The sequence below is a fragment of the Arachis ipaensis genome, chromosome B4 (genome assembly GCF_059453495.1).
Source record: "Arachis ipaensis isolate K30076 ecotype BB chromosome B4, ASM5945349v1, whole genome shotgun sequence".
Taxonomy (NCBI): Eukaryota; Viridiplantae; Streptophyta; class Magnoliopsida; order Fabales; family Fabaceae; genus Arachis; species Arachis ipaensis.
Window position 1 is genome coordinate 15,934,064 of NC_142439.1, and position 72,089 is coordinate 16,006,152.

Here is a 72,089-nt window from a genome sequence, read left to right on the forward strand (position 1 = left end):
AAAGCAAAATTGAGAGCCCAAGGAAAAGCAAAAAGCCAAAGAAATCAAAACGGGCTGAACTTGAGAAGAAACCGATCCAAGACCGAATTGAATTTCAATTCCCTCTCACTTGCTTTCACTAAATCAACGTTCCTTTTCTTCTTTGTCTCAGTCAAATCAGAAAATCAAAAAAGGGAGAAAGAGATAAAGAGCTTCTTCCCTAAGCTAGTCAGCAAAGAAGCAAGAGAGAGAAGGATTAAGCTTGAAACACAGAAGTCTAATAAAAAAATCCAAACCAAATCAAGCTTAGGTTAAAGGTAACCCATTTCCTCTTGCATGCATTAGATCTTCTTCTCTTCTTCCCAACTCTCTGCTCTATCCAAAATAGGATACAAAGGAAAGATGGTTTCTGTTCTTCTCTGATGTGTATCCACAGTCTTAAACATGACTTGGGGACCAAGTTGGTTTTCAAGGGCTAAGATTAAGTTGACCATGGGAAGATTTCTATGGTTGCTGCTATATGGCTTTCGGTCAAGATGTGGAAGTCAGAAGGAGATTTTCTACTCTGGAAATTAAGGAGAAAAAATGTATTTGTGGGTTGGTGAAGCTCAAGGCTCAAGGTGTTAACCTTGGAAGAAGAACCAAGCAACATGCAAGGAGATAAAAGAAGACTTTCTGCTCATTCAGAAAGGAGAGAAAACCAGTGAATATAGGTTTTGTTCTGGAGAGCTCTTTGAAGAAGTTCAACTAACTGGACAGTGTAACCTAATCAAAGGTGCATTCTGCCAGTATGAAGAACTGAATCAGAGACTTGCCAATCTGGTTTTTTGCATAGCACAGAGGCTGTTGATGAAATCAATCTCCTTCATATTTTACTGATTGTAATGCACTTTTCTAAGTTTATCTTTCTGTAATTTTTTGTAAGAAAAGGCAGTGTGAGAAAGCTTAAGAAAAAGCCATGAGTGAAAAAAGGCTGAGAGAAACACTTGAGAGAAAAGCCTAGAGTTATTTTCCGATTTCTTTAGGTTGGTTAAGTGTCTTGTATCTTGTACCTGTAAGGTATCCCTTTCTTAGTTGGGTTAGCACTAAGAGTGAATAGTTAAGTATTAGCATAACCAATGTCAAGTTAGGTTAGAACTTGAGTGTGAAAGGATTGGGTCAATCCTGTGAAATTGGTGTATGTAATACTGTTAACTATAGTGAAAATTCTTCCACTGTTGTGGAGGAGACTGGACGTAGGTTGCATAGCACAAGGCAACCGAACCAGGATACATGCTGGTATTAGCTTTTCTCTTCTCTACTGTGTTATGTTTTCTGATATTCATGAGACAAAAATAAATTGTCTCATAAATTTTTGCTGCTTAGTTTAAACAGAATCAGAATTGTAATTTTGTTTAAAAGGTCATAACAGCAACGAAAAGAAAGGCATAGATTCAACCCCTCCTTCTCTAAGCCTACCACAACCTTCAACTCTTCAACCCAGCAAGTTTACATTGTGAGACGTTTGCACACCTACCATGTTATAGGCGTAAGCATCGAAAAACCTCAATCTCCTAATCCACCTACAAATATTTTATCTTTGGTCCTTCGTTAGAGCGAATACTACCTTTGGTTTAGCCCACTAACTATTCTCAAACCTCTTTAAGTTCAGATCTGGCTGCCTGCAAATGTCCACCAAGTCTAACCTTACTTTATCATTATTCTTTATTCGCTCATCATCTATTACCATGTGCATGATATTATTAAACACACGTTTTTCAAAATAGATCACGTTAAGACAATGACAAATCAAGTTATCTTTTCAATAAGACAAATCATAAAATATACTCTGTTTCGTCTAATTATGCTCCCTGTCATATTCCAGATGTCTCAACCCTGCCTGTTATCGACGATCCTTGGGATTCTAGTGACACGATGTCAAATTTGCAAACCACTCAACCTCATGGATACCTCTTCTTGTTCAGTTTTATTCTTTCTAAATGAGTCTTTATTGCACCAAAAAAGATTATCAATATCAAGGAACCTTCAATGACAATCAAACTACAAATTCTTACCATTATTCGTCAGCCAAAATGCCTTTGTATCCTCTAGACAAATGGGACACGATATTCTGCCCTGACTGGACTAACCTGATAACATCCCGTATGCAGAAAAATTGTCAATGGTTCACATCAATGCAGCATGCAGTTGGGAGTTTGTCTTAGTTGAAATATCATACATTTGTACACCATGAATACATAACTCCATTAACTCATCCACCAAGAGTTACAAGAAGACATCTATTTTAGTCTTTGGATTGCTTGGACCAGGTATGATACAAGTTAGGAACATATATGGGTCATTTATGTACATTTCAGGAGGTAAGTTATAAGAAGTCACCACAATAGGCCAACAAGAGTACGCGTTGTCGAAATTAGAGTTCCGTGCAAACTCGTCAAGGCACAAAGCTAATCTAACATTTCTAGTCTCGCTCGCAAATATAGGGTGGATATAATCAAAGTGCTTCTAAGCATCTCCATGTGACGGGTGCGTCATAAAGCCATCGTCTCTCTTATTGTTACTATACTAGGTCATGTGAGGGACCAAACTCATCAAAGTATACAATTGTTTTAGCCTAGGAATTAGAGGCAAGTAGTGCATCCATTTGTTTGAAACTCTATTTATCCGCCATTTACCAATCTGTTCTCTCTCGACTTGAAACCTCGGTGCAATACAAAATCTACAAGCAGTTAGGTCTACATCTCCCTTGTAATACAACATACAACCACTCAAACAACAATCGATTTTCACTGAATTTAGACCTAATTTCAAACTAACTTCTATGCTTCAAAATGGCTCCATGGGATGCCAATAGTCCTGATAGGTGCTAATTCGTTACAAAGGGTGTCTCACTTATCAAAAGACTCTTGGATATGATTTGACTCATACTTAATACACATCATTTTAACACAGGCAAACAATTTCGAATGAACGCACCCCTAAAACAAAGATTTTGCGGTAGATTCTAACAGATGATAAAATCTCTTTACCTCCGGGTTAGACTCTTGTTCAGCATCTTCTATATCAGTAATACCAATTGCATCAAACACCATCTCATTGTATCTATCTTGGTTATCCTCCCAAATAATTTCTTCCACGTTTAGTTATCTAACCACTCGAACCCTCGTTGATCGACCATTAGACCTATTGAAATTTGATACAGACCAATTGATTCCCTGCTCATCTACTTTTCGTGTTCCATCCACATCCAATACCCAACTTTGAACCCATTACAGTAGAGGTAAAGTGTTATATCCGAAGGTCCTAACCACTTAGTCAGCCGACACTTATAGTACGAACACCTAAATACCCCTTGAGACCTAAATGGTTTCATGTTGAAGACATACGCAACAAAATCGTCAACCCCTTCAAAGAACTAAGGTTTTAACCCCTCCTGCTCCTGTCCACCGTTATCCTTATCATACATCTACAGACGATGACTTCGAATCATTTTGCCACAAATATCCTAGAATTCAACCAACAATACAACTTATTAAAATTTTTAGAAAATTCGGCAAAGTTTCTTCTATAATTAGAATCTCCCACCAAATTCAATTATCATTTTTTCACAAACTAAACATGTTTTAAACAATTTAAATGAAAATTCGACAAAACTTTTCCTTAATTCAGAGACTTCTCACCAAATAAATTTATACTTTTCACAGAGAAAACAGTTGTAGCCATAAATTTGAATAAACACGCATTCAATAAAATATCAAATCCTAGCCGTTCTAGCGCATAACCCCTTATTACTCCACAATTTTTCAGCAAACAAGGGTTTTGAGAAGGCGCCACTACGCAACCTTCTCCCACTTCTGTCCTAAAACTCTATCTTAAAAAAAGTAAGTCCAGCATAAAACATAAATAACATAACACATTTAAAGATAAAAATCCAACCTGAATACTACAGAAAAACCCACGATTAAAGCTACACGACTCTTCAAAATCCTAAAATAAAAGTGAAGTTAGTAAAATCTAAAAATTAATAATCAAAACATAAAAATCTAACTTGAAAAATTAGCAAAGCAAGTGTAATGTAAAAAATTAATAACCTTAAATGTGTATTTACTTTCATTAAAATTAAACATAAAAAATTTGTAATTCATCTTATGTTTTAAACTAAAAACTAATTAGAAATATTCTATTACTTTATAATAGAATATAACAAACAATGTTGTTATTTTTTTCTATTCATGTTATTCACGAGAAAAAGTAACAACTTATAACTTAGTAATCGTAATCCTAATTGCATATTTTCTATCACATAACAAATTAAAATTATATCAATCACAGTTTAAGGTTTAACCACTCTAAATTTCTTAGTGAGTGAGTTACCTAGAGACAATGGTGATGCAAATAAATTTTTCGACGTGGTGGTGGCAGCATATACGACGCAGTGACAGCGGCGGTGACCAACTTAGAAGGCTACATTTATGAATTTAGGGTTTCAGTTAAAAAAATGTAATGCAAAATAGGATACAATATGAAGAGGGAGGAGGACAACCTACCCAGACAGAGAACAGAGGAAGCTCTGGGGAGCAGCGACGAAATCGGTGACAGCACGAAACGTTCCACGCGACGCAAGTTAGTGGTGGCAGCTACCAGTCTACGTGGTCTTCGGAGGCTGGTGGTGGTGGCTGGCGGAGGGGTTGGCGGAGGTGGTTTAGGGGATGGAGAGAGAGAGAGAGAGAGAGAGAGAGAGAGAGAGAGAGAGAGAGAGAGAGAGAGAGAGGTCTTCCGAAATATGGGAGAGAGGGCGCGCATTCCAATTTAGGGTTAATTTTTGCCGTCGAATTTTTCGGCAGATCAATTTGACGGTAACCCCATCGCATGTCACAAAACACAACGTTCTATTAAGTGAGATTTACCATCGGTAAATCCGATTGTACAAAATGCGCCAAATTTTTCGTTCTTCCCTCCAAATATTACCGATGAAAAATTAAATCCGACAGTAACGTTTTTACCAGACGAATTTATTACCTGATCCGCCAATACTTCCAATGGTAAATCTGTCGCTGATATCCGACTCTAAATTCGACGGTATTCAGCGTTTTTCTTGTAGTGTTCGTCGCGTCAAAGCCTCTTTGTCGTCTTCACGTCAGAGCCTTTTCTGTCGTTGTGTCGCCTTTATGCTGCGGCCGTCGTTTGTTCCAGTTTCGTCGCTTGTGTCTTTCTCCTCTGTGCTCCACTGCTCCCTTTTTCTTGTCTCAGTTTGAATTTTGACCTTCCTCTGTGCTCATGCGGTTCCGACGTGCCCAGAGGCCAGAGGCGAATCCGTTCACGGTCCGTAGGACCAACACCATTCGAAGGTGGGTGGCCCGCCCCGCCTAGAACAGTCATGATCTGTAAACCCCCGAAATGATTTACATAATGGTTCCTGCTTTCTAACCAGAGTTAGCATTTATCCCCCCGGGTCATACTTGAGTATCACATCGTAGACCCCCGCCCCAACTAACTCTATCTTCCTTATCAGTGAACCGGAGATAGTGCATAGGTACTTTTCAATGCAGCGGGGACGAGACGACGTGACATACTACGATCACGTACAGGAGTGCTGCCCCCCTTCCTCCTCTGTGTTCAAATTCTAGCCCTAGTGGAAGATATGTTTGGTCTTTATTATTTTTTTTTCTTGTTTTGATTTAATTTTTGGTGTTGTTATTGTGTAACTTTTGATTGTTCTTTTTGGTGTTGTTGCTTTCTTTTAAATTTTAATTGTTGGTGTTGTTGATGTCTTATAATTTACTATAATTTGTTAACTAGGTATAATTTTTTTATTGTGTTGATTTTTGTTTTAATTGTTCAATTATCCTTTGTTTATTATTTTAACTGATATTATGAACTTGTTAATTTACTAATTATTCTTTGTGTTGATTGTTAATTTATTTTTAATTGTTATAATTATGTTAAATGTGTTACCTCATTGTTACCATACTTGTGGATTTTTGTTTTTAATTTTTTTTTTAAATCCAGGAATATTCATGTTTTCCGGCAGATAAAGGCTCCCGTTATCCATCGCAGAAGAGCAGGGACAGGGAATGATTTATGGGGACCACCCGTTGCCGTCCCTATTTTGGAGGTCCCATGTGCCCATCAAAAGTGAAACCAAAGTTTTGTTATGCATGGACGTGTAATGTGTAGTGTGGACTTAGTTTAAAGAGAGAACCCAACGTACTTAATTTGGATCATATAAAGTTGAAGCTTCATTTTCATTGCCACTTGCTCAAACCGTCCACATATGTTTCAATTTGTCGTTCAATGCATGAATCCATCACTTGATTTAGTAGTTGCCATGACCCATAAAATTAAGAATAAACTATTGTTCCTATTCATGGAAGATCATCATAATATTAATAAATTTATCAATAGTTTAGTGTTTTTGTATATAATAATATTATAAAAATATAAATTTTTTGAAATTATATCAATTTTGTCTTGATATTATAGATAATTATAAAAAATTTATAGAATCAAATTATTTTTAAAAAAAGATCGTAGAGAATAAAAAATCTTTGTCAACTATGAAAATCAAGGTCTTCGTATATTAAAAAAAAATCACATAATAAGTCGTTTAATTATTATTTTTATGTGAAAGAGTTTAATTTTTTTATTAATAATTAATTTTAACATTCATTATTTAGAATTTGAAAATTTTAATGTATATATTTTTCTATTTAATTAAGTGTTAAGTCTGTTGTACAAATAAAAATAAATAATTTTCATGTTTGTTATTTAAAAATAATATTTTTCTCTCTATATATAAAAATATAATTATATTAGTATAAAAAATTATATTAATAGTTATAAAAATAACTCGAATCTTGATTCTAATTATTAATCACAACATTAGTAAAAATAAAAGGGTATGTATATAATAATAATATTTTTTTATATGAATAATATTACGGGATTATTTTTTAATTATATTTAATTATAAATTTAATATATTTCTTATAATTTTATGAATTTATTTAAATTATATTATTTTATTAATTTTATTTTTTTATAAAATAGAAAAATAGAGACAGATAGGAAATAAGAGAGAGAAAAATAAAGAAGAAAAAGGAGAGTTGAGAGTTTGTTAATTTCAGAGAAAAAGATTTTATTTTAATGGTAATAAAAAAATATCTTTTGATATATTTTGATTTGTCAAATTAGTAATATAAAATATAATTATAAGTTATATATAGAGTATGAAGGGTAGAAAGAAATAGAAAATAGGAGAAAAATAGATAAGAGGATAGAGGAATGAAATTTATTAATTTTAGAGAAAAATATTTTATTTTAATTTTAATAAAAATTATTTGTGACACATTTTGATTGTCAAATTAGTAATATAATATAGATATATTTCAATTTTGACCCTATAATTATTATGTTGCTGTATTTTTTTTCAATTATTAATTCAAATAATTATTTTTATTTGAGTTTATGTTCTTAATATCATTGTTAGATTGTTGTTCTTAATACATGTTTCATACTTTCATTTCATATCATTAGATTTGGTGTATTTGATATATTATGATATTTTTTATATATTGTATTTAATTTTTTAGAAAAAAAACAAAAAAAAAGTAAAAAGTGTAATATGATCTAATTGATTATGAAATTGTTAATTTTATTGATTTTTGGGCAACAGAAGAAGTTCTTAAAAAAAATCTGATGTTCTTAATAATGTTAAAGACTTAGTAGGTGAGTATTATAATTTATTTTTTAATAATTTATTAGAATAATTTTAATTTTTAACTTGTTGATAACGTATTGTATATTTTGTTAGATAATATTGATGCTGATTTTCATCAAAATAATGGTAGTGATAGTAGTATGTTTTACGCTACATTACTTGATTTTTCTAATTTAAATGAAATAAATCTGCAGTAAATTTTTGCGAATTTTAATTATTGATGACAAATTTTAATGTTGGTATTTCATACTAATTGTTTCTTTTATTATTTAATTTTTAAGTTTGTATTTGGATAAAATTATAACATTGTGATTGATATAGTATTTTTAATTTGAATGACATTTTAAAATTTATATTAGACTATTGTATTTTTTATATTTTATTATAAAACGATTATTCCAGTTAAATAATGATTAAATCGATCGAACCAATAAATCAATAATTGAATTAGTTCGATTATCCATTTAATTTTTAGAACCTTAATTCTAATTCTAATACTATACTAAAAATCAGTTGATACTATTTATTTTAAAATTATTTTATAAAATAGAAAATGTTTCACATTTATAGCTAAAGAAGGGGAAGCTTTTCTTTTTTGGGGGGTAGGAGGGGGAGTTCATCTGATTGGAAGTTTTTTTTTTTTTTTTTTGGGTGAAGATTGGAAGTTTTTTATTTCTGATTTAATAGGAATTTATTGATTGGATGGGTCTTGCTTTATTTGGGCCTAATAAGACCCGCTCCTCTTCAGTTTCAAGCCCAAGAGAATAATTGGACCAAAGCCAATTCACTTGACTGTAAACAAACCCTCCTTCATGACAATAAAAACTCTCCCTCAGTGAAAAGGAAAAGAAATATGCTCTGTTTGGTTTCATTTTTTATCTCCCGACTTTAAATGCAACATAACAAATTATTATTTTACTTTTTGAGGTCCAATGTGTGTCAATGCATTCTATTTTTGGATTAAAAAGGCTTTTTCCTGACCAAAATTTACAACCAAAACAGTCCAAAGCTATTTGGATAAAAACCAATAAGTATCCATTCTAATAACTGTTGTGATTTGAATTTGTAGTTGCGTTTCAAAGCTTTTACGTAATTATAAACAGTTTATGCAACAATGACACATGCTTTAAGCCATGGTCCAATGCTAGCTTAGTAATTTGATTTTGTTTAAGCACATTTAATTTATTGAAACCACCCACCCACCCACCCATACATGTTATTTTACTTAACTTGTAATCAAATCAAAAGTAGAGATGAATGAGAATGGAAGCAAAAGCTCCACATTCTCCACCTCTTGAAAATTCTCTCCCTCCTAATAATAGTTACACACTCCCTTTCCATCCCTTTCACTACACACTACACTCAACTTCTTCCTTTTTTTATAAATAAACTCCCACAATTTTGCTCCAACTCATCATCGTTGAATATAACACAAAACATGAAGAAGATGAACAATAACAAGATTCCAACAACATCATGGGTTTTGATGTTGTTGTTTGTTTTTGGAACAACGTTGGTGTGTGTGGTTAATGCACAATCATCGGTGAAGCCGGTGGTGAAGATAGTGAAGGGGAAAAAGCTTTGTGACAAAGGGTGGGAGTGTAAGGGTTTCTCTGCTTATTGTTGTAACGAGACAATCTCTGATTTCTTCCAAACTTACCAGTTTGAGAACCTCTTTGCAAAGAGGAATTCCCCGGTGGCGCATGCCGTCGGTTTCTGGGATTACCAGTCATTCATCACGGCCGCCGCGCTGTACCAGCCTCTTGGGTTCGGGACCACCGGTGGAAAGCTTGGTGGCATGAAGGAGGTTGCTGCTTTTCTTGGTCATGTGGGAAGCAAGACTTCTTGTAAGTGATATAGCATCATAATTATATATATCTACAATTTTAAAATTGTATATTTAAAATTTATGTCAATTAATTAGAATAATGCTACATGTTTTTAGCAAATATTATTAGTTTTTATTAGTATTTAACCAACAATAATTTATATATATATTTATAAAAATTTTACATACAAAAAATATATAATTTATATTTATATTTACTAAAAATTGTACATATGAATGAATTAATTATATTTTTTAAAATTTATATATATAAATTAGTAAACTTTATTTATTAATTTTATTTATTAAAAATAATTTAATATTTATATTAACTAAATAATAATTAAAAATATTTAAAATTACTAATTTTAAGAATTTTTTAATTAATTATTGGAAATCAATTAATACAATAAATGGATTATATTGATTCTAGCCATATATAGATAGTAAAAGAATAGATTATATATATTATGAAGTAAAAATTTTAAAAACAGTTAATTTTATGTAAAATTAATAATTAAAAATTATTAAATAACACGAAGTTAACTTCACTTCAGTTTTTACCGTATTATTATGGTAGCATTTAGAAGAAATTGATGAGATTGTTGGAGAAAGATTAATGAAAAAATTGATTTCAGGTGGATATGGGGTGGCAACAGGGGGACCCTTAGCATGGGGATTATGTTACAACAAGGAACTGAGTCCAGATAAATATTACTGTGATGACTACTACAAGTTGACCTATCCATGCACCCCTGGCGCCGCTTATTATGGCCGTGGCGCCATCCCTATTTACTGGTTCCCTTTCTACCTCTTTCTTTTTAATTTAATTTAATCACTTTGCTTTCTTTGATGCCTAATAAATGATGAACAGGAACTACAACTATGGAAAAATAGGAGAAGCCCTAAAGGTGAATCTATTGGACCACCCAGAATACATAGAGCAAAATGCCACGCTGGCATTCCAAGCAGCAATACACACGTGGATGACCCCACCAGACAAGCACATTCCTTCACCACACGATGCCTTTCATGCCAACTGGAAGCCAACTAAGAATGACACGTTGGCAAAGCGGGTCCCAGGTTTTGGTGCCACAATCAATGTTCTCTACGGTGACCAAGTTTGTGGCCAGGGTTCTGATGGTGATGACATGAACAACGTTATTTCTCATTACCTCTATTATCTTGATCTCATGGGTGTTGGCCGAGAAGAAGCTGGGCCCCATGATGTCCTCTCTTGTGCTGAGCAAAAGCCCTTTAAGTCCGCTGGGCCTCCATCTTCTTCAACAACTTGATTATTGAGAATTCTTGAAAAAATCTTTGGAGAGTTCTAATAAAATTAAAGGAGGGGACATGCATGCGATGATGATGCATGGGAGTGGAAATTTTAAAACCCAGCTTTAATTTGGAGTGGATATTAATTGTTACATATTTGTATAGATTATAAACGTGCGTATTTCTTGGGTTTTCTTATTAATTGCATACCTCCTCCATGTGTAACTTGGATATATTTTTGGTACAATGTGCATAAAAAAAAGAAAAAAAAAGTGAAATATTTTATCATTATTAAGGATTGTTAACAATTTTGTTTGTTTTCTTCTTGAATCAGAATGTTTGGTACATTCTACTTTTATTCTCAGTTCCTGGATGAGGTAAGTAGCAGTTCAAGCATAATTGATTCTAAAATAAGTTGAGGCCGTTAATGACGAAATAAATAATTTAGGCTTTTATAAGATAGAAAATGTTTGGTAACAAAAAAATATTAGTCAAAAACAGCCATAATTTTTTTTATTTAGCATTCATTAATTGTTGCAACAATTAATGAATGCTAAATAAGGAAAGTTCCGGCTGTTTTTCTTTTTCTACCTAGCATTACTCTTATAAGATAAACACCATTGTAACATAGTATACGTGTATAATGAACATTTTAGCTAAATCCTGACATCAAATACAATGAAAATAATTGAAATGTCTAGAGATCAAATCTTTTCTCTGGTTTTTATGTACATTTTAAATAATTTTTCAAATATTTCAGAAAAGGGTTGGATCAATATGTATCACTTATCAAAAAAAATAGGTGTATTATGTCAAATTCTTATCTTTGAAAAGACAAAATACCAGCCAAATCATCATTTGTTTCTTTAGAAGGCTATTTTGTAAAAAAAAAAAAAATCTTTTGGAAGCTAAAACAGTAAATTATTATAATGGGTGCAATTCTTAATAGAGACAAATTAAAATCAGTGATTATAGCATAAAAATTTTTTTGCTCTCATGTTGCTACAACATGTAAATGTAATATTGCTGATAAGGTAAGATTTCATTTATTAACTTAAAAGTGTAAGATTTCTTTGTAGATCAAGATCTTAGTAGTTGGATTTTATCTAGGACATGAATTCTGTCTAAGTAGATATCTATTATGTCCTTTGGATTGGATAGAAAATTGATTATTGTGCTAAATTAAATTGGATTTATTTTGTAAGATTTTCTAAAATAATGATTTTTCTGATGGCTTTTCCAACATCCATCTCTATACACAATTGAAGTTTGAAAGCATTAGAAATGCTGTCAGGTATGTTAGGTTCTCTCCTCAACGGACTAAAAAATTTAAAAACTGCATTGAGACTGAGTTGATTGAATCTAAAAGTCTTGTGTGCTTGGATGTTTCAACTAGGTGGAATTCTACCTATCTAATGTAGGAACATGCTGAGAAATTTGAAAAAGCTTTTGATAGACTTTTTGATCAAGAACCTGATTTTCTTAGATGGTTTGGAGAGGATAGTGGGGAAAAAAGAAAAGTTGGTCCACTTACACCACTTGATTGACAACATGCTAGATTATTCATTGAGTTTTTGAGAATCTTTTATGAAATAACTTTGAGTTTCTCTTCTTCTTTGCATGTTACATCAAACAAATATTTTCATGAAATTGCATCTATTGCTTCTCAATTAACATCTTGGAGCCAAAGTCATTCTGAATTGTTAGGGTCTATGGCATGTTCAATGAAGAATAAATATCATAAATATTGGGGACCTGTTGACAAATTTAACCCGTTGTTACTTGTTGCTGTTGTATTGAATCCTCGTTATAAATTAGATTATCTCTGTTGGTGTTTGGAGGATGTTTATGACAAGGAAGTGTCTACTAGTATGACTGGTTTTATTAAATTAACATTAGAGACCTTATATAAGTTTTATGAAAAGGAGGTTGTAGATGATAAAGGAAGGGAGGATGGTGGAAGTTCATCTAGAGATGTCTTGGATGATAATACTAAAGTCTCAACTGGTGCTAAGGGAGTTTCTGAAAATAGAGTGAATATGTGGAAAAAGCAAAAAAGAGAGAAGGCTAATGCAGATAGCAAGTCAGATGTGGAGAGATATCTGGCCGAGGATACTGTAGAAGATGAGAATTTTGATATATTGGCTTGGTGGAAAGTGAATGCTTCAAAATACAGAGTTCTTTCTCTTATAGCCCGTGACGTCTTAGGTATTCCGGTCTCAACCGTTGCTTCTGAATCATGCTTTAGCACTGGTAGACGTGTGCTTGATGTCTTCTGCAGCTCTTTGTCACCATTAATGGCTGAAGCTGTGATATGCACTTAAAGTTGGTTGTGTCCTTCGAAACAAGAAGTTGGAGATCAAGAGTTTGATCAATTTGATAGTAGTTAGAAGATTGTTGAATGTACATTTATAATATTTTTATTATTGTGACTTAATTATTTGAATTAATAATCTCTTATATGAAAATGAATAATTTTATATATTTTGTAATTTGTATTTTGTAGGTTTTACTAATGCATCCATATCACAAGGAACAAGTTGACAACATTAATAGCAATTGATGGATGACTATTCTTCTGTGGTTAATGTTGTGTTATAAAGACTATGAGTTAAAGTTCTATGTTTAGGAAGAACAAGGCTTTTGTGTAATATTTTGTGTTATTTGTTTGTGACTTAACTATTTAGTATTATGAGACAATATTAGTATTGATTGTGGTTATGTTTTAATTTTAGATAATGGTTGGTTCTTGTTATAATTTTTTAAGTGAATTTTACTATGTGAATTGTGAAATAATGGTTAGAGATTAGGTGAATTTTATATGCTAAAGACCCGGTTTTCACCCGATTTTTACCTGATTTTCACCCGGCCCGAAGATGCATAGGTTTCATCGGGTTTAGGGTCGGGTTAGGGTCTAAAATTTAGGTCCGATCTATATTTCGGGTCAGATCTGGATCAGGCCAAACCCGTTGTGGCCCGGCTCTTGTACACCCCTACCAAGAACTACCAGTGCACCTTTTTTCAAACAGACAGAAATAAGAGAATTTATAGAGAAAATAGAAATTTATATCAAATAAACAAAATTTATTAATTTTTGTTCTGTCTTCCGAAGGAGATTTTTTGTTTAATGGATCAAGGACATGAAATTTCTTCTTTTCAACATCTGCATCCATATCCACTAATATCGCGCATAGCAAACTGAGGCAAATATCTGAAGTTTGGCCAGAGAGAATAATTTTTTAGTTTAATTGGCACATAATATAAGAATTATTTAAGAAACTTTATAAATGAACGCTTACAAATGGATGGGATGCAAGCTTTTTCTTGTCTGAAAATGGGATGTAGTCTTGATCGTCTTTAATCTGGAAGGGTTTGTTAGTCTTTGGATGAATGAACTTTTTCTCATGACTCACCAACGCGTCATTTTGCAAAATTTGTATAATACACCGAAAGAAACAGTTACAACAAACAATATATTTTAAGAATACACTAAAATTTCAATGTACTACAGCTTACCACAATATCAGGGGAAACAGTATATGAGTTTTTCAAAATTTTCAATTTTTTTTGTTCAGAATTTGACACATTGCTGAGACAATCAACGAAAACAAAAAAACCCAAATTTAATACATATATGGCACAACTTATAACAAAATCATTAATGTTATTCTAGTATTACTAGATTTTCAATATTTGATTTGGCTTTTAAAGAATCAAAGCGCATTCTGGTTATTTCCAGGTGAGATTCATGCTTCAGCTTAAAAATCGTCTCCCACTCATTAGAGCATCCACCATCATTAGTCTTGATATTTATGACCTAATGAAAGCATTTCTCCTTAAGATCATCTATTATTTCCTTTTGCCTCATGGGAGTTTTGAACTTGTCAAGGAAGCTCAGTGTAGGCTACACCTTTTCTGGTGAGAAACTTTTTTCCTTAACATAATTTAATGTTGCTGCAACCCCAATATTCATGACCTCAACCAATTCGTCCAACTCTTCCACCTATATTGGGCTGTCTTGAGATTTTTTTTTTGTCAGCTGGTGGTTCACCCTTTTATGTAAATATAGCTTCCTCACTTGATTGAGAAGCCAAGGCTAAATGATAGATGGTGCAGGAAAGCCATTCTTCAATGCAGCATTAGCAACCAATATTATTCTTCAATGCAGCATTAGCAACCAATATTAACAGGTGGATGACTGCATGGTGACACATAAAATAGTTTAAGAATATACAAAAAATATTGAAAAAGAATTTTATTAAGTAGAACTTACACATTAGTAGGAGCTACTTCCTCATGAGATTCTTGTTCAGGTTGTTGAGGTTTTGGAGGACTGTAGGATTACAGAAAAGAAATTTAATTAATGCAAGTAAATCAAGTGCACCTCAATTCACATGAAATATACTGAAATACGAACCAAATACACCAGAAGCACTACAATAAATTTTTATGGGCTAGTTGCAATAAATGCATCAACAAAGTCTCTCAAAATGGACAAAATCAATATTTTGTTGCATAGTTACAATAAAAAAAGACAAGAACACCAATTGCCTCAAATCAGAAGCAATACACCAAAAAAGAAACTAAATACCCAAAAATATTAGAAAATAAATTTATGTAATAGTTATGCATTAATAGTTTCTTCTTCTATATTTTCCTCTCCAGAAGACTTTTCAGCAGTTTGTTGAGTTTAGGGAGGGCTTGAGATAGGTGTTTCTGAAGGAGGAGCACATACTTGAAGTGGAACTCTAAGAAAAACAAAAATGAAAAAATTAATATGGAGTAAACATTTAAGTGCAAATGATTAACTCAATGAATAGAATATTGAAAGTGAATTGAAAAACTCACATGTCCAGTAGTTCTTATTGAGAATGAGTTTGTTTCCGAAGAACAATCATTTGTCCTTTAGAATTATCATCTATTATTCCTTCTTGAATAGGAGTTAATTCATCCAATGATTCTTCTTGTTCCTTGAACTTGAAATACACTGAAAACATCTCACAACTACACCTCAAGCATTCAATAAAAACATAACTTCTATTGTATGAGAATTTATATAGTTGCAGTTTTTCTTTTTTTTTTTTTTGTATAAAATCTTAAAGATTTTTTTTAAATATATGAAATCAAAAGCAGAATATGGTAGCATAAGAATTAAAGAAATGGTAAGAGAAACAAAAATTATATGTTATCACTTGGTTGATTTACACTGATCTGATAGCTTGTTTGTATTTGAAACACATCATCATTTTCACTTCCCAAATTTACATGTGGCATTTTAAGGACAAAATAAATATTATTCAATAAAATTAGAGTAAATACATCAGGTTTTAGAAAATTTTAGCAAAGAAAGAATTTCAGACATTGAATCTTACGTTTATGAAGAATCATAATGAGCTTCTGTCAGGAACGAATCTACTTCTATGGGTGTAGGGGCAAGCGCCCCCACTACAATTTGGAATTTTATTGATTAGTATATAATAATAATATTTATTTGCCCCCACTAAATTATTAAATTTGACCCACAATAATTTTTTATTCAACTTTTGACACTTGATAGTCAATTTGAGTACTTCATATTAGATGTCTATTATAATGATCAATTTTTAAATTTAAATAAGATTGATGTTTTTTCTTAGAAATCGACTCGAAAGAATATTATCTATCCATTTGTATTTCTTCTTTGAAATTAGTTTTAGTTTTTTATAACTACACTAATTAAATGAACTTTTTCAACTATGAATATCATCAAGAGCTAATTGTTTAAAAGTTAAGTTTTAAATTATTATAACGACATATACAAAAAAGAAAGACATTTTGATTATATTGTCAAGGTTTCAAAATATGAAATATAAAAAATTAAATTTTAAATTATACGTTATTATTTAAATTACTATTTTTATATTTTAATTTGTAAATAGATATTTTGAAACCTAATCATATTTTACAATAACAAAATATAATTATAACAATAATTATGCTACGTATACATAAAATAATCACTTATACAGAATAAATCTTAAAATACAAATCTTAAAATACAAATTTAAGATACAAAATATATATTAAAAATAAGTTAAATAATATATGTATTTATACACAAATCTATAGTAGATAATTTGATAACTAATTTTTTATGTAAACGTAATATTTTTATTATAAAAATTATTGTTATGTTATATATATTTTGCCCCACTATCAAAATTTTCTGGATCTGTCACTGACTTCTGTGGAGTGGAGCCCAGTTTCTGAAACATCAATGTTTTTTTCTTACATCCTTAAAAAGCAAACAATCATCAGGCAAAAAAAAAAACACAATAAAATTTGGAAAATACACTGAAAAGCACCATATATTTTGTGTAAGCTTATCATTTGTTTACTTCAATCTTACTCAAAATGAAAAAATACACCAAAAAGATTTTGTTAATAAATAAAATTTTGATGAAAAAAAACATAGTATTATAAAAATAGTTTTTGAATCTTACTCATTATGTGATTCAGTTTTTTTTTGGGAGGATGAGTCCTCAGCAACATTTTTTTTTTTTGGATTCAATCCTAGAAAAGCAAATAATCTTCAGGCAAATGAACATAATAAAATTGACAACATAAACTGAAAAGAAACACTTACTTTTTTGCAGGCTTTTGATTTTTTTTCTTCAATCTTTTTTTTCTTATTTTTTCCCTTTTTTTCACTTCTGCCAATACATGCAAAAAATTCTATTAATAAATAATCAAATTTAATGGAGGCCTTGATCACCACATCTTCTCCTTTAGTTAGGATGAGGCCTGCTCTCCCATACCGGACATTGGAAGCTCCATCTACATGAAGCTCCCATATCGGTATGTCAGAATCAGGGTGTGTCATCTCAGCCAGGAAATTGACCATCACTTGAGTCTTGATGGCTGAGCGTGGTTCATAACGCACGACAAATTGGGATAATTCAATAGACCAATTCATCATCCGACCTGTGAGGACGGATTTTTGTAAAACCCTCTTGATCGGTTGGTCAGTTCACACAATTATTAAGTAACTTTGAAAATATTGGCGTAACCAATGTGCCGACGTGAGTAACCAAAGACAAGTTTTTCAATTTTGAGTATCGTAGCTCGGGTCCTTGAAGAACCTTGCTAACAAAGTACACTGGATGTTGATTTTTATCCTGATCTTCTAAGACCAAGGTTGAAGCCAGGGTCTCTTCAGGCACTGATAAATATAGGAACAGAGGCTGGCCGTGCTTAGATTTTGCCAAAATAGGAGGGGATGAGAGTAAATTTTTAAAATGCTGAAAAGCAATCTCACATTCCTCCGTCCAAGAAAAATCAACATCTTTTCTCATCAAATTAAAAAATAGTTTGGCCTTAGTAGCAGAAGCTCCCAAGAACCTTGATAGGGCAACCAACCGACCTGTGAGCCTTTGAACCTCTTTGAGATTCTGAGGACTCGACATGTCTAAGATTGCTTAGCACTTCTCAGGATTGGCCTCTATGCCTCTTTGGATAATCATGAATCCTAAGAATTTACCTCCCCAAACTCCAAATGCACACTTTGCTGGATTCAACCTTATCCTGTGAAGTCGGAGGCAGTCAAATACTTCTTTCAGGTCTTTGATTAGGTCAGAATCTTCGTTGGTTTTTATCAACATGTCATCAATGTAGAATTCCATATTCTTTCCGATATGTTGCTTGAAAACCTTCTCCATTAACCTCTGGTATGTTGCCCCTGTATTTTTTAAACCAAAAGGTATTACGGTGTAGCAGTAAATCCCCTCGAGATGATGAAAGCTATTTTATCCTCGTTAGCTTTGTGCATCAGAATTTCGTTATAACCACTATAAGCATCCAAGAATCTTAGTATCCGATATCCCGAGGAGAAATCAATCATGTTATCTATGTTAGGCAAAGGGAAACAGTCCTTTGGGCAGGCTTTATTCAAATCTGTGTAGTCTACACACATTCGCCACTTCTTATTAGACTTTTTCACCATCACCACATTCGACAACCAAGTGGAATAAGTCAATTATCGGATGAACACGGCATCCAATAGTCCTTGGACTTGGCTTTTGACCTCGACTACCCGGTCGGGCGACATCTTCCGACGTCACTGCGCAACCGGCTTGAAGTCGGGATTAATAGCCAGTTGATGGGACATGAATGCAAGGTCTATGGGCATATTAGTAGGTTCCTAAGAAAATGAATCAATGTTACCTCTCAAGAAATTTTGAAGCTTCGATTTCAAGGGATAAGGCAGTTCTTTATTGATCATGGTGTATTTTTCTGGCTTGTCCCCTATTTGAAAATTTTCAAGTTCTCCATTTGGCTCTGGCCTCAGATTCTCCTGAATTCGAGAGTCTAAGTCAACAAGAAAGACCCCAGTGAACTCTTTAGCCTTATCTCAGAGTGTAAGACTAGCTTTATTGCATTTAACTGCAGACATTCGATCTCCTCAAATCGTTGCGATCTAATTTTCTGCCGTTAGGAATTTCATGACCAAAAACTTGGTTGAGATGAATGCGCAAAGATCATTGAGTGTCTTTTCTCCCTAATATTACATTGTAGGCCATAGAATCCTGAAGGACGACAAACTCGGCCTGTACTACCCTTATATTGACACCTTCTCCTATAGAGAAAAGGAGGTCCACAGCCCCATCAGGCTTGATATAATGATCTCCGAGCCCAACAACCCCAAGAAGATGGGGTTTTAAATGCTGATCTTTCAACCCCAGAGCATCGAATGCATTTCTAAAGAGAAGGTTCAAGTCCACACCGGTGTCGATGAGGATCCTTTTCACAATGCCATTACCCAATCTGGCCGTGATAACCAAGGGTTCATCTTCATCCGATGTGGCGATCTGGAAGTCTTCTGCCGTGAAATGGACTGCTGGGTGCTGGTTACTTTGAGAACTTCAGAGGTCGAGGCTTTAACGTCCCTTTTAACAGCATTGGTGGGTCTTGGCTAGCCATTTCTTCCAACACCATGTTGACTACAGCTAGGGCTGTATCTTCCGTACTTTTTGGAGGTCTAGAGTTCCTTGGGTTTCTGGTTTCCAATCTTCGTCCTCGTTACGCCGTCTTGGCAGCCGTACGTGTTGGACGAATTCAGGAAGCTTTCCATCTTGGATTGCTTGCTCCAAGACATCTTTCAAATCAATGCAGTCCTCAGTCTTGTGACCATAGAACTTGTGGTAGTCAAAATACTGGAATTTGGTTAATGAAGCTCTAGGTCGGATCTGTCTTGCTTTTGGAAATATACCTTAATGAGAGACTTGCTAATAAACCTCGGTAAGTGAGGCCACTAAAGGGGTGTAGGAGGCAAACTTTCTAACCTGAGGAACTGGAGGTTTTGGGGACGAGGTCTGTCCTGAGCTCCCACCTTTTTGAGGAGACAGCGCTGGGTTCTTCCTTTTGGTGGAAACCATCTTTGAAACGTCCTCATCTCTCATGTACTCCAAAACGATCTGGTGGATTTCTTCCATGGATTTTACATCCTTGGAAGTTAAGTGCCTAGAGAAGTCTCCTTCCAACAATCTAACAATTAAGCACAAGCATACGACCTCTCGGGTTCGCGTATTCACCTCCAAGAGTGCTTTATTGAACCGATCTAGGTAATCCCGGATACTCTCACCCACCCTTTATTCCACTTCTAATAGGGAGATTGAGTGATTTGCTTGAGTCCCCATGGTAGTGAAGTGGGCCATAAATTTGACCTTGATATCGACAAAGGAGGAGATCGACTCAGAAGGTAGTGTATTAAATCACACCATGGCTGGTCCCGATAATTTTATCGAAAACGTCTTACATCGGATTGCATCTTTGACCCCTTCTAAATTCATTCTAGCCTCAAAGGCGTCAATAAGCTCCTGAGGATCTGTCTTTCCGTCATACTTCAAGTCTGTAGGCTTGTCAAAATGTTTTGGCAATCGTACTTGAAGGACATGGGAGGCGAACGGGATTTGTCCCATTATGATGTGTTCTCGGGATTTTCTTTGCCTTTTAGGAGTAGGACTCTTTTGCAGAGTCTGCCTCCTTTTAGACTGGGCAGAACGTGACTCCTCCCATGCCCGAGAATCGTCATGACATCGGGGCGACCTTCTGTCGTCTCTACGATGTGGTGGAGAAGGTGAAGTCCGTCGGTGGTCCCGCCTTTGTTTAGGGTTGCTGAGATGTGGCTTCTCCCGTTCCCTGGCTGAACGACTTTGGGAACGAGACTGCCTAGACAATGAGCGCTCTGCCGACCGTCGTTTGAGCTCCAATTGTAGCACTCCAACTCTTGCACCCTATGTCGTATTTCTTACATGGCATGGTAATAGTCATCTCCTAGGCTAGCGAAATGACGAGTTTTGGGGTTAATGGGTTATTGATTTTCGTAACCAGGAGGGACTTCCTCTTGACTTGGTGTGACATCAGTCTCATGTTCATCTTCCCGTTGTTGATTTTTCAATAGGGTTTCTAAATTGATTATAGAGTAGACCCGCAGTTTAGCCACAATTCCTGCCAAAGTGGGATGCCCAAAGACGGCGCCAAATGTTCGTGCTCGAAGCGAGTTCACGAGCTGAAGAGGTGGAGATTGGAGATCCCAATTTCGTCAAGTGCAAAATCAGGCCAGATGGGCAACCTGCAAGACACTCTGATGCTAAAGTCAGTAATGTATTAGGTGGTGAAAGTCTTTTCTTGTGTGTGCTTATCTGTTGGTTGCCTTTCCCTTTTAACTTCGCCCTATGGGGTTGCCATTTTTTCCGGCATTTAGTGCTTATTGCTGAAATTCAATGGTTACAGGCTTTGATGACATAACTGTTGTGGCATCTTATCGTTATCCCGCGAAGTTGGTCATGGCCTAATCATTTCGTCGATTACGTTCTCTTTTATCCGGAACAAATACATCACTCAATAATATACTAAAAGATACAAATAATTTAAAGTCTCAAACTATTATTATTATTATTTGTGGTGTTTGCAAATTTTTAGTCTTTATATAGGTCGATATTTAATGTAGATGTTGTTGAATTATTAGTAATACTGACTTTTATATTTACTGCGTATTTTGCTGAAAATGATGGAGTTGATCCATTGTTTTTTTTTTAAATCAAAGTGTATTACAAATATTTTTAAGAATACAAAAAAAAAATAATCTTCTATAAAATTTACATATAATAAAGTGATTTGTTTGACAAATATCTCTAATTCGTGTAATACACAGGTATTCTGCTAGTTTAGTTATATATGGAAATGAACGACTTTGCGAGGATTTAATTTTAAATAAAAAAAAGCAAACAAATATACTTTTTTTAAATTATATTTTTTTAAAAAATATCATGTAAAAATAAAAATAATTATATGTTTACATATTTTACGTAAAAATATATTTTTATTTATTATTTTTATTTAAATATAATAATATAAAAATTGTTTTTCTGTTTGTTTATTTATTACGTAAAAAATATTGTTTTTTAGAAGAAAAAAAAAGCCCGCGCATCATCGATACAACACCCATAGAAAAATTGGGAAACTTTTCAATCTCATTTGCTTCTTCCAATCACCAAAAGTCCAAAACCCAAATCTCGATTCTGGGTTATGGGTTATGGGTTCTGGTTTCTGGTTTCTTCACTCAATGAAATGAAGCTAGAAACAAAAACTCGAACATGAACCAATGATGCTGATTATGTGTTTGATACAACAAAGTTAGCAGTGGTTCATGTTCTTCAATTTGCGACAAACGTTACAGTAATGGCGTGGAGAAATGGGTGTGAGGAAGTGGCCCAATCGAAGCCTCTGTTCCTCACGATCTACACCGTTGTCATCATTGGAATCGTTGTTTCCTTCTTCTATGTCTTCTCTGCAATTTACTCTTCCAACAACTTGCTCTCTTCACCTTCCACTGTTTCTTCTTCCTTCTCTCGTGAGTTCCTTTCTTACTTCTTTTACTTCTGCTGCTGTTACTCTTCCTTTTACTGTTTCTCTATGCATTCTCGATCATATGTGTGTCTTTTGCTTTCTCAATAAATGTGTGTTTATCTCAGCTTATTTCGCCGGAAAAGCACTTTTTTTAAGCTGAAGAAAGAGAGTAGATTATCATAGAAATCAGTTTTCAGTTTTTTATCTTCAATTATGTAGAAGATTTGTGAAGTAAAATTTCTTTTATGCCTCTCCAGAAATCATGCCTTTGCTTATTGCCCTGCAAGGACTTGCTAGTTTTGGCTTGAATCTGATGTACCCTTCTGAATCTTAGGACTGTAACAATGTTGCTGTGTGCTCATCATAGTGTGTAGTGTTCTTATTGTTGGAAGTCATTTTTCTGTTATCTATTGTTGACTTGTTGTATGCATAAAAATTGCAGCTTTTTGTGGCTGTGCTTGGTAGTTTTAGCTTCAATCTAGTATACCCTTTTAGCATGAAAATTCATTCTTCCTTTAAAGAAGGTTTATTTCGACAAAATGATGCTCGCTTTGGAGACTTTCCGACTGACCAAAGAGCTGGTTCAGCAAAGGGTGAAAGATAATGTTGTAATAGTGACCTTTGGTAACTATGCATTCATGGATTTTATTTTGACTTGGGTGAAACAATTGACAGATATGGAAGTCACTAATTTTCTTGTTGGTGAGCCATTCAAGCCTTATTTAATCTCTTTTCTTTAGTTTTCTGTTATCATTATTATTATTTCTTATCTGTTGCATTTATTATGCACAATTTGTATGCTACTCTTTGATAACTTATACATTCAATTATGCACTCATAAAACAGAACCCGCTTCCATATCTTGCTCGCTATCCAGAAGCAGATGTTTTGATTTCAAGTGATCAGTTAATACCAACAGTTGTTGATGACAGTCTCGAAGGTGAAAATGATATGTTGATGAGTGTTAATGTTGCAAGTGTAAGGAGTGTATGAAGTTAATCCCACATCAAATAAAGTAAGAAAAAGTGATATCGTACGCAAAAGCTGGCAAAGCAATGGAAAGAAATGCTTCTAGCTGATGACAAGATATGGGATCAGAATGGCTTTAATGATATCGTACGCAAAAGCCTAGGACCATCGGTTGGTGATGACAGTGGACTTATTTATGCATTTGATGGAAATCTGAAGCTGGGAATTTTGCCTGCAAATATTTTCTGTAGTGACCATACATATTTTGTCTAGGTAGGAAGCAGTATGATACATACATACATACATCTATGTATCAGCAGCTAAGGTTGAAGCCACAACATTTCAATATGGAGGCACTGAAGGAAAGCGTCACCAACTGCGAGAAGCCATGCTTTTCCATGATCCACCAGAATACTATAATCCTCCAGGTACTCAGTTGCTTTTGGTAAGAGCATCCAGCAGCGTCAGGGACTCATGAAAGATGACACGCGCAGCGCAGCGTTTGGAGAAGAAGATGTCTTCCATTAGTTGATCTGCCTGGGGTGGCCTACCGGTAGCTTCTCGGGTCGGGTTGGATAACCTAACCCATGACCCGAAAAAATAAAATAAGGGGCTGACATGTGAAGCAGATTCTGATAAGGAAGAGATAGGGATAGCTTAGCTATCAAATAATGAAGATTGCAATCAGAAGGGAGAACGAAGAAATACCCCACCCCCTTTCTCTCACACTCTGAAACCTAACCCTAAGCCCACCGTCCCTCATCGCCGAACTCTTCTTCTCCGGTACAGGGTACTGTCGCCGGCGGCGGGACAAAGCGTGGGTGCCGTCGCACTCTTCTCATTGCATTGACGAACTCTTCTTAGTTCTCATTGCTCCTCTTCTCGTCGCCGTCGCACGAAGGACGCGTGCTCTCTCTCTCTGTCCGGGGCCAGCATCCCTCTTCGGGCCGTCTGTTGCTCTCTGTCAGAGGTCACTTCCCCTCCTCCGTTGCCGTCACTTCCCATTCCTCCGTCGCCGCCGGTAAACACTGCTGCTTCAATTTATTTTCGCTTGTTTTGTACTTTTGTTTGGTTTTCTGATTTCTGATTGAGTTTGTTAATTTCTGCTTATTTTGAATTACTGAATTTCTGAGATGCGCCTTCATCCCTCCACCGCTTCTTCAGTTTCATTTTTGGGAGTTAATTGCTGTTTTTCTGGATTTAATTATGTTGATTGATGATTGTTGTTTTTATGGGTTAATTGTTAATTTTTTCGTTGTTCCCTGTTATTAACTGGATTGTTGTTATTTTGTTCTGACTTATGGGTTAATTATGGTTGATTATTGGTAATTTTCTGAGTTATTTTTTGTGCTATTGTTCTAATTCTGAGTTAATTTATTAGTTGTTGCCTTGTTTGTGAGTAAAATTAGTTAAACTTAAAAATTTGTTTGTTATTGTTGTTTCTTCTGGTGGCGGATAAGTGTTATCCTTTATGTGCTTCACTGCATTGTTAAGTTTTATTATACTGATTCTGATTTCTGAGTTGTTGGTTACTGATTTTTCTGATTCTGACTTGTTGATGGTGCTTTGCTGGGAATAAGTGTGTCAATATGTAATTGAGGTACTTGTGCTCTTCAATTGGATCCGGCTCTGATTGATGCAGTTTGATTTTTTTTTCTGATTGATTGATCCGGCTCTGATTTTTTTGGAAAATAAATAATTGTTTTTATTTTATAATAGAAAAAAATCCGTTTTCAGAACTGATAAGCTTGTTTGCTGTGCCAATGTTGCAATATACATAGCCTCATCATCTAAAGCTGACAAGAAAATTGTTGAAAAGCCCTGAGTTATATGAACCTGTGTTAGGTTTGCTTAGTAGCATATATGACTTAATGTTAGTTTCCTTAATAGTGTACTTTATATGGGAATGCCTTAATTAGTCTGAAGAATACCAAATAATTGATCTTAGCTAATATTGAACACTTGTGTTAGTTTACTTTGTGATGATTATGATTTGTGATGAGGAGCATATATGTGCATTTTGATTTTTTTTAATTATAAACTTTGATGTTTAAAGTTGTTTGTGAACTTTTAATGGTAAATTATAGATAATTTATTATGTGAACTTGTGAAATTTTGAATTTTATTAGCTTACAATTCATTGAATTCAAATATTTGAAATTGTATAAAATTTTAATAATTTTATTTTATATTTAATTAAACCGGTTGAACCACTAAACCATTGAACCAGTCACTTCACCGATTCATTGACCAGTTTGGTTCTCGCAACCTTGGTTTTTTGTTCTTGTTTTTGTTCATAGCTCTTGTTGTTTGTTTTGTTTTTGCTTATCAGGATTATTTTTCTATTCTGTTTTTTTTTTCTAGCAGCAGAGAAAAGAACAACTCGAGCATGGCACAAACGCTACCAATGCCCGTAGCTCCCTCTCTCGCCCTAATCTCAAACCCTAGACCTCTTTCCAGAGCCGTCTATTTCCCTGTTCTCAACCCTCCCAAGGTAACATAAAACAAACTCTACCTAACATTTCTGACATTTCTTTGTTTAATTTTGAATTTGTGTGCTCAGGTGAGAGGGTTAAGCATAGAGTGCGCTCGAGTTGGCGGAGTGGAGATTCCGAACAACAAGAGAATCGAGTTCTCGCTACAGTACATCCATGGAATCGGAAGGAGCAGAGCTCGCAAGATTCTCTGCGATATAAGCATGGACAACAAGGTCACTAAGGATCTCAGCGAAGAGGAACTCATCACTCTTAGAGATGAAGTCTCCAAATACGTCATTGAAGGCGATTTGGTTAGTTTCCTTTCGGTTAAACCATTCAATTAATTAAAAAAAAGATTACTTTATTGATGTGTTTATCTATTTTCTCAGAGGAGGTTTAATGCGCTGAATATAAGGAGATTGAAGGAGATTCAATGTTACAGAGGAATAAGGCATATTCAGGGGCTTCCTTGCCGAGGACAACGTACGAAGAACAATTGCAGGACCTTGAAGGGTAAGAAGGTTGCTATTGCTGGCAAGAAGAAGAAGTAATCGATTCCGTGAGTACAATTCAATTCCTTGTAATTTCTTATTAACAATGCTGCGTTCTGTGTAATCTGTGCTTATTTTGTAAAATACTTATTACTAGCTTATATACCTGATCTGCATGGGGCAATTGAGTAATTTGAATGCATTCTTTAAAATGCAGTTTTACTATTGGAGTGTGATTTGTATAATCAATTATTTAATGCATCAGATTATTTGATAATAAGCATAATGAGAAAGTAATTTTCCTTCGAGTTTATTCAATGTTTCAGTTAGCACATTTGCAATTGTTCTCTCCTCTGTTTCTGTTCTTAGCCTCATCTTGCAGCTTGATAGTAACTCTGAAAAATAATGTAATTTGTTAATGTTTGCACCAGTTCAGAACATAATGTTGTACCTTTGTAGCGAGACAAAACAATTTGTCGAAATTCTTAGCCATACCTTTTTAAATTATGTCCTCAAAATTCCTTTTTGAATGTCAATTAATCTAGCTAGAGCCGAGTTTTTCCCAATAGTTTTAATTGATAAAGCTCTTCCCTCATTAGTATGTATAAGCCTTTGAAAGGCGGCAACTTTTTTTCCCCCTAAATTTTCATTTAACAAAACCTAATTATTACAAGAAGAAATCTTGCACAGTACAAATTACCAAATACTTATGACATGAATTTTATTTTCTAAGAAAAGATTAGAGAATCGCTTAGTCTTCATTACTAATGCTTAAAATTTACCCTCCAAACTTAAGATGAAGCTTCTCGAGCTAAAAATAGAATATCAACCGAGACAGACTATAGTTCTAGTTAACGATTTTAATTCAATTGACCCTAAATTATAGCAAAACTAGAACAACGTTCCGTTTTTTCCTATTGAAAATTTGAAATGAGACAGTTGCAGCAGAATATCGCAAATAAGATCATAGAAAGAAAGAAATGCAAAATTGGATTTGAGAGATGAATTGGATTTTTGTTTCGTCAAGGTTTGGATTTTAGAATTCGGGAGTCTCCCGTGATTCTTCTTTTATTACTGGGTTCTGAGTTGCGAGTTGTGACTCGTTCTTTCTCTTTCTCTCTTCACACTTTCGCACCAATTCTCGAAAGTCACTTATTTTTATAGCATAGTCAGTGCTTAGTGATTATCCACTCAAATCCGCCGCAAATGTATTTTAGTTTTGGTTATTAATTGTTCAATTAAAAAATATTTATTTTCCTACTATAAATTTCATAATTTTAGGAATGAATTTATGATAAATTAATATTACTTAAATATTATAAATAGGATCAAAATGAATATATATTTATGTGTATAAATTTTATAAGTTACCATAGTTTTGTAAATTTTATAATATATATATATATATATATATATATATATATATATATATATATATATATATATATATATATATATATATATATATATATATTAGAGGACTTATTAATGATAAATTAGTAGTTTGCAATAATAAATCTATGTTAGAGATGAAAGTGTATTAATAAGGATTCGAATATGATATAAAATTAAAAAATATTTAAAAAAATTAAACAAATAAATAATTTAAAAATATATTCGTCTTTTATTTAAATAATATATAAATTATTTTTTAATAATTTTACTATTAAAAATATTTTTTAATATTAAATCTAAAATAATTATCCACAAAATTAACTCATATTGGACTTGTTCATACCCTGACCCAATGATAAGGCCCAGGTCCAGATGAAAGGCCCAATTTGAAGGATTGAGCCTCGCTCTACACCGACCTTCTCTATATGAAGTCGGTTCTTACCACGACTTGCCCTAAGGAAGTCGGGACGAGGATTAGCTGGCAGATAAACACTCATTCAAATGAGTAACTGCCCCTAAAATCTCTCTAACCACTTCCAGGAGCCATATCTCAACTTCCCTAAGATAATGGGACGGTTATCCACCTTAAATAGCGAAACTACTTCAGCGGTGGTTATGGGTTCACCACTATAAATACACTGACACTTCTCAGGTATCGCCAAGACCCAATACTCTCTAGATCTGTTTTGCTCCCTTTGCTGACTTTGGCATCGGAGTGTCTTTGCAGGTACCACCCCCCATTTTCTCATACCGAAGTCGGACGGGGGCCTTGGATCATCAATCCGCTTGGATACTTCCTCATTCCGACGATTGGGCCAGCCAAACTAATCCAACCCAATAATCTCTGGTTACCCATCGTAACATTGGCGCCGTTGCCGGGGACCCGAGAGATCAGCCAGTAATGGCGGATGTATCCCCTGAAGATGGTCATGTGGCGTCGGATTCCGAACAAGAGAATCTGGATACCGGAAACAACGACGCAGACCTGACCCTCCACCAGGAAACCAATGACCAACACAGGGAAGGAACCTCCGGATTTAAAAATCCGAAGACAAATTCCTCGGAGGGGCGTGAATCAGAAAAGGATGGACCACCCCACGCAACTGAACTAATGGGGCTAGTCCATGTCCACCAAAGTCGCTTGGAACAGCTGGAACAGGAACGGGAGCGACAAAGGGAGATAGAAAAGCACCTAAGAGAGGAGATGGATCGACGAAAAGAGTTAGAGAAAAAACTCTTAAAGTTAGAATCCTCCCTCAAAGGTTGGAACTCCCGTGCGATCGAGAAGAGTCGCCCCCAGGAGGGGAGGACCCTTTTTGTAAGGACATAATGAGGGCAAAAGTTTCAAGAAACTTTAAAAGCCCTGATATGGACCTCTATGACGGAACCACCGATCCGAAGCATCATTTAAGCAACTTTAAAAGTCGGATGTATCTGGCTGATGCTTCTGACGCGACGCGCTGATAGCCTCCCTCCAAGGTCGGTCACCAGCTTCGAGGACCTCTCGAGGAAGTTTCTAATGAGGTTCTCCATTCAGAAAGATAAAGTAAAGCATGCACCGAGCCTCCTGGGAATAAAGCAGGAGGTCGGAGAACCTCTACGAGATTATATGGAAAGGTTCAACAAGGCATGCTTAGAGATTCAAGACTTGCCCACCGAGGCAGTTATCATGGGGCTGGTCAACGGACTTAGAGAAGGTCCCTTCTCACAGTCCATATCAAAAAGACACCCCACCTCCTTAAGTGATGTACAGGAACAAGTTGAAAAGTACATCAACATGGAGGAAAATGCCAGACTGAGAGAGTCGAGTTGGCGACCTGGGCACCTTCCCTCGATAAAAGAGAGGGAGAGGGAGCCCAAGAAGAAAGAAGACCTCGGTCCCGACAGACCCAGGAAATATCACTCTTATACTCCTCTAAAGGTTTCCATAGTGGACGTATACAGAGAGATCTGCAATACTGAAAGGCTGCCACCTCCCAGGCCCATTAAAAATAAAAAAGGGGGGAGTCACAGCGACTACTGCGAGTACCATAAAATATATGGTCACTCAACAAACGATTGTTACGACCTTAAAAATGTGATAGAAAAGTTGGTCAGAGAAGGCCGACTTGACAGATATCTCATAGAAAGGTTGGATAATCATGGGAAGAGAAAGCGAGATGACACAGATAGAAGAGACCCACCACCGCAGACTCCGGAGAGACATATACATATGATCTCAGGCGGATTCGCGGGAGGGGACTCACCAAGTCCGCTCGCAAAAGACACCTCAAGCGAGTCTACCAAGTCGGAAATGAATCATCCGACCTTCCTACCATCTCATTTACAAAGGAAGATGGGCAAGGAGTAATCCCTGGACACGACGATCCAGTGGTGATAACCATGATCCTAGCCAATGCCCATCTCCACAGAACCCTAGTAGATCAAGGAAGTTCGGAAGACATCCTTTTCAAGCCTGCATTTGACAAACTAGGGTTGGATGAAAAGGAGTTAAGAGCCTACCCCGACACCTTGTACGGGCTAGGCGACACGCCAATAAAACCACTAGGATTTCTACCCCTCCACACTACCTTCGGAAAGGGAGAAAAATCCAAAACTCTGAGCATAGACTTTATAGTCATCGACGTAGGGTCAGCATATAATGTCCTAATCGGTAGAGCTACCCTAAATCGACTCGGAGCGGTGGTGTCTACCCCCCATCTCTGCATGAAATTTCCGACACCTGCGGGAATAGCAACGGTGCGGAGAGACCAGAAGTTAGCAAGAAAATGCTACAATAAAAGCCTGAACCTGAGGGGAAAAGGCAAAGAGGTTCACGCCATAGAGCTCGGTGGTGCAAGGTCCAAAGAAGAGCTACGGCCACAGCCAAGAGGAAAAGCTGAGGAAATACAGGTCGGCCAAGAGGAAGGGAGGAATACCAACATAGGAGCCAACCTGGGGAAACCCTAAAGCAAGGGTTGACTAAGCTCCTAAGAGACAATTCTGACCTCTTTGCCTGGAAAGCTTCCGACATGCCTGGGATAGACCCCGAGCTCATGTCCCACAAGCTCTCGGTATATCCGGGGTCGCGACCTGTACAACAGAGGAGGCGCAAGCTCGGCCCGGAACGAGCTCTAGCGGTGGAAGGGCAAGTACAGGCACTCCTAGAAGCCGGCTTCATCAGAGAAGTCAAATATCCAACATGGCTAGCAAATGTAGTGCTAGTCAAGAAGCAAAATGGTAAATGGAGAATGTGTGTTGACTACACTGACTTAAATAAGGCATGTCCCAACGACCCTTATCCACTCCCAAGTATTGATACCCTAGTAGACTCTAGCTCGGGATATCGATACTTGTCATTCATGGATGCCTACTCGGGATATAACCAAATCCCGATGTATGAGCCGGACCAGGAGAAAACATCATTCATCACGTCCAGAGCCAATTTTTGCTACGTGGTCATGCCATTTGGATTAAAAAATACAGGGGCCACATATCAAAGGCTGATGAATAAGGTGTTCGCTTCTCACCTGGGGAGCTTAATGGAAGTCTACGTCGACGACATGCTAGTAAAAACCAGGGAAGAAGTCGACCTTTTGTCAGACCTCTCGCAGGTCTTCGACACCCTAAGGTTACACGGGATGAGGCTAAATCCCACAAAGTGTACCATCGCGGTAGAGGCTGGAAAATTCCTAGGTTTTATGCTAACACAGAGAGGGATTGAAGCAAATCCCGATAAGTGTAAAGCTATCCTGGAAATGAAGAGCCCAACTTGCTTAAGAGAGGTTCAACAATTAAATGGCCGACTTGCAGCCCTCTCCAGGTTCTTGGCAGGATCAGCACTCAAATCCCTTCCGCTGTTTTCTTTATTAAGAAAGGGACGCCAGTTCGAATGGACTCTAGAATACGAAGAAGCGTTCCAAGAGTTCAAAAGGTTCTTGAGCCAACCACCAATCCTAACCCGACCTCTAGTCGAGGAAGATCTCGTCCTAGATTTGTTCGTAGCAGACAAAGTTGTCGCATCAGCCCTGATAAGGGAGGACGAGGTCAGACAGCATCCAGTTTACTTCATCAGTAAAGTTCTCCAGGGTCCCGAGCTAAGGTATCACAAACTAGAGAAGTTTGCCTACTCCTTAGTAATAGCTTCACGAAGGCTACGGCCTTACTTCCAGGCACACACAATAAGAGTCCGAACGAACCAATCCATGAAGCAAATCCTCCAGAAGATGAATGTTGCAGGGAGAATGGTTCAATGGGCAATAGAGCTCTCTGAGTTCGACTTGAAGTATGAAACCCGGACAGCAATCAAAGCCCAATGCCTCACCGACTTCATAGCAGAGTACGCAGGAGACCAAGAGGAAAAACCAACTACATGGAAACTCTATGTAGATGGATCCTCAAACAAGACAGGAAGCGGCGCAAGCATAATACTGGTGGATGAAAGGGGAACTCAAATAGAGGTATCCCTCAAATTTGAATTTCCAGCTTCAAATAATCAGGCAGAATATGAAGCTCTGATTGCAGGATTGAAACTGGCGGAAGAAGTCGGTGCAACAAAAGTGATGATATACAGTGACTCTCAAGTGGTGACCTCCTAGATAAATGGAGGGTATCAGGCCAACGATCCAAACATGAAGAGATACCTGGAAAAAACTCTAGAGTACCTTGGGTGCTTTGCTGAAACCGAGGTTAAGCATATAACTCGGGATCTCAATAGCAGAGCAGACGCCCTCTCCAAGTTAGCAAGTACTAAGCCAGGAGGGAATAATAGAAGCCTGATCCAGGAAACTCTCCAAGAGCCCTCTGTAGTGAAAGCAGAGGGCAAACAAGATGTTCTTGAGGTATCCGGGCTCAACCTCGGATGGATGAATCCTTTGGTTGAATACCTAAAATTCGACATCCTCCCTAAGGAGGAAAAAGAGGCTAAGAAAGTCAGGAGGGAAGCACAATATTACACTATGGTGAAAAATATCCTTTATAAAAGAGGAATATCAACGCCATTGTTGAAGTGCGTACCGACCTCAAGGACCACTGAAGTGCTAGAGGAGGTCCACAATGGGATCTGCGGAAACCATCTCGGAGCCAGGTCGCTAGCCAGGAAAGTAATCCGAGCTGGATTCTACTGGCCGACCTTGCAGAAAGATGCCACAGAATTTGTGAAAAAATGCCAACCTTGCCAAATGCATGCAAATTTCCACGTGGCTCCCCCCGAGGAGCTCATTAGTATAACTTCTCCATGGCCCTTCGCAAAATGGGGAATGGATTTGTTAGGTCCTTTTCCCCAAACGCCAAGACAAATCAAATACTTGATCGTGGGAATAGATTACTTCACAAAGTGGATAGAAGCAGAACCATTGGCCACCATCACAGCCCAAAGAAGTAGGAGGTTCCTCTATAAAAATATCATCACGAGGTATGGAATACCTTATTCCATTACTACAGACAACGAAACTCAGTTCACCGACTCTACCTTCAGAAGCCTAGTGGCCAGTATGAAAATCAAACACCAGTTCACGTCAGTGGAACATCCACAAGCCAATGGACAAGCCGAAGCAGCCAACAAAGTCATACTGGCAGGGCTAAAGAAAAGATTACAAGAAGCAAAGGGAGCCTGGACAGAAGAGCTCCCACAAGTGTTATGGGCTTATCGGACGACGCCACAATCTGCCACTGGGGAAACACCCTTCCGACTTGTCTATGGCGTAGAAGCTATGATACCAGTAGAAATCAGTGAGCAAAGCCCAAGGGTGATTCTCCATGATGAAATCGGGAACATACAGGGGCACAAAGAGAAGCTTGAGTTGCTCCCCGAAATCCGAGAACAAGCCCAGATAAGAGAAGCAGCATTGAAACAAAGGATGACTACCAGGTATAACAAAAAAGTCATCCGAAGGAGTTTTACCCCAAACGACTTGGTCTTGATCAGAAACGACATTGGAGTCAACAAATCGGGGGAAGGAAAGCTCGCTGCCAATTGGAAAGGACCCTACAAAGTTAGCGAGGTCTTAGGAAAATGCTATTATAAGGTAACCGACCTAAGCGGCACCGAGTTACCAAGATCGTGGCATGCTTGTAACATGAAAAGGTACTATAGTTAAAAGCGAACTCTACTCACTGATGTACTCTTTTCCTAACTTCACGATTTTTTCCCAAAAAGTCAAAGGGTTTTTTCTGAAGAAGGGTTTTTAATGAGGCATCATAGTAGAGGCTAAGGGGGAATAGACTATTAAAAACCCTTAGTAGCAGTAAAGTACCTTTCCAAATAAATAAAGATCTTTTACAATATCTCTTATAAATTCCTTTTCGTTTATTTTTCTTTCTACGAAACGCGCCGACTTAAGCTCGACAAAACGTGAAAATTCCATGAACGACCTAGATGGTCATCAGGATAAAACGATGAGGTACAAGTAAGTGTAAAGAGGTTATAAAAGTTGATGGTAAGAGACTCGGAAACATACCGACTCATAAGTCGGAGTGAAAAGCCGAGTAGAAAGAAAAACGCATCGCAAAAATAACCTAAGTCATAGAAACTCAATAAATCACAAAGTTGAGTATAAGGAATAATGAAAAAAGAGAGATCGAAAAACCTATCAAAAAGTCAAAAGACTGTCCTAAAAGTAAAAAGCTCAGGAGGATAGACAAGCCAAAGAAAAAGGTTTTCAAAAAGGTCGAAAAAATTCCTAAAGTATCAAAAACAGAAAAGCATGCACACAAAAGGTAACTTAAACCCTTATCCAAAAAAGGGTATTTATAAATATTTTGTTTACGGCCTCAAAAGGCCAAGAGAAATGTCAACCAAATCACCACAATAAACATAAAAAGAGTTTAAAAAAGAGGAGACCCACAGGCCGGGCCCCCATATAGCCAACAAATTTTCAGAGATTATCACCACCAGAGCCAGGAAGAGTAGTCGGATCACCACCAGAGCCAGAAAGAGTAGTCGGAGCCCCATCAGTACCAGGGAGAGAAGTATCCATAGGAGACGGAGAGGAGGTTCCATGAGACCTTGAGGAACTCGGAGCATCCTTTGAACGAGGCCTTGAGGAACTCGGAGCATCCTTTGGACGAGGAGGGGACTCGATTATCCTCTGCCCCTGAGTCTTCAGATCGGAATCGGTGACAGGCTTAGGGGAGGGAGGAGGATAAACTATGGCTCCATCAATGACAACCTTGTCAGGATCCAAAGGAGTGAGATCAAGGTCGGGAGCAAGGACCCCGACTTGCTCCTTAAAAATCCTCCAGGCCTCCTCGGCTCCTTCAGTAATAGAGTCCTCCAACTCGGCATAAGCAGTCCGAGAATTCAACAAGTCCTTCCTCACCGCCACGAGGTCCTCGAATAACTCTCCTGGGCCTTCTTCCTCAAGCCCTCCTCCATATTGCATTGGGCTTGTAACTTGCTCTCCTTCTCCCGAAGGACATCCCTCTCCTCCTTCAACTCAGCGACCTCCTTCTTCAACTCCTTCTCATGTTTCTGATATATGAGAAGCCTCTCCTCCAACTCTTCAACCCTCGAAGTTGAACCCAGAGAGCTAAGAGGAGTCTTCTCAAAAATATCAAGAAACTTGGTGCACACCGCCGCCACCTTGACATTCTCCTGAGCCAGAATAGTGAGGTGGTTCCGGATAGAAACATCATCAATACCTATACGAGTATGGGGATAGATGTATTTCCGGATAAATGCAGGAGCATCCACCTTAGCCTCACCTTCAAAAGAAGAGCTAGACTCTAAAGTCTTGCGCTTCTTCTTCTCTGGCTCAGGAGAAGATCGGGGAGGAGGGGGCGGCTGAGAAGAAGCCGAGGAGAAAATGACGATGGGTTGAGAAGGAGTCCCCAAACTTCGGGAAGAAGGAGGAGGAGGAGGAGGAAGAGGAGGACCAGTTACCCTAGCGCCGCCGGTCCTGGCACGGGACCTCGCCTTGGCCTCCTGGACTCTCTGGTAAGACTCACTGGAGTTCTTCTTCGCCATCTCTGTAACAAACAATTAGTAGCCAAAAAGTCAGACAAGTCGGTAAAATCAAATCGCAAGTCGGAAACAAAGTAGAAAAATAAAAGCTACCTAGTTGTGCCTGGACAAAGGTCCCCTGGAGAAATTTTTTGGTATCCAGATATGGGGCCCTCCCCCACACTTCTCGGAGGAACCCCACAATGGCTGCCTCCACTTCATCCAGATCATCCAAACTATATTTCTCACAGGGAGAGGCCTCCAACCAGTATAGAGGAAAGTGAGGAGAAGAATTCTCATCCAGGAAAAAGGGGTGGTGACCCTCTACACCTTGAACTTTGAAAAAATAATTTTTGAAGTCATGGAAGGATTCATCAAAAAGGGTGAAAACTCTCCGACCTTGTATAGCTCGGAAAGACACCCAATGTTGCTTGTTATTTTGCCCACTGAAGGACTTGGTCATGTGGAAGAGATAAAAGAAAATCCTCAAGGAAGTCGGAAAGTCTAAAGCATGGCTGATAAACTGGTAGATTTTCAGAAAGCCCCAAGAGTTGGGGTGAAGTTGAGTAGGAGCAACTCGGCAGTGACGTAAGATGGCAACCTCAAAATCAGAAAAAGGGAGAAAAATGCCCAGACGGGTGATCATACTCTCATACATGTAAAAGAAATGAGGGGCTACTTCAGAAGCCCTCCCGAAACAAACCCGGTCTTCCGGACCCGGGACCACCAATTCATACTTCGGCTCATCCTCCTCAGAAGTACAAATTTGGTGATGAGTGCGAAGGTTGGTGATAAATTCGGTATCAACCAAAGGTTCCTCTCCTAAGACCGTGACATCGACCCATTGAGCAAGAACTTCTACAGAAGACATTCTTTCCTAAGGTATGACGAAAACCTACAAAGGAAAAGGGAAAGAATTAAAAACGAGAGTACCTAAGGGGGCATGGAGTTAAACAGAAGCCTACAACGTCACCTTCTCTCCCTCTAAATAATAAAAAGCATGCAAACAGAAGCACTTAGTAAAAGAGAAGGGGAGAAAGAACCAACCTTTGCCTGAAAAAAGGTAGAGGAAAATGAAAGCCTTCAAGCAAAAATGCTCCACGAACGGATGAGAAGAAAATTTGAAAAATCGCAGAAACGAAATAACGAAAGAGAGAGAAAGTATTTATAGATACGTTAGGGGCATAATGGTAAAAACGGAAAGCGGTCATTAATGGGTGCACCGTTACCAAGGTAATTAATACCTACGCAAACCTCTAACGGACGCGACGTTTGATTAGACGTAACTGTGAAAACCAAAAGTCACGAAAGTCACGTCGGTTCCGAACAATCACGTCGGTTCCCTTACAAGTCGACTACGACCCCGAGTAGAATACTCGAACCCAAGTCTTAAAAGAAATTGGGCTCGAGTAGGGGCACTGTTCATACCTTGTCCCAATGATAAGGCCCAGGTCCAGATGAAAGGCCCAATCCGAAGGATTGAGCCTCGCTCTACACCGACCTTCTCTATATGAAGTCGGTTCTTACCACGACTTGCCCTAAGGAAGTCGGGACGAGGATTAGCTGGCAAATAAACACTCATTCAAATGAGTAACTGCCCTAAAATCTCTCTAACCACTTCCAGGAGCCATGTCTCAACTTCCCTAAGATAATAGGACGGTTATCCACCTTAAATGGCGGAACTACTTTAGCGGTGGTTATGGGTTCACCACTATAAATACACTGACACTTCTCAGGTATCGCCAAGACCCAATACTCTCTAGACCTGTTTTGCTCCCTTTGCTGACTTTGGCATCGGAGTGTCTTTGCAGGTACCACCCCCCCCCCATTTTCTCATACCGAAGTCGGACGGGGGCCTTGGATCATCAATCCGCTTGGATACTTCCTCATTCCGATGATTGGGCCAGCCAAACTAATCCAACCCAATAATCTCCAGTTACCCATCGTAACAGGACTCATTAAATACAAATACTAAAATAACTTGCATATTTATCTATTGTGAACAAAATAATAATTTAATTTTAATATAGTAACACTATAAAAGGATTTTACACATATATTTAATTTTGTATTATTACATCACCAAAAAATAATTATTTTTCGTAACTATAGTATAAATAGTTGTTGGAAAACCAATATAACTAGATGATTTAGCTGGCATTATAAGTGCTAATGAATTATAACTCAAATGGTATAATTTTCTCATACTCACTAAGAGGTCGCGAGTCTCTCTATCTTTGATAAAGAAAAAAAATATATCAAAATAATTTATAATATCAATTCAACAATAAAGAGTAAATCAAAATTAAACTAATAAACTAGAAAAATAAAGAGGAAACAGATTTTTACATGATGGACAGATGTACTACTCAATTTTTTAATGAGTCATTTCATTCATTTGCATACACGAATATAAAATTCTATCCTTTTGTGGTTTGAGTAATTTTTTCGGAAGTCAAGTGGTACAGTGTATTGTGTGATGTGGCCAATTTGGAGTGACACCATGAAAAATAAAAATATTACATTATGAAATTTGTTGAAATATTTATAAGAAAATGGTATAATGAAACTACTGTTTATTCTCTTCCTTCTCCAATTCCTTCGAACCCTAACACAGGGTGAAAAAAAACCAACCAAAATTGCAATCAAACTCATAAGCCAGCATCTCCCAATTCCGCTCCTATAACCTAATCAATACCACAACCCGAAATTCCAAACGTCAACTGAAACACGACCCAACAGCAAAGTGAAGCAGAAGTCCCACCTCCTAATGATTTTCTGCAAGAAGGTCAGAATGAAGATGTACAGTGAAAGGGGAGGAAAGGAATAATTTTTTTTCACTCTGTGTTAGGGTTCGAAAGAAGAGGATCAACAGTGGTTCCATTGTGCCATTTTCTTATATTTATTTTAATAAATTTAATAAAGTAATAATTTTATTTTTTACTGTGTCATCTTAAATTGGCCACATCACACAATATCGTACCACCTACCTTCGTTATCACCAGAAAAATTACTCAGGCCACAAAAAAATATAATTAACAATAAAATTTTATATTTGTATATAAAAATAACTCATTAAAAAATTAAAGAGTACACCATAACAAAAATACACTATGTAAAAATCGGAGTGTATTTTTGTCTGTTTTTCCAAATAAAAAACTTTGGTGAGAACCAAAAGACGGCTAAATTTTTTCGATATGGAAGGTTTGTACGTGTCTTTCCTAGATATAGAATACTGGAGTACTAGACCAATCTGTGGGACAGCTTTTTTGTGAGTGTCAGGTCGAAGAACTCGGACCGTGCGAGTTCTTTGAATTTTAAGTTTGGCTCAACAAATCGTAGGGTCCGATTTGGAATTGGTGAGATTTTGAATTTTTAGCAGATAGAAATCGGACCCTCTGTGTAGTTAGTAATGTGTAATTTTTTTGTGAAATGGGTTATGAAATCGCAGGGTGCGATTTGAATAACTTATAATTTTTTTAAATGAACTAAACCTAATCGCAGAGTCCGAGTTGTTTGTGACTTTATATAAAAGTGTGTGAATGCTGGATTAGAGCAACCCGCATCTTCTTCTCTTTCTTCAATGACTTCTTTCTTCTGGTTTCAATGACTTCTTTCTTTTGGTTTCTTGTTTCTCTCTTTCTTCCATGCTTGGTATGATAGCTAAAAATTAGTACTCAAGCTTATGATATAGTACTCAAATTTTTTTAATATCTAAAATTATAATTTGTAATATTAATTATTTATTTACTATTATTAAATTCAATTATTCACAACAACAATAATATTTAATTTCCTAACAATTATAACTAAAAATTTTAAAAAAATTTCAAAAAACAAAAACGTTGTATAAAAAAAAATAATAATTCAGTTTACATTTTAAAATTTATTTTTTAAATATTAATAATTCACTTCCTAATAATAATAATTCAGGGTACCCTTTGAGAAGTGGTCTCTGCGTGACACGTGTCCAACACTCTACAAAACAAACCGTTCGTTTTGGTTGCTAGTACTCGGACCGTCCGTGTAGGTATTGGAATCTCGCACGGTCCGATTTCCATTATTGCCTGACACCACATTCATGTGAAGCCCCGCTCCTTCTCATAACCGAGTCTAGCACCAGCTTAACTTCCATATACAAATTAGAAAGCGCCAAAACACGCACACACACAAAAGCAGAGGAATGGAAAAGCGCGAATGAAACGAGTCCTGTTGGACTCTGCTTTGGAGCAAAGGAGCAAAGGAGCAAAACAAGTGAACAAACGAAAAACAGAGCGTCTTCTCGTAGATTTCAATGGCGTTAAGAACCGCTGGCAGAAAACCCTCTTTCGATGTTCTCCGCCACCGTGATGACGACGACGCTGCTGCTGTTCCGATCAGCAGAGCAGAATCAGACCCGACGCAAACGACGACGACGCGCAAGAGCCGCAAGCAGAGAAGGAATAAGAAGAAGAAGGACCAGAAGCTTCTAGAATCTTCTCCTGTAACGGGAGCTGATCCGTGTTTACATCCGATCCGCATTTTCTGCTTCAGAATGGAAGCGCTTGCAACGGATTCGAGCTCGGAGCTCGGAAGTTTTACTCCACCGGTAGCGTAACGTCGGTGGATGAAGAGGACTCAGAGGAGAGTGCGGCGAGCGTTTGTACTGGTCCGGCGACCGAGTTTAATTTTGGTGAACTGAGGCAGAGAGCTGTGAACAGTGGTAGCTCTGAGGATTTGGCGAATTCAGCTGCTGTGGCAGTTGACGGCGGAGGGAAGGATGATGGTGGTGCGAAGGCGAGTCCGATTGAGAATCCAAAGCTGACGAATGAGAATGATCGGAACGGTGGTGTTGCGAAGTTGGAGACTGTGGAATCGTTGGATTGGAGGCGTGTCATGGCAGAAGGTCCGAATTGTGAGTGAGATTCTTGCTTGATCTTCTGCATGCATTGTCGCATCTGTTATATTTCATGATATGGATTGAATTTTCAATTTGAAGGAAATGAGGACGATGAAAGTTGTATTTTCAATGAAACAGTATTTAAAAAACTTTTGCATGCATGATTATAATATGAGGTGTTAACTAGATGAAAAATGGAAAATGCTAGATGACAAATTTCATGCAGTTTCAATTATGGTGGAGCTCAAACTGAATCCAAACCAATGTATAATATTACATGACTGAATCAATTTCATTTGTGATTTTTCTAAACGGTACAACTAAGCTTTGCATTGGATTCCAAAGGGTATATATAGTTGATCGATGGAATGGCTAATGCAGTGAGGCCATTTGAGCGTTGACTGATATCTGTGTATGAGAGTGAATTATTTTGACATTGATAATATTTTTATGCCTTTTCTATTATTATACTTTGGCTGGTTATTTATGTATTGAAACTAATCTGGCAGTCCGTGTGATACTTCTTAATGTTAAGCAATATTTGCTTGCCTTTGCTGAATACTGTGTGTCTTCTCTTTGGCTTAATTAATAACATGTGGTGATATTTTGTTTTTAAACTTTTTAATTTGTTATGTCAGATGTATTTTTGGTGGATAAATCTCCTCTAGCATACTTCTTGGAAGAAATGCACAATGGAAATTCTTTACGGAGTACAACACTTGGAAATGAAAAGAACGAGACAGAGTCTATGACACTATCTTTTGCTTGCCATGGGGATGCGAATTGGTACACTTCCTTTTCTCGATTGAAAGTGGGAAGATAATTTGAAATTTGAAATGACTCTAGCTATAGTTTTGTGTTGTCGTTTATGGATATATGTTCCTGGTTTAGCTGCCTATATTACCTTAACAATAGTTGGAATTAACTCAGAAGTTTCAGGGAAAAATGAAAAACATTAAACCTTCCCTTACCCTTGCTAACATATAGTAGCATATTCTACTAGTGCATTTTCTGTTGTGGCAACTCAAACACAGAATGTAATTGCAGCTTATTGATGTTGGCTGCTTTGTCTGCTTCGATTCATTTCTTTCATTTATTAACTAGCATGCCAACAAGAATCATGATGACCATTTGGAAGCTTCTAAAGACAAGGTTTATCACCTTTACTAAATTTTCTTCCCTCAAAATAAAATGTTAGTTGGGCATGCATGTGAGATTTTAGGTTATAGAAAATTCAAAATTCTGCAGCATTTATTTCTTCAATTTGAGTTAGTGATTTAGGCAGTGTCCATCTGTTGCAATCATCTTTTTTTGGATAGAGTCAATCTATTACAATCTTACTAATGCCTTATAAATATCTGTAGATCTTTGAATGATGAGTACGAAATGAATGTGTGAACTGTGTCATTTTAGATTAAGCAGTTGGTCCAAATCCAGTTAGACATTGGATATAGTATTGGTCCTGAATTTTTGAACTTTATCTAGACTGTATTAGTGTGTGTTTGGATTCCAGTTTGCAAACCAGAGTTTGCATAAAATTGATTTTGTAAAATTGATTTTGATGATAAGTTAGTTTGGGTTAAGGTGATTTATGTTTGGTAATCTTTATATCAAAATTAATTATAGTAAAATAAATGTTGTTTGAATTATACTACTCAAAATCACTTTTAGATGAAAAATTATTAAAATAGACATCAATTTTATATACATGCAAAATCAGAATACTATACAAAATAATATAAAAAATTTTATCATATAAATAAAATAAATACAATAAAAAATAAAAATATAAAAGAGAGTACTATAAATTTTATAATGTCACACAAAAAGAAAATATTCTATAATTTTTTTTAGTATCGTCAGTACTCTTTAATTTAGTATTATTTTACACTATAAATTTTTATTATTTATGACTCTATTGTTACTTATAATTAATTTTTTATTTATTTTGTCCTTTTTTTATAGGATCATAATTTATATTATTCAAAATTTTGATAATAAACATAGTATATAATAATTACAATTACAAATTTTACAAATTCAGAATAAAAAATAAAAAAAATTAATACAAAACAAAAATAGAGTACATCAAAGAATAGAAAAAAATTATACAAATAAGAAATAATAAAAATTCCATAAAACCAACAACATATATCATATGAACAAAAAAAATACCATAAAACGTAAATAAAATTCATATGAATAAAATCAAATAAAAATAAAAAAATTTCAATTTGTCAGTGATTGAAATAAATCTGAACGATTTTGATGAAAAAAAAATGGAACTAAAAAATTATGAAGAAGTAGGAAGAACTACAAAGAATGACTGTGAAGATAATAGTTACTAGTATCATTCTTATAAAAGAAAATGAAGGGTAGGGTTGGTAAAAAAGAAATATTTTAGCTTCTCCTAAACGTGAAACGTAAAACGTGAAATGCAGAAGCTACAAATTTGAGCTTCTCCTAAACGTGGGTTCAGAGGCAGAATCAATTCTGCGTTCACAAGGATAAAAATTGCCAAACATCAAAGTGAAACTTTCAAGAAGCTCAAACGGGCTTCTCTCCTCCCCAACGTGTTTGCCAAACACACCTTTAGTCGCTGACTCTTTCAGTTGAATATAAGACCAATCTCTGTTACTACAAAATCAACTTGTTCTTGTACTTTGATTAGTATCCTCTTGTTCATCCCAATTCTTGTGTTCAATTGTAAAACTTGTTGTAGTCCATCAATTTTAGTATTATAATTTGACCTTATCATGCTTGTGGCAGGCATTTCAAGAGGTTGTCTGCTATGGAATTATCACTTTTTGGTTGCTTTCTTATTATGAGTTGTGGAGTCATTCTTCTGCAGCAGACAGGTCTTCTGATTCTCTGCTCCTATGATCGTATGTTATATCATTAATTTTTGTGTTGATCAGCTATAATGCTATATACTGAATTTGTTTTATTCATCCTTAAAATCATGCTGCCTCAGATATCAGCTTAATATATCATATGATCCGTGGTCAAGGAACAATCAAATTATATGCGGTCTTACAATGTTTTAGAGGTGAGCATTTTCATAATACATAAATCTCAGTTATAGGGAATAAGTAGTTCTCCATATGTCGATCCATATTGTCAATTTTCAATCAAGATGAATGATCATGTGAGAAAGATCTTGGCTTGACAATGGAAGGGAACTAATTCAAGTCAGAAATCAGTGTCAATATGCTATGCTATCTCCATGTTTTTATTTTTCATAAACACAAATTTGAGTGGCAGTATCCCTGCTCTTCCAAAGAAGTACGTACACCATTGTTTGTGGCAAACCTGAATTAGTGACAATTGGCAGGAAGCTCCAAATTAATCTGCAAGAAGGGATTTGGAAAAATAAAATGTTGCCTCGGCTTAGGTCCAATTTGGGCTATGCAAATTGAAAATGTAACTAAAAAGAGCAGGATGTATGTTCTATGATGGAATACACGAGTAATAGTTATATATAACATGGATCGGTGGCCTTTGGTCATTTAACCATCCAGTCAAAAGCTACCGGAATTATAATAAAATCTGCTACTGCTTTTTCTTTATGTTGATTGATTAAATGCTGAAAATCAATGTGATTCACTTTGAAATTTATACTGGAAGTTTGTGACTGATCTTGCAGATTTTTGATAAATTATGTCAAAGTTTTATTGGGATGTACTACAAACGTTTTTTCATTCAGCTGAAAGACTTGCAAGTTGTCCACCAGAAAGTATGAGATTCTGGATATGGAGATTTATTGTCGATGAATCTTTAGCTATTGCTGCTTCAAATATCCTTCCTCTTTGGAATTACTTTTGTTTTCTCAGATTCTTCAAAAAAAAAAAAAAAAGGGAAAAATCACAGATCTTTTGTTAACTATGTTATTCTTTGTAAGCAAAAGTAAGAACCAGAGGTTGTTGGTTCCTTGACTAGTCTTACTTGTTCATTCTTTTATCTTATTAGCTCAGGCAATCACTCTATCAACCTGTATAGTTGCTTACAACAATGCATTGTTTGCTTTGCTGGTGTTGAATAATTTTGCTGAGAAAAAGCAATGTGTTTAAGCGATACAGCAGGGACAATGTACATAGTTTGGTTTACTTTGGTAAGTTATTGTGCCTACTAGAGTTTCTTTTCCTTTGATTTCTGCTTATTTGGTATATTGATGATTAGTTCCTATGCTAAATAGAAAATTATGCAAACCGTTTTACAATATGATGAATAAAACTCACTTTTTTAAGCAAAATGAAAGCTAGTTCTGGTGTTGAAGTCCATAATTAGTGCATCCCTTTGATTTAAATTCTAATTTTGTTAGGACTTGAGTTGCATTGGTCAAGCACTAATAAATATTTTATGTACGGGTTTTGATCTTTTAATGAAATATATGAATATGATAAGGGTATTATGGGGAATTAGGAGGTAATTAGTTAGTGAGTGAGAATTATGGGAATATGAGTATAAGTAAGGGACTATCAATATTTTAACAATAGAAATCTAGAAATGGTGTATGATGTATTGTGTTGATTGTCAGAATCTGAACTTCCTTATCCTTCCAGTCCTAGGAGATAGACTCCACAATAAACCAAGGTTCACTCAATTCTATTCTTCACTTGTCTATTACAATAGTGATAGTCCCTTATTTATATCCATAGTCCTATAACTCCCACTCACTAAATAACTACCTCCAAATTCCCCATAATACCCTTATCACATTTGTACCAAAACAATTTATGCAAGAATGGCAATAACATAAACTTATTGTATATTTCAAATATTAACTGTTTATATTTGACTAGGATTTACAAGTTCAGTCTGGTGAGGAGTGGTACCTTCGAGAATTGAGCTTTTTGGATGGTTTGTGCTTGTTGGTCGAGTGAATACCAAGGAGAGATTGAGTAGGCTAGGCGTTATTATGCCCAGTGATAATATCTGTGTTCTTTGTAAGAAGGAGATAGAATCGGTCAAACATTTATTCCTTCTATGTGAACTAACATGGCAGGTGTGGTGCAGTTGGTTGAGGAGTTTTGGTGAGGCGTGGGCTATTCCTGGTACCATTAGGGAACTGTTTGAGAGTTGGACTGGTAGGCATAAGCAAAAACAAGAGCAGAAAAGGTGGCTGATTGGGTTTTTCTCAGTAATCTGGAATATCTGGGTGGAACGTAATGCTAGGATCTTCAATCATAAGGAAGCAGGTGTTAAGATTGTAATAAGGAGGACGTTTCTGAGCTACAAAAAATGGACCGATAGTGATCCTTTCGGTAGTTGACAGGATTTATGTATTTCTATGTAGCACTTGTTGTTAGAGTCCTTTGCTCCACTTTACTGTGTTGAGCTTCCTTTGTTTCAAAAAAAAATATTTGACTAGGATTTGACATTCATACTACAACCATTTTTTCTCTTTAGATTTTATATTTATTTTCTGATCTTCTCTTTTCCCTTTTACTTGTGGTGATGAGCAGATTCTATAGAGAGATTCTATATTTCAGCATTTATCAAAATATTCTGGAGGCAGAGGGTCCTTGGTTTGAGAGTTTTCTTAGTGTAAGCTTTCAAAGTATTTTAGCTCATGATATCTATTAAGGTCGTCATATGGGAATCAGTTTTCTTTCTTGACCGAGACTTGCTCCTAACACATTTTGGATGGTGCAGAATGTTCTATTGGTTTATGTATGCGAAATGATCATTGATATCATCAAACATTCATTCATTGCTAAATTCAATGACATCAAACCCACTACATACTCTGAGTTCCTTGAAGACTTCTGTAAACAGGTATTTTTATCTGATTTTATGTGCATATCATCCATGCACTATTATTGGTTGTTTATTCTGATTAAAAAGGTATTAAACAGCTGGCTGTGCATAGTTAATTTGCATATGTTTCAAATCCCTCATAGCGTGGAGAATTTGAGTGGCTTTATGAGTAATAATACACTGAAAGTACCATAGCCTTCCATAATTCAATTTTGTGCCACAATCAATGTTCTCTACGGTGACCAAGTTTGTGGCCAGGGTTCTGATGGTGATGACATGAACAACGTTATTTCTCATTACCTCTATTATCTTGATCTCATGAGTGTTGGGCGAGAAGAAGCTGGGCCCCATGATGTCCTCTCTTGTGCTGAGCAAAAGCCCTTTAAGCCCGCTGGGCCTCCATCTTCTTCAACAACTTGATTATTGAGCATTCTTGAAATCTTTGTAGAGTTCTAATAAAATTAAAGGAGGGAACATGCATGCAATGATGATACATGGGAGTGGAAATTTTAAAACCCAGCTTTAATTTGGAGTGGATATTAATTGTTAAAAATTTGTATAGATTATAAACGTGCGTATTTCTTGGGTTTTCTTATTAATTGCATACCTCCTCCATGTGTAACTTGGATATATTTTTGGTACAATGTGCATAAAAAAGAAAAAAGAAAAAAAAAAGTGAAATATTTTATCATTATTAAGGATTGTCAACAATTTTGTTTGTTTTCTTCTTGAATCAGAATGCATGGTACATTCTACTTTTATTCTCAGTCCCTGGATGAGGTAAGAAGTTCAAGCATAACTGATTCTAAAATAAGTTGAGGCCGTTAATGACGAAATAAACAATTTAGGCTTTTATAAGATAAACACTATCCTAACATAGTATACGTGTATAATGAAAATTTCAAATTTCAGCCAAATCCTGACATCAAATACAATGAAAATAATTGAAATGTCTAGAGATTAAATCTTTTCTGTGGTTTTTATGTATATTTTAAATAATTTTTCAAATATTTCAAAAAAGGGCATCAATATGTATCACTTATCAAAAAGAAATTGGTGTATTATGTCAAATTCATATCTTTGGAAGGACAAAATGCCAACCAAAATATCATATGTTTCTTTCGAAGGCTATTTTGTCAAAAAAATAAATCTTTTGGAAGTTAAAACAGTAAATTACTATAATGGGTACAACTTAATAGAGTCAAACTAGAACCAGTGATCATAGAATAAAAATTTTTTTGCTCTCATGGTCATTACAACATGTAAATGTAATGTTGCTGATCAGGTAAGATTTAATCGTTTAACTTAAAAGTGTAAGATTTCTTTATAGATCAAGATCCTGGTAGTTAAATTCTATCTAGTGCATAAATTCTGTCTAAGTAGATATCTATTATGTCCTTAAGATTGGATAGAAAATTGATTACTGTGCTAAATTAGATTGGATTTAATTTATAAGTGTTCATACCCTGGCCCAACACTAAGGTCCAGGTCCAAATGAGAGGTCCAGTCCGAGAGATTGGTCCTCACGCTACACTGACCTTCCTTCAAGAAGTCTATTCTAACGACGACTTACTCTAAAGAAGTCGGGATCGACTTATAGCTGGCAGATAGTACTTATTCAAATAAGTAACTGCCCCTAAAATCTCTCAACTCACTTCCAGGAGCTATATCTCAAATTCCTTAAGATAAAGGGACGGTTATCCTCCTTAAAAGGTGGAACTACTCCAACGGTGGTTATTGGTTCACTACTATAAATACACTGACATCCCTCAGGTATCTCGAAGTTCCAATATTTTCTAAACTTGCTTAGACCCTTGCTGACTTAGGCATCGGAGTGTCTTTGCAGGTACCACCCCCCATTCTTTCTCACGCACAAGTCGGATGGAGGCTCCTAGGCGCGAACCTGCTCGAAGGCTTCCTCCGTTAGACGATTGGGCCAACCCAACGAGTCCAACCCATTAATCTACGGTTACCCATCGTAACATTGGCGCCGTTGCCGGGGACCCGAGAGATCAACCAGTAATGGCGGACAATTCACCCGAAGATGGCCACACAGCGTCTGATTCTGAGCAAGAGAATCTGGACGTTGGGAACAATGACACGGACATGGCCACCCACCAAGGTGTGACCAACCAGAACAGAGAGGGTACTTCTGGGTTTAAAGACCCAAATGCAAACTCTTCTGACAGGCGCGAGTCAGGAAAAGAAGGACAATCCCATGCGGCCGATTTCATGGGTTTGTTCCATGGCCATCAAGGGCACTTGGAACAATTGGAACAAGAACTAGAACGGCAGCGAGAGGCAGAGAGAAACTTGAGGAACGAGATAGAACGACGAAAAGAGCTAGAAGAAAAGCTCTTAAGGCTGGAATCTACTCTCAAAAGCCGAAGCTCCCGTAGCGACCGAGAAGATTCTCCCTTGGGAGGAGAAGACCCATTCAGCGAGGACATAATGAGGGCAAAAGTTCCAAGGAACTTTAAAAGCCCTTATATGGACCTCTACGACGGAACCACGGATCCGAAGCATCATTTAAGCAACTTTAAAAGTCGGATGTACCTGGCCGACGCTTCTGATGTTACTCGCTGCAAAGCTTTCCCAACCACCTTGACAAAAGCAGCGATGAAGTGGTTCCACAGTCTTCCCCCAAGGTCAGTCACTAGCTTTTGACGACCTCTCGCGAAAGTTTCTGATGCGATTCTCCATCTAGAAGGACAAAGTAAAACACACACCGAGCCTCTTGGGAGTAAAACAGGAGGTCGGAAAACCCTTAAGGGACTACATGGAAAGGTTCAATAAAGCGTGTTTGGAGATTCAAGACCTACCCATAGAGGCAGTAATTATGGGCCTAGTAAATAGACTTCGAGAAGGTCCCTTCTCCCAGTCCATATAAAAAAGACACCCGACCTCCCTGAGCGATGTACAAGAGAGAGCTGAGAAGTACATCAACATGGAGGAAAATGCCAGAATGCGAGAGCCGAGTTGGCGACCTGGGCACTCTCACTCATCGAAAGAGAAAGAAAGAGAGTCCAAGAAAAAAGAGAAAGTTGGCCTCGAAAGTCCTGGGAGATATCACTCTTATACTCCTCTAAGGGTTTCCCTAGTCGATGTATACAGGAAAATCTGCCATACTGAAAGGCTACCACCCCCTAGACCCATCAAAAATAAAAGAGGGGGGAGTCGTGGTGACTACTGTGAGTACTATAAAATATATGGTCACTCAACGAACGATTGTTACGACCTTAAAAAGGTGATAGAAAAGCTGGCCAGAGAAGGTCGGCTAGATAGATATCTCATGGAAAGGTCGGACCATCAGGGAAAGAGGAAGTGAGATGACGAGGACCGAAGAGATCCACCACCACACACCCCGGAAAGACATATACATATGATCTCGGGGGGTTTCGGTGGAGGCGGCCTCACAAAGTCATCTCGCAAGAGGCACTTGAAGGAAGTCTACCAGGTCGGGAGCGACCTCCCAACTATTTCTTTCACCAAAGAAGATGGGTAAGGGATCATTCCTGCACATGATGATCCAGTTGTGATAACTATGATCCTTGCCAACGCCCATCTTCATAGAACCCTGGTAGATCAGGGAAGCTCAGCCGACATCCTTTTCAAGCCAGCATTCGATAAGCTGGGATTAGATGAAACGGAATTAAGATCCTATCCTGACACCCTATATGGCCTAGGGGATACACCAATAAAACCACTGGGATATATACCCCTTCACACAACTTTCGGAAAAGGGGCAAAATCCAAGACTCTGAGCATCGACTTCATAGTCGTTGATGTGGGTTCAGCTTACAATGCCCTAATCGGCAGAACCACTCAAAATCGACTCGGAGCGGTGGTGTTTACCCCTCACCTTTGCATGAAATTTCCAACACCAGAGGGAATAGCAACCATCAGGGGAGACCAGAAATTGGCGAGGAAATGCTACAATGAAAGCCTGAACCTGAGAGGTAAGGGCAAGGAGGTGCACATGAGCTCGGAGGGGTCAAAGCCAAGGAAGAGTTGCGACCACAACCCGAGAGAAAAACTGAGGAGGTACAGGTCGGAGAAGAGGAAGGAAAAAACACCATCATAGGAGCCAACCTAAAAGAAGATTTGAAGAAAAAGCTTATAAAGCTCCTATAAGAAAATTCTGACCTCTTCGCCTAGAAAGCCTACGACATGCCAGGGATAGATCCCGAACTCATGTCGCACAAACTATCAGTTTATCCCGGATTGCGACCTGTTCAACAAAGAAGGCGGAAGCTCGGACCTGAGCGGGCTCAAGTGGTGGAAGAACAAGTGCAAGCCCTCCTAGAAGCCGGCTTCATTAAAGAGGTTAAGTATCCGGCATGGCTGGCAAATGTGGTGCTGGTCAAAAAGCAAAACGGCAAGTGGAGGATGTGCGTCGATTACACTGACCTAAACAAGGCGTGTCCCAAAGACCCATATCCACTTCTAAATATTGATACCTTAGTAGATTCTAGCTCGAGGTATCAATACTTGTCGTTAATGGATGCATACTCGGCATATAACTAAATCCCGATGTACAAGTCGGATCAAGAAAAAACATCCTTCATCACGCCTAGAGCAAACTATTGCTACGTGGTCATACCTTTTGGTTTAAAAAATGCTGGAGCCACATATCAAAGGCTGATGAATAAGGTGTTTGCTTCTCACCTTGGGAATTTAATGGAAGTCTACGTGGACGACATGCTAGTAAAAACCAAGGATGAGACCGACCTCTTGACAGACCTCTCGCAAATCTTCAACACCATAAGGTTGTATGGGATGAGGTTGAATCCTGCAAAGTACACCTTCGCAGTAGAGGCTGGAAAATTTCTAGGATTCATGCTTACACAAAGAGAAATTGAAGCTAATCCCGACAAGTGTAAAACAGTCCTAGAAATGAAAAGCCTGACTTGCTTAAAAGAGGTCCAGCAGCTGAACGGCCGACCTGCCGCCCTCTCTAGGTTCTTGGCGGGATCAGCATTAAGATCCCTGCCACTCTTCTCTCTACTAAGAAAATGATGCCAGTTCAAATGGACTCCTGAGTGCGAAGAAGCATTCCAGGAGTTCAAAAGGTTTTTAAGCCAACCTCCCATTCTGACCCGAACTAAAGTCAGGGAAGAACTCGTCCTGTATTTGTCCGTAGCAAACAAAGTTGTAGCATCCGCTCTAATACAGGAAGACGAGGTCGGGCAGCATCCTGTATACTTCACCAGCAAAGTTCTACAAGACCCTAAATTAAGGTATCAAAAACTCAAGAAGTTTGCGTATGTCTTAATAGTAGCCTCTCGAAGGTTACGGCCTTATTTTCAAGCTCACACAATAAGAGTTCGAACAAACCAGCCCATGAAGCAAATCCTCCAGAAGATGGATATTGCGGGTAGAATGGTTCAATGGGCAATAGAGCTATCCGAGTTTGACCTACAGTACGAAACTGGGACGGCAATAAAATTTCAATGCCTCACCGACTTCGTAGCAGAATATGCAGGAGACCAAGAGGAAGAATCCACTACATGGGAGCTATATGTAGATGGATCCTCAAACAAAATAAGAAGCAGTGCAGGCATAATACTAGTCAATCAAAAGGGAACGCAAATAAAAGTCTCCCTCAAATACGAATTCCCAGCTTCTAACAATCAAGCAGAATATGAAGCCTTGACTGCAGGATTAAAGCTGGCAGAGGAAGTCGGTGCAACAAAAGTAGTGATATTCAGCGACTCTCAGGTGGTGACCTCCCAAATAAATGGAGAGTATCAGGCCAAAGACCCCAATATGAAAAGGTACTTAGACAAAACCTTGGAGTATCTTAGGCGCTTTGCAGAAACCAAGGTCAAGCACATAACTCGGAATCTCAACAGCAGAGCAGACGCCCTCTCCAAGCTAGCAAGTACCAAACCAGGGGAGAATAATAGAAGCCTGATCCAAGAAACTCTCTAAGAACCCTCTGTGGCAAAAACAGAGGCCAAGCAAGACGTTCTTGAAGTCTCCGGATTAGACCTCGGATGGATGAACCCTTTAATCGAATACCTAAAATTCGACATCCTACCCAAAGAGGAAAAAGAAGCCAAGAAAATCCGGAGGAAAGCACAAAACTACACTTTGGTGAAAAATATTCTCTATAAAAGGGGGATATCAACACCCTTACTAAAGTGCGTCCCGACCTCAAGGACGACAGAAGTCTTAGAAGAGGTCCACAATGGTATCTGCGAAAACCATCTCGGAGCGAGGTCCTTTGCTAGGAATGTCATCCGAGCCGGGTTCTACTGGCTGACTTTGCAGAAAGATGCCACCGAGTTCGTAAAGAAGCGTCAACCATGCCAAATGCATGCAAACTTCCATGTCGCTCCCCCCGAGGAGCTCATAAGTATAACTTCTCCATGGCCTTTTGCTAAATGGGGATTGGACCTATTGGGACCCTTTCCCCAAGTACCTGGACAAGTAAAATACTTAATAGTGGGAGTAGACTACTTCACAAAGTGGATCGAAGCAGAACCATTGGCCACCATCAACGCCCAGAAAAGTTAGAAATTTCTCTGCAAGAACATTATCACAAGGTATGGAGTGCCTCACTCCATCACCACTGATAGTGGTACTCAGTTCACCGATTCTACCTTTAAAAACCTGGTAGCCAGCATGAAGATCAAGCATCAGTTCACCTCGGTAGAACATCCACAAGCGAATGGACAAGCCGAGGCAGCCAACAAAGTTATACTGGCAGGGTTGAAGAAAAGGTTGCAAGATACAAAGGGAGCTTGGACTGAAGAGCTTCCTCAAGTACTATAGGCTTATCGGACTACACCTCAGTCTGCCACAGGGGAAACACCCTTCCGACTTGCTTATGGCATAGAAGCCATGATATCAGTTGAAATCAACGAGCAAAGTCCAAGGGTGAGTGTCTACGACGAGGTTGGAAACATACAGGGGCACAAAGAAGAACTTGAACTACTCCCTGAAGTCCGAGAACAGGCCCAAATAAGAGAAGCAACACTGAAACAAAGGATGACAAATAGATACAACAAAAAAGTCATTCGAAAAAGTTTCACCCCGGACGACTTGGTTTTGATTAAAAACGACATTGGAGTCAACAAAACTGGGGATGGAAAGCTTGCTGCCAATTGGAAAGGACCACACAAAATTAGTGAAGTCTTAGGAAAAGGCTACTATAAGGTGACCGACTTAAACGGCACCGAGCTACCTAGGTCGTGGCATGCTTGTAATATGAAAATGTACTATAGTTAAAAGCGAACTCCATTCTCTGATGTACTCTTTTCCCAACTTCATAGTTTTTTCCCAAAGAAAGGGTTTTCCTGAAGGGAGTTTTTGATGAGGCATCAAAGTGGGGACTAAGGGGCAACAAATTGTCAAAACCCTTAATAGTAAAAAGTACCTTTATGAATAAATAAAGATCTTTTCTCTTCGTATCTCTTTATAAATTCCTTTTACGTTACTATTCTTTCTACGAAACGCGCCGACTTAAGCTCGACAAAACGTGAAAATCCCATGAACCGACCTAGAAGGTCGTCAGGATAAAACGACGAGGTACAAGTCGGTGTAAAGAGGTTATAAAAGTATATCCTGATAAACTTGGAAATTTATCGACCTGCAAGTCGGAAAAACCGAGAAGAAAGGAAATGCATCGTAAAAATAACCTAAGTCACAGAAACTTAATAAAACAAAAATTGAGTACGAGGAATACCAAAAAAAGAGATAAGAAAATCCATCAAGAAATCAAAGGCATAGGCTGTCCCAAGTCTTTGAGAAAATTCAAAATAACTTAGACAAAAAGATAGCCAGCCACGATAAAAGATTTTCAAAGCAAAAAGATCAAAAAAGGTTTTTCAAAACCTAAACAGAAAGCATGCACGCAACAAAGGTATCCTAAACCCTTATCCAAAAAAAAGGGTATTTTTAAATATTTTTGTTAATGGCCATAAAAGGCCAGAAAATGTTAAAGGCAACCAACCACAAGAAACAAATAAAAGTATTCAACAAAGGAACCCACAAGCCGGGCCCACACATAGCTCAATTCAAACAGAAAAAATTAAGAGTCATCAGGAGTCGGATCAGCGGCAGGGAGAGAGGAAGGATCCCCAGTAGGAGAGGATGGAGCAGGCTGTTCTTGACCTTGAGAAGGGACCCCAGAAGAACTCGGCAGATCTTCGTCTTGACGCTCCCCACGGGGAGGAGACTCTATTATCCTCTACCCCCGAGTCTTCAGGTCGGAATCAGTCTCAGGATGGGGAGGGGAAACAATGGCACCATCCACCACTATCTTATCAGGATCAAGAGGAGAAAGGTCCAGGCCAGGAGCGATGACCCCGACCTGTTCCCTGAAGATCCTCCATGCCATCTCCGAACCTTTCGCCACGGAGTCCTCTAGATCCTGATAAGCCTCCCGACATCCCGCCAGTTCCCTTTTCAAGTCAAGATTTTCCCCATAAAGTCTTACATAATTCTGCTCCGCCTTTTCCTTAAGGCCCTCGGACATGGCTAATTGGCCCATTAATTTTTTCTCCTTCTTCTGGAGCCGAGTCCTCTCCTCCTTCAACTCGGTGACCTCCTCTGTCAGCCTCTTCTCTTCCTCTTGATAGAGAAGGATCCTCCCCTCTAACTCCTTAACCTTTTGGGTAGAACCCAAAGAGCTAAGGGGAGTCTTCTCCAAGATATCAAGAAGCCTTGTACACACTCCAGCTGCCCGAACACTCCTCTGAACTAAGATATTAAGATGGTTTCGAACGGAAATATCATCCATATTAATTTGAGTATAAGGATAGATGTGGTTCCGAACGAATTTGGGACCATCAAAATTAGCTTCCCCAGCAAAAGAAGAGCCAGACTCAAAAGTCTTGCGCTTCTTCTTCTCGGGCTCAGGAGAAGATCGGGGTGGAGGAGAAGAAAGAGAAGAGGCAGAAGAAGAAGATACCAAAATGGGACGAGAGGAGGTCCCCAAGTTGCGAGGAGGAGGAGGGGGAGGAGGAGGAGGAGGAGGAGGAAGCGTGCCAGCAGCCCTGGCAGCATCTACTCGGGCTCGAGATCTCTTTTTGGAATCTTGTACTTTATGATAGGAGGAACTCGAATTCTTCTTCACCATTTCTATAAAAAGAAAAACAATCAATCAGCAAGTCGGAAGTAACATCTCAAAAAGATTTCAAAAGTCGGAATCAGCAAAATCAAGTCGGAGAAAATAAAACAAACAACAAAGTCTACCTAGTTGAATCTGTACAAAAGTCGGAGACCCCTGAAGAAACTTTTTTGTATCAAGATAAGGGGCTCTTCTCCAAACTTCTCGGAAGAACCCCACAACAGCCTCCTCCACCTCGTCCAAATCATCCAGGCCATATTTCTCTACAAGAGAGGCCTCGGACCAGTAAAGAAAAAACAGGGAGAAGAATTTTGATCCAAGAAAAAGGGGTGGTGACCCTCTATGGCTTGAATTTTAAAAAAGATGTTTTTAAAATCATGGAAGGACTCATCAAAAAGATTGAAAATTCTCTGGCCTTAAATAGCTCGGAAAGACATCCATTGCTGCTTATTGTTTTGCCCACTGAAGGGCTTGGTCATGTGAAAAAGGTAAATGAAGATTTTCAAAGAGGTCGGAAAATCCAGTGCCTGACTGACAAGTTGGTAAATTTTCATAAAACCCCAAGAATTTGGGTGAAGTTGGGTGGGAGCAATGCAACAGTGAGCAAAACAGCTATTTCAAAATCAGAAAATGGCAGAAGAACTCCCAGACGAGTAAAAAGCCTTTCATACATAAAAAAGAAATAAGGGTCCGCATTAGAAGCCCTCCCAAAACAAACCCGGTCTTCTAGACCCGGGGCAGTCAGTTCATATTTTGGCTCATCCTCATCAAGAACGCAGATTCTATGGTGGGTATGAAGATCAATGATATAATCAATGTCTACAAGGGGTTCCTCCTCAAGAACTGTAACATCCACCCACTGGGAAAGAGACTCTAGAGAAGACATCTTTTTCTACTAAAAGGGTGACAAAACCTACAAAGAAAAAGGGAAAGGATAAAAAATAGGGTCTCTAAAAAAGCCTAAAGCAAGTACTACAAACAGAGTAACTAGGCATACAACCAGACTTGCTATGAACGCTCATCTAAACAAAACATGCAAGCAAAAAAGCATTTACTAATAAAAGAGGAGAAGAGAAAGAACTGACATTTGTTAGCGAAGAAAGGCAAAGACGACGAAAACTCGTAGGAGGAAGAAGTTTCTTTCGAGCAGAAGAAGTTTCTTTCAAGCAGAGAGTGAAGGCAAAAAGTTTTCAGAAATGAAACAAAGAAAGAGAGGGAAAGTATTTATAAGCACACCAGGGGTATAATGGTAAATCGATGCAATCATTAAAAAGATGCGCCGTTACCAATGTAACGGCTCCCCCTGTGTAAATACGAAAACCCAAATGGATGCAACGTTTGATTAGATGCGACTGTTGAGAAATTTTGAATCACGTCGGTTTTGGAAAATCACGTCGGTTCCTCACCATGTCGGCTACAAGCCCGAGTTAAATTACTCAAACCCAACTGTTAAAGAAAAGAGATTGTACTCGAGTAGGGGCACTGTTCATACCTTGGCACAACACTAAGGTCCAGGTCCAAATAAGAGGCCCAGTCCGAGAGATTGGCCCTCACGCTACACCGACCTTCCCTCAAGAGGTCGGTTCTAACGACGACTTACTCTAAAGAAGTCGGGATCGAATGATAGCTGGCAGATAGCACTTATTCAAATAAGTAATTGCCCCTAAAATCTCTCAACCCACTTCCACGAGCCATATCTCAACTTCCCTAAGATAAAGGGACGGTTATCCTCCTTAAAAGGTGGAACTACTCCAATGGTGGCTATTGGTTCACCACTATAAATACACTGACATCCCTCAGGTATCTCGAAGTTCCAATATTCTCTAAACTTGCTTAGACCCTTACTGACTTAGGCATCGGAGTGTCTTTGCAGGTACCACCCCCCATTCTTTCTCACGCACAAGTCAGACGGAGGCTCCCAAGCGCAAACCTGCTCGAAGGCTTCCTCCGTTAGGCGATTGGGCCAACCCAACAAGTCCAACCCATTAATCTTCGGTTACCCATCGTAACAATAAAATTTTCCAAAACAATGATTTCCCTAATGGTTTTCCCAACATCGATCTCTATAGTAAGTATGTATAGAAAAGGTAAAGTTCAAAATCAGATATATGAGATATTTTGTTGTGTTGTTAAACTTATACATTGTTGCTGAAGTTGTTTATCTCAAGAAGTATTTGTTGAAGTGAATCCTAAATTCGGTTGTTTAATAATATGCATACCCTGATATACTTTTCATTGCAATGACTGGTGCTATTATACTTGAACACTTGTTTTGTCAGGTAAATTATGAATTCGGTTTATGATTTGTAGGTTTTTTTTTTTTACGAAAAAAAATATTTTTCATTCATAGAGAAATCAAATGGCACATATAAATGTCATAGAAATATCAGTTCTACGTTGATAATAAGAAGATAAATATTCTATGCATTGAACTATAATTTAATAGAAGGCATAATATTCGATTATTAAAAATCTTAAAAACTAAAAACAGAAAGAAATATAAGTCTCTTTTATTTCTATAAAGGTGAATGCTATGGTATTTATGACATTGTGCCTAACTTACTAAAAAAAGACAAATAGATAATATTTAATAAACTTTAAATATTTTACTTTTATTTTATACATTTTATTTTTTACTTATAAAAACAAGTTAGGCAATTTAGGCACCACAATAAAAGATACCATAGAATTCACCTTCTATAAATCTACACACACGTGATGCAAGACAGTAAGATATATCTTCTTTTCCATATAGATATGAGTATTTCTAAGATTTGAAATTTTTTCTATGAACAAAAATATTTTTTTCGTAGAATTTTTCTCTTAGATCTGAAAAGATTTGTAGCATCAAATTATCACCAGCAACCATAAAGGGAACCAAGAGCACCACCACAAAAGAGGAAAAAAATACCACGGATGGGTTATTAAAATCAGGAACACAGAGCTAAACTCAGGTTCGATAATGGTCTACAATGAGAACTGTAAAAAGAAAGTGAACAACCACAATGGGGTTATTATAGATCTAGATCTGGATCTCAAATCTAGATCTTTAAAAGAAAAAAACAGAAACATGAACAAAAACCACAATTAGAAAAATGGACGTGCAGGAGAAGGGAGGGAAAGGTGATGGCAAATGGTTTGGACGGTGGGAGATTGACGGTGGTGGTGGGTGATGTGAAAAGTGAAGAGGAAAAATAAAATTTTAGCTGTAAAAACAAAGATGATGGATGGTAAAGAAGGAGAGAAGGAGAAGAAAAAGAGAAGAGAGGGAGGTTAAAGAGAAGGGAATGGGGGAGAACTACTGCAGTCCAAATTGAGGCGGCAGCAACGGTGACCCTCAGGAAGGCTTTGTGTTTTCCTTCACGAGAGAGAGAGGGTCGTATTTGTATTTTTGTAGTAGCTTGTGATTTGTAGTTGTTGTACCATAATGATTAAAACTAATTATTTGCTTAATTAGCCTGGTTTACATGTCTAGTTCAAGTTGATAGTATCAAATACTAACAAGAGTTTTAGTTTTTCTCCCTATTTGTTTGGTATTGTGGCGAGTAAAGTTTTAAAGTGATCTCTGAGATTAGTTGTGTGAATTAAAATAGTCTTTGAGATCTTAATTATACCGATTACATCTCTAAAATTAGCAAAAGTGTACCATATTAGTTCTTAATGACATAATAAGGCATTTGATGGAAAATAATTAAAGAGCTAATATGGTGTAGTTTTACCAATTCTAAAGACGATATGTAATTGATACCATTGAAATCTAAAGAACTATTTTAGTTTTTTTTTTTTTTTGTCTTGGGCTAAGCCCAACATCCTACCCAAACCCCAACCCACCCGACCTAAAACCCTAACTAATATCTCTTTCACTTCAACGCACTTCAACGCCACAGCAGGAAAATGTTTCCATTGTTTCTACTATCTTCCCATTGTTGCAACGAACAGACTACAAGCTTCTTCTTCCATTTGATTATTGGTTCTGGATCAAGCATAGGTGCAATTGAAACAGGTTCGAATAGGTCTCTCTGCCGGCATCTCCTCCGCACGAAGGTCCGCTACAGAGGAAGGAGGAAAGACACACATGTCGGCCGTAACCATGCTTCACTGGCGATCTTCTTGCTTTCTATTCAATCAAAACTTCCACCATATTTTCTACTCAACTCTCTATTAATCCTCATTTACTTTTTGTGCAGAATCATATCCACCTCTGATCTCCTCCAAAACTTTGTTTGGAGGATCATTGCTGTTGTATGACCCCATCAAGCTCTGAATTTTATTTCGGCATTGCTGCATTTCGGCATTGCTTCGGGCCTGAAAAGTCTTCCATTTGACACTTGCAGCTTCCCTTTCATCTCTTCTGATGATTCTTGCTAACTCCTTCCACTACAAGAAGCCATTGTCACCCTAAAGCTCTCGAAGAAGCCATTTCTGCCACTTTATGTTCCATCTCATTACCCTCCCTTGGAGTCCAAGTTAGACCAACTTCTCGATGGTCGTTTATTAGTTTGAATATGTCATTTAACACTGCATCGATCTCTCAAAGCTTGTTTCTTGACTTAATTGTTTGAACTAGTACTAAACTATCTGTCTCAAACAAACATCTCCCTAATTGCAGATTTTTAAAAAGAATCATGGCATCCCTCATGGCATGAGCTTCAGCAGCTAATGGAGATATTGTTTTGAAGTTCATTGTTGATCCAGATATAACCTTACCATCACAATTCCTTATCACTGCTGTCGATGCTGCTTGACCAGTATCTCTATCAAACGGTGCATGATAAACCCATATTTCATGAGTTCTTTTGTGCTTAATTGGAGTGATTTATTCAACTCTTCACCTACTTATTCACATTAATTGCATGATTTTACTTTCCCTTCCTTATTATGTCATATTGTGAAAAACATGTTTCCTAAGCTTTAAAAATATTAATTATTTTAATTACCTTTATTTCCATTCGATGCCGTGATTAGCGTATTGAGTAGCTTCAGGTTTCCTAAGGCTGAATGACTTAAAGGATGAAAAAGGAAACATACAAAAAAGGAAGGAGAAGGCAAAACGGAGCTTTAAGGAAACTGGTATCCATGCGATCGCATGGACGACGCGATCGCGTGCCAGAAGCAAAGAAGCAGCGACGCGGCCGCATGACTGACGCGGCCGCGTGGAAAGGAAAAGTTCCAGATGACGCGACCGCGTGACCCATGCGGACGCGTGACAGAGGCCACGTATCAGAATTTACAGAATACGCCCCCAGCGAATTCTGAAGCCCTTTTTAGTCCAGATCCAAGTACAGACAGCATAGACCAGAGGTTATAAAGTGTGGGAATGCACCCATTCAAGGGGAGCTCGCATAATTTTAGTTTTCAATGATTTAGATTTAGTTGAGAGGGAGATCTTCTCCTCTCTCTCTTTTAGGATTTAGGATTTCTTCTTGTTTTAAGAGTGACTCTCAATCCAAGTTTTATATTTCTTTGTTTTAAACTTCCCTTTTACTCTATTTATTTATTTCAGTATCTGAGTTGGCTATTTACCTTTATAATTGGATCTATGAATTCTTTCATGTTACAAACAGTTATTTGAATTAATGATATTTGAGGTATTTTCAGTTTATGATTGTTCTCTTTGATTTAAGTTATCATTGCTTCCCATCTAAGGACGTTTTTATTATTTCAGCAATTTTACTTTTTTTCCCCTTTTGGTCCTGGTTAAGAATTCAGTAACTCAACAGTTATTAAACTCAACATAATTGATAATCGTTATCTTGCTAATTGAGCTGAACTTAAATAATCCCAACCTTTTCTTAGGAAATAATTAGGATTCAAAAGTCAATTTAATTAGTCCCTTGACTTTCCTTTGCCCTGGTAAAGGTTGACCAAGTGGAGTTTAGATTCAACTTTCATTATAGTTGAGAGAGATAACTAAGTTGGACCTCTAATTTCTCTTATCTTGCCAAAAGTTGTTTTACAGTTATTATTTATTTTTAATTGCCATTTAATTCACTCGTCATTTAAATTACTTGCTTCTCACCTTCTAAACCCTGATTACAACCTTTATAACCAATAATAAGAATATACTTCCTCGCAGTTCCTTGAGAAGACGACCCGAGGCTTGAATACTCGGTTAACAATTTTTAAGGAGTTTGTTACTTGTGACACCCAAACGTTTGTATGAAAGGACTTTTGAAGGTTTAGAAACTATACTTGCAATGAGGATTTATCCGTAAATTTCTAGACCACGCAAAAGTCATCTCATCAAAATGGCGCCGTTGCCGGGGAACTGCTAACGTGTGCCTTATTATTGGTTATTGTAAATATTTTTTTTTCTTTTGCTTGTTTATTTATTTTTGTTTTTCCTTTTTATCTTTATTTGCTACTATGAACTCTCACCCCTCTCGCTTTGAGTTTGGTTCTAATATTGTTAAAGGAAATAGAAGTTACAGCAGGAATGTGCATCAAGGTCAGACCAATCAAGGATGGATGGAACTAAGAGGATCTAATCAACCCTTTTGGCAGCAACACCCTCCGAGATATCCTGGACAAAGACCATTCTACCGTGCATACCCAGCTGAAAGACATGGTGGACAACCTTGTAATTACCAACATGCCCCACCCCGTGCATATGAACCATCCTTTCAACATAACCTCGAACCACCACACTCACAAGCTTCTCTTCACCATTCGCCATCATATGATCATTCCTTACCCCAATACCAATCCAATCGTTCCCAATCATCACCACTTTCCTTTGTATCATGTCCAAGTCCGGCAAACCGCGAAGCAGATGATCGCCTAAAAGAAACAGTAATTAAATTTCAAACAACCATTCAACAACTGGAGCAAGCACTAATTCAATGGGCCACTAGGCGCTCAAATATACAAGGATCAACCACAACTCCATGTGGACAGCCTGATGAAGAGCGTAGCATGAAAGAAATACTAGAGACTCCAGTGGACAAGACAGAGAATGAATTCGTACTAGAACAAGTGGAAGAAGCTGTCATTGTTCAAGAAGAAGAGTTGGTTGAAGATCTAGGAGATGCTGAACTTCCTTGGGAATCCAGAATTGAGGAAAACTCCGTCCAAGATACTACAGTTGATACTAAGGAGGATACCGTACAATCTCCAAGGCAAGTCGTTTACGAAGAATCAGACGGAATAATCCAAGAAGCAAATTTCCTTGATGATGATAGTCACAAGTCTAGTTCTCCTAGTGATGAACTTGCGTCCGCAAGTGAATTCTCTGAGATCGAAGAATTTTCTCCAAGTGAATATGAAGATGATGCGGAGGTAGATTTCTCTCAACCTCCAATCTATGACTCGAGTGATGAGGAAGACATAGAAGACTTTGACCAGGATACAGATACAATTGAAGATCTTTGCAAGGAAGTGGAAGAATTCACAGAAGAGCACAAGGAAACGGAACTTGCAGAACCACTAAAAACACCTATCCCAAGGCCATTACCACCTAATACAAGCTTCAAGTGGGTACAATCCTTAACTTATAATTTTACTTATTCACTTGAATATGGTTTTCTTGAAACAGATGGCCAACTTAGAGCTCTCTGCGGCTTTAAGAGTAAAAGGGAATTGGCTCGTACTCAGAACTGGTGTACCAGGTTCAATAAGGTTCCACGCTTCACCTCGAAGTACATGGATTGGTATCATGCTCAATTGCATGGATCACGGAAAACGTTTGGTCACCACGGTGAGATTCTACTTTTTAACCTGCCCGAATGGAAACTTAAAAATCAAAACGGAGGCGGATCTAAAAACATAGCTTGGGATCATGGCTTATATTCTGACATTCGTCATCCCGGGAGGCTGAATATCTGTTTGAAGCTGCTCAGAAGCTTTACATGCCTAGTTTGGGACCCCGGAGGCTATTGGCATTCCAAGCACTGGTGGACATTTTTGGACGAATTTAAACATAAGCCACCATAACAGGATACTCTTCCAATGTCCAACTTAAGGACTTTAACTAAAAGTGCTAGGTGGGAGACAACCCACCATGGTATGGTCGCTTCTTTCTCAATCTATTTCTTGTTTATTGTTTTCAATTTACTTTTTTTTATTTTAACATTAACCTGGAATCATGCATAGCATTCATGTTAATCACTGCATCCTGCATTTTTCAGTAAAAAAAAAGGGGTTGCATGACGCGACCGCATGCCCCATGCGATCGCGTCATATCGCAAAAAACACCACCCATGCGACCGCGTGACCCACGCGGCCGTGTGATATATATATCGGCATAAGGATCCAACGAACAGAAAGTTGGGCTGGAATCGTGCGGCTCTTGTGCGTTTCGCACAAATTGGCCCACGCGATCACATGCCCCATGCGATCGCGTCACTTACCCAATACCAATCCCACGCGACCGCGTGAGCGACGCGATCACGTCGCATGGATTGCATATCACCCCAAAAGGAGACAGAGAGTTGCGCTGAAACGGCGCTGGAGTCGTGCGTTTAGCACGAATTCCAGCGACGCGATCGCGCGACCCACACGATCGCGTCACCCCTCTTCCCCCCCCCCCCCCTCTCATGCGATCGTGCGACCCACGCGATCGCGTCCCCCCCATTTTCACCCCAACCACGCGACCGCGTGCCCCACGCGGCCGCGTGGATTCGAAAATATAACCCCCCAGCCACGCGAACCCTATTAGTCGCGCAGCCCCCCCTTCACCCCCAACCCTCTTCTCCTTCTCTGTTCTTCTTCCCCCAGCCACCGTCGGCCAGCCACCACGCCACCACCCAGACGCCGCCACCGTACCACCCCTCCCCTTCTCTCTTCTTCCTTCTTCCTCTCTCCTCCCCTCTCCACCACAACCACCTCCGTGAGCACCGCCCAGCCACCACCGGCCATCCAGCCGCGCCCCCTTCTCCGCCACCCACCCCCTTCAGCCAGCAACACCCACCGCTCTCCCTTCCCCTATCCTCTTCCTCTCTCACTAACCCTAATACCTCCCTTCGCCACTGCCCCCTCAGCCGCCACCGCGACGCCGTGCACCACCACCACGCCGGACGCTGCCGCAGCCACCTTCTTCCCTGTTCCACCCCTTCCGCTTACCAGGTTCTGCAACACGCAACCCTTTTTATCCGTTTGTCACTTTTCTGTATTTTTTTATTCCATTTATGTTCATGATTAGGATAGGTAGACTTGCATGTTGTAGTGGATTTTTAGGTTGTTAGGTAGCTTAGGCTGTGGTTAGTGGATCTAGGTCTGTTTACTTGCACTATTCTTACTTCTGTTTTATCCTATGTGCAAATCTGTTACTGCTATAATCATGATTCATATGCTGCTTTCTTGTATGTTACTGCTGTTTCCATTGAGTTTTTATGTTTATTTTATATCTATGTACATGCAGCTTGATTTTTTTTAAATTCATATGAACTGATATGATTGCTGTTTATTTTCCGGGACAATCCAATTTTAGCCGGAATGCTGCCCAAATTTTTTTTTGAAAATTGTTTTCATTCTTGTTTTGGTTTGGAAACTCTGTTTTACTCTGCTTCCCCCAAACCATTTCATGAATGCTAGGGCCACTTTCTTATCCTCTTTGATTTCCTGGTTCATAACCTGCAATTGTGATTCACTGATTCCAATTTCTGATTTCTTTATTTCTATTCGAATCAGCATCACCCTGTTTTCTTTATTCGATTATGAGTACTTATTTTCTTACATGTGAATCCTTGTTATATGGAATTTTTTTCTATGCCACTTACTTTCCTAACTCACTAATTTTAATTTACTAATTTCTTTTTACCATACTAACCCTCTTGATCTCTTTTATGATCACTTTCACTTCCTCTAACTTTCTCACTATGGCATATTGATTTTTTTTCTTTCCATTTAACATTAATTCAATCACATTTCAATTACTCATTTTCCTTATTCTATTTCTCCCTTACCGCTTTGAGTTTTCTTTGTTTAAATTGCCTATTTGCTTTCCTATTTTATCCATTTCCTGGTTTTCTGTTTTTCAGGATGTCTGCCTCACAAAGGAAAGGCAAAGGCAAGGCTACTGGCAAGCGCAAGAGAGGAGATTCCTCCCAGTCCATCATTGCTCTAATGCACAATTCCTCATGGCGGGAGAAGAACTTCACACAGCAGGAAAAAGCTGACCAGCTGCTCCCTTCGACTGACCCTATAAAATTTGCAAACCGGTACTGTGAGCTGAAGTACCCGACTTTTTCAAACTCCAGAAATCTATACCTGGAACGTACCTTGAAGATTCCAGAAGACCTCCAGCAATACACCACTGAGCAAATCAAGCAAAGGGGCTGGTTCTTTTTGGAGAGACCACTGACAGAGGTCAATGCATCTTGGGTCTGGGAATTCTATTGCAACTACTACCTTACTACCCTAGATGCAGTGAACCTGAGGAGAAAGCAAATTCTGGTCACTGAGGAGGCCATAGAGACCATTCTCCAGCTCCCAGCCAAGTCCGATCAACCAGATGGTTATGCACAGGCTGAGGAGGACATGGGCCAGATGCGGTTTGATTGGGATGCTGTGAAGGCACGGATAGCTCTCGACCCTGCTGTTCCTTGGGAGATGGGTCAGGACACCACTATGCCTAGAGGGATCAAGAGAGTGTACTTGAATGATGAGGCTCGGCTATGGAATCAGATCTTGAGCAACTATGTGATGCCGAGTACTCATGAGACTGAGATCCCGGCTGCCATAATCACCCTCCTCTGGTGTGTGCTGGAGGGTAAGGACATGTACTTGCCTCGTTTTATCCGGCATTTTATGGCCAGGGTCCACATCCGAGGCACCCTCCCCTTTCCTTATCTGGTTACACGGCTAGGCCGTCAGGCTGATGTACCTTGGGAGGATGCCGATGAGCGACCACCAGCAGCGGACTGCAGGAAGATCATCCCTCACAGCAGGAACTTCCTTGCTTTGGGCTACAGACCACCATCTGTCACTGCTACTGATGAGACAGCCCGTCCGTCTGCTGGACCCTTTTCATCCACAGCTGCCCCAGCTGACCCTGCTGCCACCACTGCACCTCCGCCCACCTCTGAGCCGGTTTATCACCTCGTGCACCGTCTATTCCGCCAGCTTGATCAGATGGAGCGCCGTAACAGGCGCCGGTATGAGAGATTGGAGCGCCGCAGCAGGCGACGCTATTCCCATCTGAAGCTGATGATCAGACAGGGCGCCGACATCCCCTCCGAGCCCGACACACCATCAAAGCCATCAGAGGAGGAGGAGGATGAGCACGAGGAGGAGCCTCATTCCCATGCGGAGACTCATCAGCAGGCAGGCACAGAGCACGCTACACCACAGCAGGAGGCCCCACATCAGCTTGAGGCTGCAAATCCGGAGATCCCACTCCAGTCAGTCCCCCCTCTACAGCAGCCAGACTCTCAGCCCACCACCGCCACAGAGACCCCAGCTACCATCCCTACCAGTGATGACACTCCTTCACACCGGCTTGATTGAGCATCGGGGACGATGCTTCATTTTAAGTGTGGGGAGGTCGCCATCTCTGGCGTTTATTTTGGTGAACTATTACATACTTTTTCTTTTATTTTGGATATTTTTCTGTATTTTCCTCTTTTTCTTTTATTGTTATTTTCTGAGTACTTATACATTGCTACTTGTGTATTTTACTCTATTTTCTGCATTTTGCATTTTTTTGTTCATATTTTAGTTAGTTAGTTCATTTTAGTTATTTAGTTTAGTTTGCAATTCTAACTTATTAGTGGATCAATTAGTATAGTTTACCCTTTTTACATAAGATAGCTTAGTTATAGCTTAGTTTAAATTGACAAATATAAAAAAGAGTAAGCTAGAAACTTGAACATAATAGATTTAGATCCATAAAACCTTGTATATATAGCATTACATGATGTAGTTAAACTGACAATATTTCATCAAGGAGAAATATTAAAACTTCAAAGGCTACCCTAAATTACTTTTTAAGAGAATAATGAGAATTTTTAACTAAACCTGCATGACATACATAAGTGATAAATGATTTTTCAGCTAGAGAACACATAGCCTGTGAGTTTTGAGCTTAACTGTATGGTTACATTCAAACCATAATTTTATTCCTGTGTGTTCCAACCTTCTTTCTTATTCTATTGTTCTTTACTTTGTTTTAGTCTATATGTCCGATTATAGAATATAGGTACATCTCAAAATAATGATTGAGGCCATCATTTGATTTTAGCTCACTTACCCCAAATTAGCCTACCTTTTACATCACCTTTGTTAGCCCCCTTTGAGCTTTTTAAAAACCCCCTTATTCTATTTTAACCAAATTACTAGCCTTAAGCAGAAAAACAAAAGAAAATCCCAAGTGAATCCTTGGTTAGCTTAAGATAGAAAATTATAAATAGAGTAAAATGTGGGAAACTTATTGGGAACATAGTTGATAAAGACAAAAGGTAGAAAAATTAAAAAAAAAAATAAAGCAACTCAAAATTTTGGGAAGCAGGCTCATGAAAATTCAAATTAATTAAAAAAATTACCATGTGTATTCAAAAAAAAAAGTTAGTTTTCAAGCATATAAATAAGGGGGTACAAAAAAAAAAGAACTCCCCAATGCAAAATAAAAAAGCAATGCACATGGGATAAAAACAAGAATTAAAACATGAGCATGTGACATCAAAAGCGAGAAAATAGGGAGAATAGGTAAAGAAGCATTGTTTTACTAAGTATGTATGCTACGTGAGATCTTAGTCTAATTAAGGATTCACTTATTAGCTCACTTAGCCTTATACATATATCCTTACCCTTTGCCTTGACCCCATTACAACCTTAATTAAAGACCTCATGAGTTTTGGTATGACTATGTTCTATAATTGTTGATTGGTTAGATGAAAAATAAAGTTATAGAAATGAAGAATAAAAAGAAGAATAGAGTGATTAACCCAATAAACACTGAGTGATTAGAGAGAAAACACAAAATCTAGTGAGGGTTCAAAAGCTCATTAAACATTTATCTCTGATTGTCTTGCAAGTTTTTTTTCTCTCATCTCATTTGCAAAAAAATGCTTTATTATTTGAGGGTTAGCTATATATGTATATATATCTCCTTGAGAATGTGAAATAATTTGACTACATGTAGGCTTTATATATGAGTGGATGAATTAAAATTGCATGACTCATTAGGTAGATGCATTTAGCATAGGTTGCATTTCATAACATTCCATCACTTTAACCTTAATTATTTATCTTGGATTTAGCATGAGGACATGCTAGTGTTTAAGTGTGGAGAGGTTGATAAACCCATATTTCATGAGTTCTTTTGTGCTTAATTAGAGTGATTTATTCAACTCTTCACCTACTTATTCACATTAATTGTATGGTTTTACTTTCCCTTCCTTATTATGTCATATTGTGAAAAACATGTTTCCTAAACTTTAAAAATATTAATTATTTTAATTACCTTTATTTCCATTCGATGTCGTGATTAGCGTATTGAGTAGCTTCAGGTTTCCTAAGGCTGAATGACTTAAAGGATGAAAAAGGAAACATACAAAAAAGGAAGGAGAAGGCAAAACGGAGCTTTAAGGAAACTGGTATCCACGCGATCGCATGGACGACGCGATCGCGTGCCAGAAGCAAAGAAGCAGCGACGCGGCCGCATGACTGATGCGATCGCGTGGAAAGGAAAAGTTCTAGATGACGCGACCGCGTGACCCATGCGGACGTGTGACAGAGGCCACGTATCAGAATTTACAGAATACGCCTCCAGCGAATTCTGAAGCCCTTTTTGGTCCAGATCCAAGTACAGACAGCATAGACCAGAGGTTATAAAGTGTGGGAATGCACCCATTCAAGGGGAGCTCGCATAATTTTAGTTTTCAATGATTTAGATTTAGTTGAGAGGGAGATCTTCTCCTCTCTCTCTTTTAGGATTTAGGATTTCTTCTTGTTTTAAGAGTGACTCTCAATCCAAGTTTTATATTTCTTTGTTTTAAACTTCCCTTTTACTCTATTTATTTATTTCAGTATCTGAGTTGGCTATTTACCTTTATAATTGGATCTATGAATTCTTTCATGTTACAAACAGTTATTTGAATTAATGATATTTGAGGTATTTTCAGTTTATGATTGTTCTCTTTGATTTAAGTTATCATTACTTCCCATCTAAGGACGTTTTTATTATTTCAGCAATTTTACTTTTTTTCCCTTTTGGTCCTGGTTAAGAATTCAGTAACTCAACAGTTATTAAACTCAACGTAATTGATAATCGTTATCTTGCTAATTGAGCTGAACTTAAATAATCCCAACCTTTTCTTAGGAAATAATTAGGATTCAAAAGTCAATTTAATTAGTCCCTTGACTTTCCTTTGCCCTGGTAAAGGTTGACCAAGTGGAGTTTAGATTCAACTTTCATTATAGTTGAGAGAGATAACTAAGTTGGACCTCTAATTTCTCTTATCTTGCCAAAAGTTGTTTTACAGTTATTATCTATTTTTAATTGCCATTTAATTCACTCGTCATTTAAATTACTTGCTTCTCACCTTCTAAACCCTGATTACAACCTTTATAACCAATAATAAGAACATACTTTCTCGCAGTTCCTTGAGAAGACGACCCGAGGTTTGAATACTCGGTTAACAATTTTTAAGGGGTTTGTTACTTGTGACACCCAAACGTTTGTATGAAAGGACTTTTGAAGGTTTAGAAACTATACTTGCAACGAGGATTTATCCGCAAATTTCTAGACCACGCAAAAGTCATCTCATCAGTGCATCTATGCTAATTTTCATCCAACCATCCGGTGGTGGCCTCCAGATAATTTGCTTCCAGTTTCTATTATTTACTACTTCTTTTACTTTTTCTTCCTGCTCTATTGATTTTCTGAATTCTGCTTCCTTGATGGTTGCCATAATAATTGTCGTTTTTGGGTTGAGCTGTTTATGTTGAAATATAAATGAGTTCCTAGCTTTTCAAATAGACCAACTTATGAAAGCTAAGCTGTTAATCCTACTCTGTGTTCCACACCCATCTTCAGCCTTCAATCTATTGACTATTGCTAGTAACCACTTCGCAAAATATGTGACATTATTAGGAACGGGTGAACATTGAATCTGGAATCCAAACCACACTGCTCTAGTCCATGAGCATAGTAATAATGCAAGTTCCACTGTCTCCTCTGCCTCTTGACAAATGCTGCAAGTAGGATTTCTTACAATTTTCTTTGTAAATAGATTATAATTCACCGCTAAAATATTATGACAAGCCTTCCAAAGGAACATTTTTAATTTTTGAGGAATATGCATTCCCCAAATTGTCTTCCATAACTCCTTCAGATCCGTACTTGATGATGCCTGATTTCGAGCTTGAGTTATCTTCTCCACCCTTGCTAGATGATACCCAATTTTTACCGTATATTCTCTATCTTCCTTATATGGCCAAATCATACTATCTTGCTTATTTATTAGACTTATTGGTGTCATCATGATTCTCTTGCCAACCTGATTCAGAAAGATGTTCTGAATTTTTCTCATATCCCAACCCTCTCCCTCTGTCAGTAGTTCCTTCACCTTCATATTTCTTTCTCCAATTAGGAGTTTTAATCTCCCTCTTCCTTCAATCCAATTCTCGGCCCATACATTCACCTCTGATCCATCACCAATGCTCCAACAACCTTTCCTTCTCAAAAAGTCTCTCCCTTTTAAAATACTATTCCAAATCCACAAAGCCTTCTTGCTCCTCTTAGCTTTTCAAAAATTGTCATTCGAAAAATAAAGAGCTTTGAGAATTTTTACCCAAGTTGCATCCGGATTATTGATAATTCTCCAAGCTTGCATAGCCAACTAAGCTAAATTATGTACCTCCAAGTCCTTAAAGCCTAATCCTCCATCAAGTTTTCCTATCGTTATTTATTTCCAATTTTTCCAGTGTATACCCCCTTCCTTTTCTTTGATTTGACCACCAAAATCTTGCGATTTTTGCACTTAGTCTATTACAAAAATTCTTTGGAAACTTTATTATGCTCATAGCATATGTCGGTATTGCCTAAATTATTGCATTAATTAGCACATCTTTCCCTGCCTAATTCAAAAGGTTTTCTTTCCAACCCTCAATTTTGTTATCTATTCTCTCATCTATCCATGCTAAAGCTTGATTTTTAGATCTACCCCATTTTGCTGGTAAGCCAAGGTATTTTTTCGGATTTTCCCAAGCTGAAATTCTCAAAATTTCTTCTATATTTACCCTTGTCTGGATTGGGATAGCATTGCTAAAGAAAATTCCTGACTTCTGAAGATTAATCTTTTGGCCCGAGACTTCAGTATAAATATTAAGGATTTGAATAATCTGATATACCTCCTCTTCTTTGGCCTCTGCAAAAATAATACAATCATCTGCAAAAAGTAAATGTGTTAATGAGGAAGCATTAGGAGCTAATTTTATTCCTGAGATTATATTCTTGTTCTGGGCCTCATTCATCAAAATAGTAAACACTT

The 72,089-nt window shown here is 37.8% G+C and overlaps 3 protein-coding genes and 1 pseudogene across 4 annotated transcripts; 3 read left to right on the forward strand and 1 right to left on the reverse strand.

Moving 5' to 3' along the window:
- Positions 1 to 8,858: 8,858 nt before the first annotated feature.
- CTL2 (chitinase-like protein) lies at positions 8,859 to 11,093 on the forward strand. Its single transcript, XM_016342409.3, has 3 exons — positions 8,859 to 9,546; positions 10,166 to 10,325; positions 10,402 to 11,093. Exons 1-3 carry the CDS (start codon positions 9,138 to 9,140, stop codon positions 10,820 to 10,822), a joined length of 990 nt encoding a protein of 329 aa, XP_016197895.1. The 5' UTR covers positions 8,859 to 9,137; the 3' UTR covers positions 10,823 to 11,093.
- Positions 11,094 to 23,755: 12,662 nt separating this feature from the next.
- LOC107639005 (small ribosomal subunit protein uS13c) lies at positions 23,756 to 26,938 on the forward strand. Of its 2 annotated transcripts, none has more exons than XM_016342410.3 (4): positions 23,756 to 24,678; positions 26,022 to 26,151; positions 26,221 to 26,445; positions 26,524 to 26,938. In XM_016342410.3, the coding sequence occupies exons 2-4, from the start codon at positions 26,047 to 26,049 to the stop codon at positions 26,683 to 26,685; spliced, it is 492 nt and encodes a 163-aa protein (XP_016197896.1). In that variant the 5' UTR covers positions 23,756 to 24,678; positions 26,022 to 26,046; the 3' UTR covers positions 26,686 to 26,938. The 2 variants fall into 2 exon arrangements, with proteins under 2 accessions (XP_016197896.1, XP_016197897.1); XM_016342411.3 differs by having other exon boundaries at positions 23,879 to 24,678; positions 26,025 to 26,151.
- Positions 26,939 to 34,874: 7,936 nt separating this feature from the next.
- On the reverse strand, positions 34,875 to 36,404 carry LOC148566768 (uncharacterized). The gene is made up of 3 exons (XM_088484423.1): positions 36,056 to 36,404; positions 35,341 to 35,967; positions 34,875 to 35,254 (listed from the first exon to the last, which is right to left on the reverse strand). Exons 1-3 carry the CDS (start codon positions 36,402 to 36,404, stop codon positions 34,875 to 34,877), a joined length of 1,356 nt encoding a protein of 451 aa, XP_088340549.1.
- A 3,831-nt stretch (positions 36,405 to 40,235) lies between these two features.
- On the forward strand, positions 40,236 to 50,664 carry LOC107636131 (protein POLLEN DEFECTIVE IN GUIDANCE 1-like; annotated as a pseudogene).
- The last annotated feature ends 21,425 nt before the right edge of the window (positions 50,665 to 72,089 follow it).

Coding starts and splice junctions, on each gene's coding strand:
- CTL2 (XM_016342409.3), top strand. CDS start 9,138: ATGAAGAAGATGAACAATAACAAGATTCCAACAACATCATGGGTTTTG. Junction 9,547..10,165: donor TGTGGGAAGCAAGACTTCTT/GTAAGTGATATA, acceptor AATTGATTTCAG/GTGGATATGGGGTGGCAACA. Junction 10,326..10,401: donor GGCGCCATCCCTATTTACTG/GTTCCCTTTCTA, acceptor AATGATGAACAG/GAACTACAACTATGGAAAAA.
- LOC107639005 (XM_016342410.3), top strand. CDS start 26,047: ATGGCACAAACGCTACCAATGCCCGTAGCTCCCTCTCTCGCCCTAATC. Junction 26,152..26,220: donor CTGTTCTCAACCCTCCCAAG/GTAACATAAAAC, acceptor TTGTGTGCTCAG/GTGAGAGGGTTAAGCATAGA. Junction 26,446..26,523: donor ACGTCATTGAAGGCGATTTG/GTTAGTTTCCTT, acceptor CTATTTTCTCAG/AGGAGGTTTAATGCGCTGAA.
- LOC148566768 (XM_088484423.1), bottom strand. CDS start 36,404: ATGACCAAGTCCTTCAGTGGGCAAAATAACAAGCAACATTGGGTGTCT. Junction 35,968..36,055: donor CTTTGTCCAGGCACAACTAG/GTAGCTTTTATT, acceptor TGTTTGTTACAG/AGATGGCGAAGAAGAACTCC. Junction 35,255..35,340: donor GAGGAAGAAGGCCCAGGAGA/GTTATTCGAGGA, acceptor CTATTACTGAAG/GAGCCGAGGAGGCCTGGAGG.